This window comes from Ursus arctos, unplaced genomic scaffold (assembly GCF_023065955.2).
Source record: "Ursus arctos isolate Adak ecotype North America unplaced genomic scaffold, UrsArc2.0 scaffold_5, whole genome shotgun sequence".
NCBI lineage: Eukaryota > Metazoa > Chordata > Mammalia > Carnivora > Ursidae > Ursus > Ursus arctos.
This window is the reverse complement of record NW_026623067.1, coordinates 4,660,744-4,732,832: the sequence shown is the minus strand read 5'-3', so window position 1 is coordinate 4,732,832 and position 72,089 is coordinate 4,660,744. Positions and strand designations below refer to the sequence as shown.

General features: G+C 36.7%; 1 protein-coding gene across 1 annotated transcript; it reads right to left on the bottom strand.

Annotated features, from left to right (window-relative positions):
- Positions 1 to 36,396: 36,396 nt before the first annotated feature.
- On the bottom strand, positions 36,397 to 37,350 carry LOC113248061 (olfactory receptor 472-like). Its single transcript, XM_026489459.3, has one exon. It carries the CDS (start codon positions 37,348 to 37,350, stop codon positions 36,397 to 36,399), a length of 954 nt encoding a protein of 317 aa, XP_026345244.3.
- Positions 37,351 to 72,089: the final 34,739 nt, after the last annotated feature.

The following is a 72,089-nucleotide window of genomic DNA, read 5'->3' as shown; positions in this document are numbered from 1 at the left end:
TTATGTCTCTGGTTAAGTTAATTCCAAGGTAACGTATGGTTTTTGGTGCTATTGTAAATGGGATGGATTCCCTAATTTCTCTTTCTTCGTTCTCGTTATTCGTGTCCAGAAAAGCAACTGATTTCTGAGCATTGATTTTGTATCCCGCCACATTACTGAATTGCTCTATAACTTCTAATAGTTTGGGAGTGGCTTCTTTTGGGTTTTCCATATAGAGTATCATGTCATCTGCGAAGAGAGACATTTTGACTTCTTCTTTGCTGATTTGAATACCTTTGATCCCTTTTTGTTGTCTGATTGCTGTTGCAAGGACTTCTAGTACTATGTTGAATAATAGTGGCAAGAGTGGGCATCCTTGTCGAGTTCCTGATCTTAAGTGAAAGGCTTCCAGCTTTTCCCCATTGAGAATAATATTTGCAGTAGGCTTTTCATAGATGGCTTTTATGAGATTGAGAAATGTACCCTCTATTCCTACACTCTGAAGGGTTTTAATCAGGAAAGGATGCTGTATTTTGTCAAATGCTTTTTCGGCATCGATTGAGAGGATCATATGGTTCCTGAGTCTTTTCTTGTTGATATGATGTATCACGCTGATTGATTTGCAAATATTGAACCACGCTTGCATCCCAGGTATGAATCCCACTTGATCATGATGGATAATCCTTTCAATGTACTGTTGGATTCTATTAGCAAGTATCTTGTTGAGGATTTTGGCATCCATATTCATTAGGGAAATCGGTCTGTAATTCTCCTTTTTGAGGGGGTCTTTGCCTGGTTTGGGGATCAAGGTAATATTGGCCTCATAGATTGAGTTAGGTAGCTTTCCTTCTGTTTCTATTTTTTACTGACATTTTTAAGAATAGTTTTAGGTTCATGACAAAATTGGGGGGAAAGTACAGAATTTTCCCATATACTCATTACCCTGTACATTCATAGACGCCCCCATTATCAACATCCCCCACCAGAGTGGTACATTTTTTATTCATATACCTGCATTGACACACCATAATCACACTATATCTGTATTTTACATTGTGTCACTGTTACTGTTTTATCCTTCATCATAGTGTCATATAGAATAATTGCAGTGCCCTAAAAATCCACCTGTTCCACTTTGCCCCTCAACCACCACACAGCCCCTAGCAACCACTAATCATTTTGTCTCCATAGTTTTTCTTTTTTCAGAGACTAATAGTAGGAGTTACACAGTGTGTAGCCTTTACAAATTGTCTTATTTCCCTTACTAATATACAGGTAAGATTCTTCATGGATTCCCAATAAGAGCATTTCTTTTAAGCACTGAGTTATTTCTCATTGCTAGGATATATGACCATTTATTTATCCATTTACATGGTAAAGAACATCTTGGTTGCTTTCAGATTTTGGCAATGATGAATAAAGCTTCTATAATTATCCATGTGCAAGTCTTTGTGTAGACATAATTTTCAACTCCTTTTGGTAAATACCAAGAAACAAAATTGCTGGATCAGATGGTAAGACTGTTCAGGCTTGTTAGAAACCACATCACTGCCTACTAAAGTGGCCTTACCTTTTTGCTTTCCACCGAACATTGAATGAACTCCATATTTTCGTCAGCATTTGACATTGTCAGTGTTCTGGATTTTGACCCTTCTACTAGGTGTGTAGTGATATCTCATGGTTCTTTTAATTTTCATGTCCTTGGTGACATGCATGTGAAGCATCTTTTCATTTGCTTACTTATCTGTGTTTCTTCTTTGGTATTGCTTGTTAAGTTTTTGGCCCATTTATAACTGGATTTATTGTTAACTTATCCTTGAATTTTAAGTGTTTTTTTTAAACAGTCTTTTATTAGTTATGCCTTTTGGAAATATTTTCTGCCAGTCTATGCTTTGTCTTCTCATTATTTTGGCTTTGTCTTTCACAGAGCAGAAGTTTTTAATTTTAATGAAGTTCCACTTTCAATTATTTAGCATAAATATTATAGGAATATAAAAATATAGATTGTGCTTTGGTGTTGTTAGATAACTGCTTTTTTTTTTAATTTTAATGAAGTCCAGGCTTTTTTTCTTCTCCCTTGCATAGACTATGCTTTTGTTGTCATGACTAAGCACTCTGTCTTATTTTACATTATTAAAATTTTCTTTGGAGTTTCTTCTAAAAGTTTTGTAAAATTTTATAATTTCTTCTTGGACAATTTTTGTATACAAATGAAGTTTTAGTTATGTTTATTTTTTTCTTTCTTTTTCTTTCTATTTTATGTGTCTGTTCAAAAGTTCTTGTGCCAATTAAAAAAAAAAAAAACCTACTGGGGCGCCTGGGTGGCACAGCGGTTAAGCATCTGCCTTCAGCTCAGGGCGTGATCCCGGCGTTCTGGGTTCGAGCCCCACATCAGGCTCCTCTGCTATGAGCCTGCTTCTTCCTCTCCCACTCCCCTGCTTGTGTTCCCTCTCTCACTGGCTGTCTCTATCTCTGTTAAATAAATAAATAAAATCTTTAAAAAAAACTACCCTTTCCCCATTGGATTATTTTTATATGTATTTTTTAAATCAGTTTTCCCTCCCTTCCCCTGTGGTCTTCCCCTCTAATCCTTATGTTCCACATATGAATGAAACCATATGATTATTGTCTTTCTCTGCTTGACTTATTTCACTTAGCATAATCGCCTCCAGTCCCATTCTTTGTCAGTGCAAAGGATAGGTATTCAGCCTTTCTGATGGCTGAGTAATATTTCACTGTATATATAAACCATATCTTCTTTATCCATTCATCTGTTGAAGGGCAGCTCAGTTCCTTCCACAGTTTGGCAATTCTGGATGTGAAAAAAAATCAAATAGCCATACATTTTTATTTTTATTTCTGGGCTTTCTACATTTTACCATTGATCAATTTGTCTATTCCTTTATCAATCACACAGTCTTAATTTTCTTTATTAACAAAAGTTATTATCTGTTAGTTTCCTTTTACATTGTCTTTGAAGGGTTTTGGTATTCAAAAACAGCAACAGGGTATCAAATAATGTTCCTATTCACATATTTCTAATTTACTCTTCTGGCAATAATATAAGAAAACACTCTAATTTTAAGGTCTCCTGTGATTTCATTGGATACGCACAGCTAATGCAGGGTAATCTTATTATCTTAAGGTCTATTGTGCCATAAAAGATTGTAAAATCATTGGGAGTGATGTCTCACCATATTCACAGATTCTAGAGATCAGGACATAGAAATTGGGGGAGTATTACTAAAATTTTTCACACCTTAACTATACACATTAACTTCTCAGATTCTACCAAGAAATAATATTATACCATTTTAAATTGAATGGAGAAATTTCACCACTTCATAGGTTTTTTTATCTTACTTTCTTTATGATTTTTTCTCTGTGTTTTAAAATCTCTAGCCACTATAAAACTCATGTGACAAATTATACTTTTTTTGTATTTTATTATTAAACATTTTAAAGGACTTGAGCTAGAATAATATATTGTTTCTGTTACCATTCATTCTTCCTGATACTCAAGTTTCTTTCTGATACCATTTCTCATCAATACAAAATAATTTTAAAGCAATTGTTTTAAAACAAGTTGATTGACCTTAGTTTTGTTTTACCTGAGAATGTCTTTCTTTCTTCTTAAGATTTTATTCATTTGTCAGAGAGAGTAAGAGTGAGAGAGAGCACAAGCACAGGGAGAAGCGGGCAGATGAAGCAGGCTCCCCACTGAGCAAGAAGCTTGATGCAGGCAGGGCTTGATCCCAGGACCCTGGGATCATGACCTGAGATGTAGGCAGATACTTACCTGACTGAGCCACCCAGTGTCCCAAGAATGTCTTTATTTCATTTTCATTTCTAAAGATACATTCACTGCATAAAGGATTCTGGATTAACTATTATTTTCTTTTAGTGTTACAAGCATTTTGCTCCACTCCTTTGTGTTCCATGGTTACAGGTGAAAATCCATAATCAACTAAAGTAACAAATCTCATACAATGTGTCATTTTCCTCTGATTGGTTTCAAGGTTTTTCTTTGTCTTTAATTTTTAGTGGTTTGACCACAGTGTGATTAGACATATATATGTTTGGAATCATTTTACTTATGACTTTCCTTCTGTAATTTGTTTATTTATTTTTTCCTAAACTTGGAATATTGTCAGCTAGAACTTCTAATGATGTTTTTACCTGAAATATCTATCCTCATCTTCTGGGACCCCATGATAAGAATGACAGATTTTTCTAGGTGTTTGTCCCAATGTTCTCTGATATTCTATTCTTTTATTTTCAAGTAGTTAATATAAATGTTTTTCAGATTAAATGATTTCTAATAAGCTATCTTAAAATTTTCTGACACATTTTTCTATAATCTCCATTCTTTTTGACTGTCATTTCATTTTATTTCAATCTATAATTTCTATTTGTCTTTCTTAAAAAAATTGTTTTGTTATGTGTACCATAACTTTACATATGCTGAAATACACTAGAACATTTTTTTTGATAACTGCTTCAAGGTCTTTATGAAATTTTCAACAAGCATCATCTCAGCATTGACATTATATGATTCCTTTTTCCTTAGCAAGTTGAATATTTCTTATTTCTTTATATGCCAAGTATATTTGGGTTATATCTTTGACATTTTATTTAGTTTCTAATGAATCTCAAGTCTTTTTAAAATACTATAGAAGAAGATAGTGGCTTAGTAGGAGGACCCCAAGCTTGCCTCCTTACTTGAACACAGCTAGGTAACCATCAAATCATTCTGAATACCCAAGAAATTGACCTGAGGAGTGGCAGGACAAACTGCACAATTAGAAGGAGAGAAGATGTCACATCCAGGAAAGTGGGAAGAGCAGAGACTTGGGCTGAGGGAGAAATGGGTCATGGGTGCTGCAGATGGGAGTGAGCCCTGTCATGGAGAAAGGTAGAGAGAAAGTGGAGTGCAGAGGGAGAACACTTCCCCAGAGCCAGTGACTGGGAACATGAGGGGCTGATTTTTATGAATTTTTATAACCAGCAAAGCTCAAAAACTGGAGTTTGAGAAGTCAGCACGGTTGCCTGGGAAAGGACCCTGAGGGCACTATCCTATTCATGGAAAAAAGGGATGTGAGCAACCCCAGGGCAGATGACACAAACTTAGGATAATCTAACTCAAAAGGGGCAACTCTTGGAGCAACTCTGTGAGGAGTGATGATTACAGATTCACCTCTCAGGGAACAAAAGAGCCTGTGGGACTATTTCCCTTTTTCCACCCTTCAGCATGGGCATGGGAAGACCTGTTGAGAGCTGTTAAATCAGACACTGGTTGTTTAACTTGTTTTGCTCCAAATCTGACATGCCTGTGCTCTGATGTTACAGCCCTTCTGAGTCAAACTTACATTAGTCAAGTGAGGAGAGACCCTCTCACAGAAGACCAGGGAATGTCCCCACCACACAAGGTCTCTAATGTTTGGAGGATTAAAAGTTAACAGGCTTGATAGCTTGGCTGACATAGATCCTAAAGTGCACTGTGCTGTTCTAGGCAGGCAAGCAAACCAGAACCGGACAGGCTGAAAACAGTGACCTGAAAAATGCCTGGGACACATAAAGGGAAATCATTTTCTCTTCTGGGAGTGCTTCCTGAGAGCAACAAGCACTGAGTCACCTCTTTGGGGACAAAGGAGATGTTTAGCACCATTTCCCTCTTTTGTCCTTTAGCATAAACCAACTTCAGTAAATAACACAGTGCTAACACTGGCTGCCTAAACTGCTTACACCAAGTCCTGACCCCTGAGCTCTGTTGATACTTTTCTCTGACAAGTGAGACTAGGGACCAACACAGTGTTCCCCTTCCATGGAAGACTAACAGAAACCTCCACAGGCACTATGTCTACTGAACAGAGTATTCTGCAAGGCTTCAATTGTAGTGAAAGTAGCTTCAGGTCTCATTTAACAAGCAGACCAGAGCACACCTAGTTAAAACCTGCCACACTCTGGTCAAGGTCAAAACGCTGCTTACTGCAGGCAAGGAGAGCCTCTGGAGAGAACTGGCTTGAAGTACAGAGCAGCCAAAACACAACAGCAGAATACACACAATACACAACAGAGACAATACGTGAAGGGCCAGACTATGGACACTATATGACCTCTTCTTCATAAAGCTATTACTCCCTGGAACAGGAAATATAACAGGCTTTTCTAACACACATAAGAAGACACAGAGCTAGACAAAATGCCAAGACTGAGGAATTCATCCCAAAAGAAAGAACCAAAATAACACACAGTCAGTGATCTAATGAAAACAGATATAAGTAATATGCCTGATGGAGAATTTAAAGCAGAAATCATAAGAATACTCACTGAGCTTGAGAAAAACATGGAAGACATGAAGAAAACACTGCAGAGAAATAAATGAAAACAATCAAGTTGAAATGAAAAAATACAATAACTGAGATTCAAAACTGACTGAATACAATGCCCAAAAGGATGGAAAAAGTAGAGGAACAAATAAGTGATATAGAAGTTAAAATAATGGAAAATAATGAAGCTGAACAAAAGAGAAAGAAGAATATTGGATCATGAGAATAGACTTTGGAAACTCAGTGACTCCATAAAATGTAATAACATAGGTATTACAGGAGTCCCAGCAGAAGAGAGAAAAGGTGGCAGAAAATATTAAGGAAATAAAACTTGACTACTCTGGGGAAGGAAATAGACATTCAGGCCCAGGAGATATAGAGCACTCTCATCAAAATCAACGAATGTAGAGGCACCTGGGTGGCTCAGTTGGTTAAGCATCTGCCTTCAGCTTGGGTCATGAATCCAGGGTCCAGGGATCAATCCCTGCATTGGGCTCCCTGCTCAGTGGGGAGCCTGCTTCTCCCTAACCCTCTGCCTGCCACTCTGCTTATATGTGCTTGCTCTCTGTCAAATAAATAATAAAATCTTTTTAAAAAAAAATCAATGGTTGTAGACCAGCACCAAGACATATCGTAGTTAAATTTGCAAAATACAGAGATAAGGAAAAAATCCTAAATGCATTAAGGCAAAAGAAGTCCCTAACATACAAAGAAAGAACCATAAGGCTAGGTGCAGATATTTGAAGAGAAACTTGGAAAGCCAGAAGGGAGTGACAGGATATATTCAACATGCTGATTCAGAAAAATCTGCAGTCAAGAATACTTTATCCAGCAAAGCTATTATTCAGAATAGAATGATAGTTTCCAAGACTAACAAAAACTAAAGGAGATTGCATCCACTAAACCAACCATGTAAAAAATATTAAGGGCGACTCTTTGAATGGAAAGAAAAGACACCAGATGTGACAAAGATAAGAAAGAAATAGAAAAAAATCTCCAGAAGCCCTAAGAAAAAATGTAATAAAATGGCACTAAATACATATCTGTCAATAATTCCTCTGAATATAAATGGAATAAAGGCCCTAGTCAAAAAACATTGGGTGTCAGAATGGGGGAAAAAGATAAAGAGTTAAGATGGGGGAGGAGTAGGGGTCCCCTTTTTCAGCTGGTGCCCTGAGTCAAGAGGGATAGGTACCAGACCATCCTGAACATCCACGGAATCAGCCTGAGACACAGGAAGATACATCTAGATCTCTACAAATGAACATCTCCAGCGATGAGTATTGAGGTGCGAAGCAGGGAACTAGGAAGCTGCGCACAGATATCGGAAGATAAACGGAAGGGGGGGTGCCGCGTTCGGGCACCTGGAAGTGGTAGCCACCTGCACTGGGGAGCGGGCGGACTCGGACCAGCACCCACAAGGGAGCAGACTGAGACCATGAGCCAGGGAACATGCACAACCAGTCTGAAAACCAGAGCTCTGGAACGCCCACGAACCACACTGAAATGGATCTCTGGAGCATGCAGGGGCGGCTGGTGGTGTTAGAAACACAAGGGACAGAGATGTGCCAGACCAGGCAGGGACGGCTGGGACACTGGCTGTGGGGCGCACATCCCCAGATGCTGCAGGGTTGAGCAGCACCAACAGAAACAGAGTTAAAGTGGCCAGAACCCCAGTGGAGAGTGGTCTGTGATCCCTCTGTTCTGAGACACAGGCTGGGATTCAGCTACTGCTCCTCTGACTCTCAGAAGAGGTACACAAATCACCAGAGAACAAAAGCCAGGAAATAAGAGCTCAAAGTGTGCCCATCCCAATCGCCCCTTGCGGGAAACATGGAGACTCTACTCAAACAGGGATGCCTGAGTATCCTTGCAGCAGGCCCCTCTACAGAAGACAGACTGAAAAATCAAGAAACCCACATCCCTAAGGTCCCTATAAAACAAGTGCACACTGCCTGGGTCCTGGTCAATAATTTGGGCTCTGGACAACCCCATAACCTCTCCTCATCAGAAAGACAAGAAGGAGAAATCCCCCCAGCAAAGAAAAGACAATGAGTCTGTGGCCTATGCCACAGAACTAATGGATATGGATATAACCAAATTATCAGACATGGAGTTCAGAGTAGCAATGGTCAAGATGATGTGTAGACTTGAAAAAAAAAGGATTAGCAAAAATGTTAATGAGAATATAGAATCTCTAAGGGCAGAAATGAGAGCGAATCTGGCAGAAATTAAAAATTCTTTCAATTAAATGCAGTCAAAACTAGATGCTCTGACGGACATGGTAAATGAGGCAGAAGAACTTATCAGCGAATTGGAGGATGGGTTAGCAGAAGAGAAAGCTAAAATACAAACTTGCTCAAAAAAATCCAATCTCAAGAATGTAGGTTATGGGATATTACTGACTCAATGAAATATTCCAATATCAGAATCATCAGCATCCCCCAGGGGTTGGAGAAAACAGAGGTCTAGAAGAGACATTTGAACAAATTGTAGCTGAAAACTTCCCTAATCTAGCAAAGTAAACAAGCATTCGTGTCCAAGAGGCACAGAGGACCCCTCCCAAGCTCAACCATGACAACCTACACCACGTCACATCATATTGCAATTCACAAATATTAGATCCAAGGATACGGTATTGAAAGTGGCCAGGGCAAAGAAATTTCTCACGTACCAAGGCAAAGTTATCAGAATCACGTCAGACCTGTCTACACAGACCTGGAATGAGAGAAAGGGTTGGGGGGGGCATTTTTAAAGCTCTCTCGGAGAAAAACATGCAGCCAAGGATCCTTTATCCAGCAAGGCTGTCATTCAGAATTGATGGAGAGATAAAGAATTTCCAGAATTGCCAGTCACTGACCAATTTTTTAACAATGAAACGAGCCCTACAGGAGATATTAAGGGGGGTTCTATAAAAGTAAGAAGGCCAATAGTGAAACAGAACAGAAAGTCACAATCTATAGAAACAAAGACTTTACTGTCAACATGGCATCATTAAAATCGTATCTCTCAATAATCACTCTCAATGTAAATGTCCTAAATATTCCCATAAACACCGCAGGGGTGCAGACTGGATAAAAAGACATGACTCATCCATTTGCTGTCTACAAGAGACTCATTTTGAAACTAAAGATACATCCAGACTGAAAGTAAAGGGATGGAATAACATCTTTCATGCCAATGGACCTCAAAAGAAAGCTGGGTAGAAATTCTCATATCAGACAGATTGGATTTTAAACTAAAGATTATAATTAGAGATACAGAAGGTCACTATATTATTCTTATTATACATCCAACAACTGGATATGACAATTATAACTATATATGCCCCCAACAGCAGAGCGGCAAGATACACAAGCCAATTCTTAACCAGAATAAAGAGACATACAGATAAAAAATACTTTAATAGTAGGGGACCTCAACACTCCACTATCAGCAATAGACAGATCACCTAAGTAGAAAATCAACAAAGAAACAAGAGCTTTGAATGCCATACTCAACGAGTTGGACCTCATAGATATATATAGAACACTACACCCCAGAACCAAAAATACTCATTCTGTTTTAATGCCCATGGAACATTCTCAAGAATAGACCATGTTCTGGGACACAAAACAGGTCTCAACTGATACCAAAAGATTGAAATTATCCCCTGCGTATTCTCAGACCACAATGCTTTGAAACTGGAACTCAACCACAAGGAAAAATTTGGAAGGAACTCAAACACTTGGAGACTAAGAACCATCCTGCTCAAGAATGATTTGATAAACTGGGAAATAAAAAATCAATTCAAACAATTTTTGGAGATCAATGAGAATGAATACACAGAGCTCCACAACCTATTGGACAGTGCAAAGGCAGTCCTTAGGGGAAAATACATAGCCATCCAAGCCTCACTAAAAAGAATAGAAACATCTAAAATGCAGTTTTTATATTCTCACCTTAAGAAGTTGGAACAACAATAGAGAAACAGGCCTAATCCATGCACGAGAAAGCAGTTTATCAAGATTAGAGCAGAGATAAATGAATTACAAACCAGAAGCACAGTAGAGCAGATCAACAGAACTAGAAGCTGGTTCTTTGAAAGAATAAATAAAATTGACAAATCACTGGAAAGACTTATCCAAAAGAATAGAGAAAGGACCCAAATTAATAAAATTATGAATGAAAAGGGAGAGGTCACAACCAACACCACTGAAATTGGAAGGATCATTAAAAACTTTGTCAACAGCTTTATGCCAATAAATTAAGCAATCTAGAAGAGATGGAGGACTGCCTGGAAATCTATAAACTACCAAGACTGAAACAGGAAGAAATTGATTTTTTAAACAGGCCAATTAATTATAAAGAGATTGAAAGAGTGATTAAAAACCTTCCAAAAAACAAAACGCCAGGGCCTAATGGATTTCTCAAGGAATTCTACAAAACATTCAACAAAGAAATAATACCTATTCTCCTAAAGCTATTTCAAAAAATAGAAACAGAAAGAAAGCTAGCAAACTCATTCAATGAGGCCAATATTACCTTGATCCTCAAACAAGGCAAAGAACCCATCAAAACAGAGAATTACAGACCCATTTCCCCAATGAATATGGACGGCAAAATTCTCAACAAGATCCTTGCTAATAGAATCCAACAGTACATTAAAAGGATTATCCATCACGACCAAGTGGGATTCATCCCTGGGATGAAAGGGTGGTACAACATTCACAAATCAATCAGTGTGATAGATTTTATCAACAAGAAAAAAGCCAAAAATCATATAATCCTCTCGATAGATGTGGAGAAAGCATTTGACAAAATACAGGATCCTTTCCTGATTAAAACCTTTCAGAGTATAGGGATAGAGGGTACATTCCTCAATTTCATACAAACCCATCTATGAAAAGCCTACAGCAAATATCATTCTCAATGGGGACAAACTGGAAGCCTTTCCCTTAAGATCAGTAACACGACAAGGATGCCCACTCTTGCCATTATTACTCAACATAGTACTAGAAGTCGTTGCAACAGCAATCAGACAACAAAAATGGATAAAATGTATCCAAATCGGCAAAGAAGAAGTCAAACTGTCTCTCTTCACAGATGACACGATACGCTATATGGATAACCCAAAAAAATCCACTCCCAAACTGCTAGACGCTATAGAGCAATTCAGTAATGTGGGGGAATACAAAATCAATGCTCAGAAATCAGTTGCATTTCTATACACGATCAATGAGACTGAAGAAAGAGAAATCAGGGAATCCATCCCATTTACAATAGCACCAAAAACCATACATTACCTTGGAATTAACTTAACCAGAGACGTAAAGGATCTATATTCTAGAAACTACAAATCACTCTTGAAAGACATTGAAGAAGGCAAAAAAAGATGGAGAAATATTCCATGCTCATGGATCAGAAGAATTAACATAGTTAAAATGTCCATGCTACCCAGAGCAATCTACACTTTCAATGCCATCCCAATCAAAATACCAATGACATTTTTCAAAGAACTGCAACAAACAGCCCTTAAATTTGTGTGGAACCAGAAAAGACCCCGAATCGCCAAGGAACTGTTGAAAAGGAAAAACAAAGCTGGGGGCATCACAATGCCTGATTTCAAGCTGTACTACAAAGCTCTGATCACAAAGACAGCATGGTACTGGCACAAAAACAGGTGCATAGACCAATGGAACAGAATAGAGAACCCAGAAATGGACCCTCGGCTCTTTGGGCAACAAATCTTTGATAAAGCATGAAAAAACATCCAGTGGAAAAAAAGACAGTCTCTTCAATAAATGGTGCTGGGAAAATTGGACAGCTACATGCAAAAGAATGAAACTTGACCACTCTCTCACACCATACACAAAGATGAACTCTAAATGGATGAAAGACCTCAATGTGAGACAGGAATCCATCAAAATCCTAGAGGAGAACATAGGCAGCAACCTCTACGACATTGGCCAAAGCAACGTTTTTTATGACACATCTCCAAAGGCAAGAGAAACAAAAGATAAAATGAACGCATGGGACTTCATCAAGATCAATAGCTTCTGAACAACCAAGGAAACAGTTCAAATAACTAAGAGGCTGCCCCCGGAATGGGAGAATGTATTTGCAAATGATACTACAGATGGAAGACTGGTATCCAAGATCTACAAATAAATTGTCAAACTCAATACACGAGAAACAAATAAACAAATCATAAAATGGGCAGAAGATATGAACAGACACTTTTCCAATGATGACATACAAATGGCTAACAGACACATGAAAAAATGTTCAAAATCATTAGCCATCAGGGAAATTAAAATCAAAATCACTCTAAGATACCACCTTACGTCAGTTAGAATGGCAAAAATTGACAAGGCAAGGAACGACAATTGTTGGAGAGGATGTGGAGAAAGGGGATCCCTCCTACATTGTTGGTGGGAATTCAAGTTGGTACAGCCACTGTGAAAAACAGTGTGGAGGTCCCTTAAAAAGTTAAAAATTGAGCTAACCTATGATCCAGCCATTGAACTACTACTGGGTATCTACCCCAAAAATTCAGACGTAGTGAAGAGAAGGGCCATATGCACCCCAATGTTCATAGCAGCAATGTCCACAATAGCTAAATCGTGGAAGGAGCCGAGATGCCCTGCAACAGATGACTGGATTAAGAAGTTGTGGTCCATATATACAATGGAATATTACTCAGCTATCAGAAAGAGCGAGTTCAACATTTGCTACAACATGGACAGCACTGGAGGAGATAATGCTAAATGAAATAAGTCAAGCAGAGAAAGACAACTATCATATGATTTCTCTCATCTATGGAACATAAGAACTAGGAAGATTGGTAGGAGAAGAAAGGGAATTCAGGGGGAATGCAGCATGAGAGACTATGGACTGTGAGAAACAAACTGAGGGCCTCAGAGGGGAGGGCGGTGGGGGAATGGGATAGGCTGGTGATGGGTAGTAGGGAGGGCATGCATTGCACCGTGCACTGGGTGTTATATGCAACTAGTGAATCATCGAACTTTACATCAAAAAAATAAAAATTAAAAATTAAAAAAAGTACACTTATTGTGATGAGCAGAGTAATGTACAGAATATTTGAATCACTATATTTTACACCTAAAACTATTAATACACCATATGTTAATTATACTGGAATTAAATAATTAAAAAAAAAAACACAAAAGAATGGGGGAAAATCTATATGATGCCAAAAGAGACTCATTTTTGACCTAAAAAATTGAAAGTGAGGGAATGGATAAATGTTTAACATGGAAATGTACATTAAAAGAAAGCTGGAGTACCAATACTTATATCAGACAGTAGATTTTAAATTACAGACTGTAACAAGAGATGAAGAAGGGTACTATGTCATAATAAAAAAGTCTACCGAACAGGAAGACCTAACAATTCTAAATGTTCTTGCCTCCAACTTGGGAGCACCTAAATACATAAAAACAATTAATAACAAACATAAAGAAATACATTGATAATCATACAATTTTCATAGGGGCCTTTAATACCCTATTTACAGCGATGGACAGATTATCTATGTAGAAAATTAACAAATAAACAATGGTTTGAATGACACACTGGACCAGATGTATTTAACAGATGTATACAGAATATTTCATCCTAAAGCAGCAGAATATACATTCTATTCTAATGTACATAAGACATTCTCTGGAATAGATCACATACTGGATTACAAATGAAGGGTCAGCAAGTGCAAAAAGATTGAGATCATACTCTGCATATTTTCAGACCATAATTCTACAAAACTTGAAGTCAACCACAAGAAAAAAAAATGGACAGACAGCAAATATATGGAGTTTAAGCATGTCACTGAACAATGAATGGCTCAACCAGAAAATAAAATAAATTCAAAAAGCACATGGAAAATATGAAAATGAAAGCCCAATGGTCTTGGGGTGTCTGGGTGGCTCAGTTGGTTAAGTGTCTGCCTTTGGCTCAGGTCATGATCCCAGGGTCCTGGGATTGAGCCCCATGTCAGGTTCCCTGCTCTATGGGGAGTCTGCTTCTCCCTCTCCCTCTGCTCCTACTATCTCTCTCTTAAATAAATAAATAATATATTAAAAGAAAAGAAAAAAAGAATAAAGAAAACCCAAAGGTCCAAAACTTTTGGGATGCAACAAAAACTGTCATAAAAGGGAAGTATATAGCAAAACAGGCCTAACTCAAGAAGTGAGAAAAATCTCAAAAAAACTTAAACGTAGGAGGAGAAAAAAGATGGCAAAGGAGAAGGGGACCCTATTTCAACTGGTCCCCTGATTAAGCTGGATATGTACCAAACCATTCTGAACACCCACAAAATCAGCCTGAGATGTAAGAAAATATATCTGGATTTCTACAAACAGTATCTCCAGTGATTGGTCTAGAGGTATGAAGTGGGGAGCTGTGATTCTGCAGGCCTATATCAGAAGATAAACAGAAGGGAGAGGGAACCTCCATAAACTTGCGCCTGGAAGCTGAGATAACACTGGAGCACAAAAGCTTTCTGCAGTGGGGCACAGGCTCACAGAATGGTAGCCAAAGGGAAAGGGCTTTAGGGCAGCCCCCTAGGGAGAAACCTGAGCTAGGGGCATAGGTGTGCAAACTGGGGGCAGCCTATGATTTTAGAAGCACAAAGGGCAGAGACATGCCTGGCCCTGGGAGTGACATCTGGGAGTGCTGGTGTGGACACAGAACCCAGGAGACTGCAGGTTTTAGCAGCACTGACAGAAACAGAGACAATGTGGTCTGGAGAGCTCAGTGAAGAGCACATTTCAATCTCTCTGTTCTGTGACAGAGGCTTGGATGCAGTCACTTCTGCTCTGACTCCTGAAAGAGATGCAGAAAGCCATTTTAACATAGTTAAAATGTCCATGCTACCCAGAACAATCTACACTTTCAATGCTATCCCAATCAAAATACCAATGACATTTTTCAAAGAACTGGAACAAATAGTCCTTAAATTTGTATGGAACCAAAAAAGGCCCTGAATCACCAAGGAACTGTTGAAAAGGAAAAACAAAGCTGGGGGCATCACAATACTGGATTTCAAGCTGTACTACAAAGCTCTGATCACAAAGACAGCATGGCACTGGCACAAAAACAGGCGAATAGACCAATGGAACAGAACAGAGAACCTAGAAATAGACCCTCAGCTCTTTGGGCAACTAATCTTTGATAAAGCAGGAAAAAATATCCAGTGGAAAAAAGACAGTCTCTTCAATAAATGGTGCTGGGAAAACTGGACAGCTACATGCAAAAGAATGAAAATTGATCATTCTCTCACACCATACAGAAAGTAAACTCCAAATGGATGAAAGACCTTAAGGTGAGACAGAAATCCATCAAAATCCTAGACGAGAACATAGGTAGCAACCTCTACGACATCGGCCAAAGCAACCTTTTTCATGACACATCTTCAAGGCAAGAGAAACAAAAGATAAAATGAACTTATGGGACTTAATCAAAATAAAAAGTTTCTGCACAGCCAAGGAAACAGTGAAAAAAACTAAGAGGCAGCCCACGGAACAGGAGAATGTATTTGCAAATGAAACCACAGATAAAAGACTGGTATCCAAGATCTACAAATAAATTGTCAAACTCAATACACGAGAAACAAATAAACAAATCATAAAATGGGCAGAAGATATGAACAGACACTTTTCCAATGAAGACATACAAATGGCTAACAGACACATGAAAAAATGGTCAAAATCATTAGCCATCAGGGAATTTCAAATCAAAACCACTCTAAGATACCACCTTATGCCAGTTAGAATGGCAAAAATCAACAAGGCAGGAAACAGCAATTACTGGAGAGGATGTGGAGAAAGAGGATCCCTCCTACATTGTTGGTGGGAATTCAAGTTGGTACAGCTGCTGTGGAAAACAGCTTGGAGGTCCCTTAAAAAGTTAAAAATTGAGCTAACCTATGACCCAGCCATTGCACTACTGGGTATTTACCCCACGGATACTGACGTAGTGAAGAAAAGGGCCATATGCATCCCAAAGTTCATAGCAGCATTGTCCACAATAGCTAAATTGTGGAAGGAACTGAGATGCCCTTCAACAGATACCTGGATTAAGAAGCTGTGGTCCATATATACAATGGAATATTACTCAGCTATGAAAAAGAAAGATTTGTCAACATTTGCTGCAACATGGACGAAACTGGAGATAATGCTAAGTGAAATAAGTCAAGCAGAGAAAGACAATCATATGGTTTCTCTCATCTATGGAACATAAGAACTAGGAAGATCAGTTGCGGAAGAAAGTGATAAAGAAGAGGGTATAATCAGAAGGGGGAATGAAGCATAAGAGACGATGGACTCTGAGAAACAAACTGAGGACTTCAGAGGGGAGTGGGGTTGGGGTATGGGATAACTGGTGATGGGTAGTAAGGAGGGCACGTATTGCGTGGTGCACAGGGTGTTATAAGCAAGTAATGAATCATCGAACTTTACATAAGAAACCAGGGATGTACTGTATGGTGACTAACATAATATAATAAAAAAAATTAAAATAAATAAATAAGGGGTGCCTGGGTGGCACAGCGGTTAAGCGTCTGCCTTCGGCTCAGGGCGTGATCCCGGCGTTAGGGGATCGAGCCCCACATCAGGCTCCTCCGCTATGAACCTGCTTCTTCCTCTTCCTCTCCTACTTCCCCTGCTTGTGTTCCCTCTCTCATTGGCTGTCTCTACCTCTTTTTTTTTTTTTTAAGATTTTTTATTATATTATGTTAGTCACCATACAGTACATCCTCGGTTTCCGATGTAAGGCTCGATGATTCATTAGTTGCGTATAACACCCAGTGCATCATGCAATACGTGCCCTCCTTACTACCCATCACGGTCTATCCCATTCCCGCACCCCCCTCCCCTCTGAGGACTTCAGTTTGTTTCTCACAGTCCATAGTCTCTCATGTTTCATTCCCCCTTCTGATTACCCCCCTTTCTTTATCCCTTTCTTCCCCTACTGATCATCCTAGTTCTTATGTTCCATAGATGAGAGAAATCATATGATAGTTGTCTTTCTCTGCTTGACTTATTTCACTTAGCATTATCTCCTCCAGTGCTGTCCATGTTGCAGCAAATGTTGAGAATTCGTTCTTTCTGATAGCTGAGTAATATTCCATTGTATATATCGACCACAACTTCAAATCCAGGTATCTGTTGAAGGGCATCTCAGCTCCTTCCATGATTTAGCTATTGTGGACATTGCTGCTATGAACATTGGGGTGCATATGGCCCTTCTCTTCACCACGTCTGTATCTTTGGGGTAAACACCCAGTAGTGCAATGGCTGGATCATAGGTTAGCTCAATTTTTAACTTTTTAAGGGACCTCCACACTGTACCAAATTGCATTCCCACCAACAATGTAGGAGGGATCCCCTTTCTCCACATCCTCTCCAACAATTGTTGTCTCCTGCGTTGTCTATTTTTGCCATTCTAACTGGCGTAAGGTGGTATCTCAGTGTGGTTTTGATTTGAATTTCCTTGATGGCTAATGATTTTGAACATTTTTTCATGTGTCTGTTAGCCATTTGTATGTCTTCATTGGAAAAGTGTCTGTTCATATCTTCTGCCCATTTTTTAATTTGTTTATTTGTTTCTCGTGTATTGAGTTTGAGAAGTTCTTTGTAGATCTTGGATACCAGTCCTTTATCTGTAATGTCATTTGCAAATATATTCTCCCATTCCGTGGGCTGCCTCTTAGTTTTTCTGACTGTTTCCTTGGCTGTGCAGAAACTTTTTATCTTGATGAAGTCCCATAAATTCATTTTATCTTTTGTTTCTCTTGCCTTTGGGGATGTATCATGAAAAAGGTTGCTTTGGCCGATGTTGTAGAGGTTGCTGCCTATGTTCTCCTCTAGAATTTTGATGGATTCCTGTCTCACATGGAGGTCTTTCATCCATTTGGAGTTTATTTTTGTGTATGTTGTGAGATTGTGGTCAAGTTTCATTCTTTTGCATGTAGCTGTCCAATTTTCCCAACACCATTTATTGAAGAGACTGTCTTTTTCCCACCGGATGTTTTTTTTCTGCTTTATCAAATATTAGTTGCCCAAAGAGCCGAGGGTCCATTTCTGGGTTCTCTATTCTGTTCCATTGGTCTATGTGTCTGTTTTTGTGCCAGTACCATGCTGTCTTTGTGATCACAGCTTTGTAGTACAGATTGAAATCTGTCACTGTGATGCCCCCAGTTTTGTTTTTCCTTTTCAACAGTTCCTTGGAGATTCGGGGCCTTTTCTGTTTCCATACAAATTTAAGGACTATTTGTTCCAGTTCTTTGAAAAATGTCCTCGGTATTTTGATCGGGATAGCATTGAAAGTGTAGATTGCTCTGGGTAGCATAGACATTTTAACTATGTTAATTCTTCTGATCCATGAGCATGGAATATTTTTCCATCTTTTTATGTCTTCCTCAATGTCTTTCAAGAGTGATTTATAGTTTCTAGAATACAGGACCTTTACGTCTCTGGTTAAGTTAATTCCAAGGTAACGTATGGTTTTTGGTGCTATTGTAAATGGGATGGATTCCCTAATTTCTCTTTCTTCGTTCTCGTTATTCGTGTATAGAAATGCAACTGATTTCTGAGCATTGATTTTGTATCCTGTCACATTACTAAATTGCTGTATAACTTCTAATAGTTTGGGAGTGGCTTCTTTTGGGTTTTCCATATAGAGTATCATGTCATCTGCGAAGAGAGACATTTTGACTTCTTCTTTGCCGATTTGAATACCTTTGATCCCTTTTTGTCGTCTGATTGCTGTTGCAAGGACTTCTAGTACTATGTTGAATAATAGTGGCGAGAGTGGGCATCTTGTCGAGTTCCTGATCTTAAGGGAAAGACTTCCAGCTTTTCCCCATTGAGAATAATATTTGCAGTAGGCTTTTCATAGATGGCTTTTATGAGATTGAGAAATTTACCTTCTATTCCTACACTCTGAAGGGTTTTAATCAGGAAAGGATGCTGTATTTTGTCAAATGCTTTTTCGGCATCAATTGAGAGGATCATATGTTTCCTGAGTCTTTTCTTGTTGATATGATGTATCACGCTGATTGATTTGCGTATATTGAACCACGCTTGCATCCCAGGTATGAATCCCACTTGATCGTGATGGATAATCCTTTTAATGGACTGTTGGACTCTATTAGCAAGTATCTTGTTGAGGATTTTGGCATCCATATTCATTAGGGAAATCGGTCTGTAATTTTCTTTTCTGAGGTGGTCTTTGCCTCGTTTGGGGATAAAGGTAATATTGGTCTCATAGAATGAGTTTGGTAGCTTTCCTTCTGTTTCTATTTTTTGAAATAGCTTTATAGAATAGGTATTATTTCTTCTTTGAATGTTTGGTAGAATTCCCCAGGAAAACCGTCCGGGCCTGGAGATTTGTTATTTGGAAGGTTGTTTATCACTGACTCAATTTCTTCACAATTAATTGGCCTGTTTAAGAAATCAGTTTCTTCCTATTTCAATCTTGGTAGTTTATAGGTTTCCAGGAAGGATTCCATCTCTTCCAGATTGCTTAGTTTATTGGCATATAGCTGCTGATAAAAATTTCTAATAATCCTTCCAATTTCAATGGTGTTCATGGTGACCTCTCCTTTTTCATTCATAATTTTAATAATCTGGGTCCTTTCTCTTTTCTTTTGGATAATTCTTGCCAGTGGTCTGTCAATTTTATTGATTCTCTCCAAGAACCAGCTTCTAGTCCTGTTGATCTGCTCTACTGTACTTCTGGTTTCTGATTGATGGATTTCTGCTCTAATTTTGGTCAATTGCTTCCTCGTGCGTGGATTAGGCCTGTCCCTCTGTTGCTGTTCCAGCTTCTTGATGTGAGAATATAAAAACTGCATTTTAGATTTTTCTATTCTTTTGAGTGAGGCTTGGATGGCTATGTATTTCCCCCTTAGGACTGCCTTTGCAGTATCCCATAGGTTTTGGACTGTTGTATTTTCATTCTCATTGGTCTCCATAAATTGTTTAATTTGATTTTTGATTTCCTGGTTTATCGAGTCATTCCTGAGCAGGATGGTTCTTAGTCTCCAAGTGTTTGAGTGTCTTCCAAATTTTTCCTTGTGGTTGAGTTCCAATTTCAGAGCGTTGTGGTCTGAGAATATGCAGGGGATAATTTCAATCTTTTGGTATCGGTTGAGACCTGTTTTGTGTCCCAGAACATGGTGTATTCTTGAGAATGTTCCATGGGCATTAGAATAGAATGAGTATTCTTTGGTTCTGGGGTGTAGTGTTCTATATATATCTATGAGGTCCAACTCGTTGAATATGGCATTCAAAGCCTTTGATTCTTTGCTTAGTTTTTGCCAGGGTGTTCTGTCTATTTCTGATAGTGGAGTGTTGAGCTCCCCTACTATTAATGTATTTTTATCTGTATGTCTCTTTATTCTGGTTAAGAGTTGGCTTGTGTATCTTGCTGTTCCCCTGTTGGGGGCATATATATTTATAATTGTCATATCCACTTGTTGAATACTTCCTTTAAGAATAATATAGTGCCCTTCTGCGTCTCTAACTATAGTCTCTAGTTTAAAATTCAATTTATCTGATATGAGAATTGCTATCGCAGGTTTCTTTTAAGGTCCATTTCTGTGAAAGATGGTACTCCATCCCCTTACTCTCAGTCTGAATACATCTTTGGGTTTGAAATGAGTCTCTTTTAGACAGCAAATGGATGGGTCATTTCTTTTTATCCAATCTGCAACCCTGTGGCATTTATGGGAGCGTTCAAACCATTTACATTAGCGCTAAGAACTGAGAGATATGATTTTAATGATGCCATGTTGCCAGTAAAGTCTTTGTTTGTATTGGCTGTGACTTTCTGTTCTGTATCACTCTTGGGGCCTTTTTACCTTTATAGAACCCCCCTTAATATCTCCTGTAGGGCTGGTTTCATGGTTACGAAATTGGTTAATGACTGGCGATTCTGAAATGTCTTTATTTCTCCATCAATTCTGAATGACAGCCTTGCTGGATAAAGGATCCTTGGCTGCATGTTTTTCTCTGAAAGAGCTTTAAAAATGCTCCCCCAACCCTTTCTCTCATTCCAGGTCTGTGTAGACAGGTCTGACGTAATTCTGATGCCTTTGCCTTGGTATGTGAGAAATTTCTTTGCCCTGCGCTTTCAATACTGTATCCTTAGATCTAATATTTGCGAATTGCACAATGACGTGACGTGGCATAGGTGTGTCGTGGTTGAGCTTGGGAGGGGTCCTCTCTGCCTCTTGGACATGAATGTTTGTTTCCCTCGCTAGATTAGGGACATTTTCAGCTACAATTTGTTCAAATATCTCTTCTAGACCTCTGTTTTTCTCCACCCCCTCAGGGATGCCGATGATTCTGACATTGGAACGTTTCATTGAGTCAGTAATCTCCCGTAATCTACATTCGTGGCTTGTATTTTTTTAAGACCAGCTTCTATTTTTGTTTTTTCCTCTATTAACCCATCCTCCAATTCACTAACCCTTTCCTCTGCTTCGGTGATCCTGGCTGTCAGAGCCTCTAGTTTTGCCTGCATTTGGCTCATAGAATTTTTAATTTCTGTCAGATTCGCTCTCATTTCTGTCCTTTGGGATTCTATATTCTCAGTAATACTTTTTTCAATTCTACTCATCATTTTGACCATTGTTACTCTGAATTCCATTTCTGATAATTTGTTTACATCCATATCCATTATTTCTGTGGCAGAGGCCACAGACTCACTGTCTTTTCTTTGCTGGGGGAGCTTCTCCTTCTTGTCATTCTGATGAGGAGAGGTTGCGGGATTTCCAGAGCCCAAATTATTGACTGGGTCCCAGGTCGTGCCCCTTGTTTTATAGGGATCTTAGGGATGTGGGCTTCTTCTTTAAAGATTTTATTTATTTATTTATCTGAGAGAGAGAGAGAGAGAGAGACAGTCAGCAAGAATGGGAACAGAAGCAGGGGAGTGGGAGAGAAAGAAGCAGGCTCCCAGCGGAGGAGCCCGATGAGGGACTCCTTTCCAGAACACTGGGATCACGCCCTAAGCTGAAGACAGGCGCTCAATAACTGCACCACCCAGATGCCCCGGGTTGTGGGCTTCTTGATTTTTCAGCCTGCCTTCTGTGTTCTGGGGGAGGGGCCTGCTGCACCGATACTCAGGCAACCCTGTTTGGGTAGAGTCTCCTTGTCCCCTGGGAGGGGGGATGGGGATGGGCACGCTGTGAGCCGGTATTTCCAGGCTTTTGTTCTCTGGCGGCTTTCCCAGGCAGTCTGTTATGCCTCTTCTGAGAGACAGAGCAGCAGAGCTGAATTGTCACAGAACAGAGGGATTGTGGCCCATTCGCCACTGATGTTCTGGCCACTTTAACTCCATTACTGTTGGTGCTGCTCAACCCTGCAGCATCCCGGGATGTGCGCCCCACACCCGGCGTCCCTGCCCTCACTTCCAGGGCCGGCGCCTCTCTGTCCTTTGTGTTTCTAACGCTGCCAGCTGCCAGCCACCCCGAGCACGCTCCAGGAGCTCCTGGTCTCAGTCTGGATCCAGTGAGCGCACCGGGATTCTGGTGTTCAGTGAGATGCCTGGTGGCGCATGCTCCAGGCTCACCGGTCTCAGTCCACTTTCTCTCCAGAGTGCCTTCCTTGAGTACACCCGCTCCCCCATGCAGGTGGCTGCCGCTTCCTAGCGCCCGAACAAGGCAGCCCCCCCCCTTCCTTTTACCTTCTGATATCTGTGCGTGGTTTCAAGGCTCCCCGCTTTGTACCTCAATACTCAGTGCTGGAGATGTTCATTTGTAGAGATCCAGATGTATCTTCCTGCGTCTCAGGCTGATTCCGTGGTTGTTTAGGCTTGTCTGGTACCTATCCAGCTCGACTCAGGGGACCAGCTGAAAAAGGGGTCCCCTACTCCTCCGCCATCTTAACTCTGTCTCTATCTCTTTTGAATAAATAAATAAAATCTTTTAAAAATAATAAATAAATAAATAAATAAATAAATAAAAATAAGTAAATAAATAATGTCATATGGAATTGAGGAAAAAAAATAAAGTCACCAGGGAAAGACTACAGAGAACAAAAGCCCCAGAAAACAGGTTTTCACTGAGCCCCCCCAGGGGAAGGGGCAGGGCAACTCTGCCTAAAAGGGTTGCATGAGTAACAATGTGGTAGGCCCTTCCCCCAGAAGACAGTCTGGAAGAACAAGAGGAGTACAACCCTAAAGTCCCTATAAAACAGGTGCATTTTGTTTGGAACATGGTTAATACTTCAGAATCTGTATATTCCATCAATCACCTCTTAACAGAATCACAAAGAGGAGGAACCCCCAACGAAGAAAAGAATCAGAGACTGTGGCCTCTGCCATAGACATAACAGATACGGATATAACCAGATGACAGAAATAGGCTTCAGAGTAACAATTATGAAGTTGGTATCTAGGCTTGAGAAAAATATTAATGACACTATAGAATCTCTAAGGGCAGAAATGAGATCTAATCAGGCTGAACTTCAAAATGCTATGAATGACACGTAGCCTAAACTGGATACTCTGACTGACAGGACAAATGAGGCAGAAGTACAAATTAGTGAGTGAGAAGATAAGATGATAGAAAAGAAGGAAACCAAGGAGGCATGGGAAAAACAGATTAAGCCCAAGGGATCAAACTGAGAGAGATTAATGACTCAATGAAACATTCCAATATCAGAATTATTAGGATCCCTGAGGGGGTGGAGAAAGAGGTATAGAAGATATATTTGAGCAAATTGTAAATGAGAACTTCCCTAACCTGGGAAAGGAAACAAGTATTCATGTCCAAGAGGCAGAGAGGACCCCTCCCAAGATCAATGAGAACAGGCCAATGCCACAACATATAATAGTACAATTTGCAAATCTTAGATCCAAGGAAACAATCTTGAAACTGGCATGCGGGAAGAGAATCCTTATGTAGAGAGGGAAGAATATCAGAATAACATCAGACCTGTCCACAGAGACCAGGCAAGCCAGAAAAAGCTGGCAGGACATATGTGAACTAAGTGAGAAGAACGTGCAGCCAAGGATACTTTATCTAGCAAGTCTGTCATTCAGAATGGATGGAGAGACAATGAGCTTCCAAGACCAGCAGAAACTGAAAAAATATGTGGTCACCAAGCCAGCTCTCCAAGAAATATTAAGGGGGATTCTATAAAAGGAAAAAGACCCAAAGAATGATATAGAACAGAAAACTACAGAGACAATCTATAGAAACAGACTTCCCAGACCACATGATGACAATAAAATCATATGTCTCAATAATCACTCTTGACATGAATGGCCTAAATGCTCCCATGAAATGGCACAGGATTGCAGATTGGATAAAAAGACAAGACCCATCCATATGCTATCTACAAGAGACTCATTTTGAACGTAAAGATACATCCAGACTGAAAGTGAAGGGATGGAGAACCATTTTTCATGCCAATGGACCTCAAAAGAAAGCTGGGGTAGCAATTCTTAGACAGATTAGATTTTAAACTGAAGACTGTAGTGAGAGATACAGAAGGACACTCTATTATTCTTAAAGGATGTATCCAACAAGTGGATATGACGATTATAAATATCTATGCCCCCAACAGGGGAGCAGCAGATACACAAGCCAACTCTTAATCAGAATAAAGAGACATAAATAAACATATGTTAATATTAGGGGACCTCAAACTCTGCTCTCAGCAATAGACATATCATCTAAGCAGAAAATCAACAAAGAAAAAAGAACTTTGAATGACAAATTGGACCAGATGGACTATCTTGAACCTAAAGATACATCCCAACTGAAAGTGAGGGGACGGAGAGCATTTTTGATATCAACGGACCTCAAAAGAAAGCTGGAGTATTAATTCTCATGTCAGACAAATTAGATTTTAAACTAAAGAGAGATACAGAAGCACACTATATTATTCTTAAAGGGTCTATCCAAAAGAAGACCTAACAAGTGTAAATATCTATACCCACAACATGGGAGCAGCCAACTACATAAGCCCACTGTTAACCAAAATAAAGAAACATATTGATAATAATACTTTAGTAGTAGGGGGCCTCAACACTCCACTCTCAGCAATAGACAGACATCTAAGAAGAAAGTCAACAAAGAAACAAGAGCTTTGAATGACACACTGGACCAGATGGACCTCATAGATATATACAGAACATTCCACCCTAAAACAGCAGAACACTCATTCTTCTTGAACACACATGGAACTTTCTCCAGAATAGACCACATACTGGGTCACAATTGATACCAAAAGATTGAGATATTGAATAGTCCCTGCATATTCTCAGACCACAATGCTTTGAAACTGGAACTCCATCGCAAGAAAAAAATTGGAAGAAATTCAAACACTTAGATGCTAAAGACCATCATGCTTAAGAATGTTTGGGTCAACCAGAAAATCAAAGAAGAACATAAACAATTCATGGAAACCAATGAGAACAAAAACATATCAGTTTCCAAAACCTATGGGATAATGCAAGACGGTCCTAAGGGGGAAATGCATAGCCATCCAAGCCTCACTCAGAAAAATAGAAAAAATCCCGTATACGCAAATTAACTTTACACCTTAGAGAACAACAAATAAAGCCCAAGACAAGCAGGAGAAGAGAAATAATTAAGATTAGAGCAGAGATCAGTGAATTAGAAACCAAAAATACAGTAGAGCAGATCAACGAAACTAGAAGCTGGTTCTTTGAGAGAATAAATAAGATCAATAAACCATTGGCCAGACTTATCCAAAAGAAAAGAGAGAGGACCCAATTTAATAAAATTATGAATGAATGAGGAGAGATCATGAATAACACCAAGGAAATAGAAGCAATTATTATCAACAACTATATGCCAATAAATTAAGCAACCTGGAAAAACAGATTCCCTCTTGGAAACTTATAAACTACCAAGGCTGAAACAGGAAGAAATAGACAATTTGAGTAGATGAATAACCAGTAATGAAATTGAAGTATTAAACAAACAAAAACAAACAAACAATAAACACCTCCCAAAAGACAAGTGTCCAGGGCCAGATGGCTTCCCATGGGAATTCTACCAAAAATGTAGAGAAGAAACAATACCTATTCTCCTGAAGCTGTTTCAGGGGGGGAAAGAAAAGGAAAACTTCCAAACTCCATCTATGAGACCAGCATTACCTTGATCCCAAATTCAGATAAAGTCCCCATCAAAAAGGAGAGTTACAGACCAATATCCCTGATGAACATGAATGCCAAAATTCTCAACAAGATCCTAGCTAATAGGATCCAACAGTACATTAAAAGGATTATCTGTCACAACCAGGTGTGATGCAAGGTGGTTCAACATTCACAAATCAATCAGTGTGATGGAGCACTTTAATAAGAGAAGAGACAAGAAGCATATGATCCTCTCAATTGTTGCAGAAAAAAGCATTTGACAAAATACACCATCCTTTCCTGATTAAAACCCTTCAGAATGTAGGGATAGAGGGAATATTCCTTGATTTCATAAAAAAATCTATGAAAGCCCACAAGAAATATTATTTTCAATGGGGAAAACTGAGAGCCTTCCCCTTAACATCAGGAACATGGTAAGGATGCTGACTCTAGTCACTATTGTTCAACATAGTACTAGAAGTCCTAGCCTCAGAAATCAGAGAAGAAAAAGAAATAAAATGTATTCAAATTGGCAAAGAAGAACTCAAATTCTCCCTCTTCACAGGTGACATGATACTTTATGTGGGAAACCCAAAAGACTCCACTCCCAAATTACTAGAACTCATAGAGCAATTCAGTAAAATGGCTGGATACAAAATCAATGTACAGAAATCAGCTGTTTCCCTATACATGAAGAATGTAGAAAGAGAAATTAGGGAATTGATTCCAATTACAATAGTACCAAACACCATAAGATAACTTGGAATAAACCTAACCAAATAGGTAACGGATCTATAGTCTATAAACTACAACATTTATGAAAGAAATTCAAGAAAGCACAAAAAGATGGAAAAACATTCCATTCTCATGGATCAAAAAAATAAACATTGTTAAAATGCCCATGCTGTCCAGAGAAATCTATACTTTCAACACCATCCTGATGAAAATACAAATGACACTTTTCAAAGTGCTGAAACAAACAATCCTAAAATTTGTATGGAAACAGAAAAGACCCCAAATTGCCAAGGAAATGTTAAAAAAGAAAAACAAAGCTGGGGGCAAAAAGTTGCCTGATTTCCATCTATATTACAAAGCTGTGATCACCAATACAGCATGGTATTTGCACAAAAACAGACACATGGATCAATGGAACAGAATAGAGAGCCCACACATGGACCCTCAACTTTATGGTCAACTAATCTTTGACAAATCAGGAAAAAATATCCAATGGAAAAAGGACAGTCTTTTCAATAAATGGTGCTGGAAAAATGGGACAGCTATATAGGGAAGAATGAAACTTTACCACTCTCCCACACCATACACAAAGATAAACTCTAAACGGATGAAAGATCTCAATGTGAGAGAGGAATCTGTCAAAATCCTAGAGAAGGACATAGGCAGTAACCTCTTTGTCATCAGCCACAGCAACTTCTTTCAAGACATGTCTCCAAAGGCAAGGGAAACAAAAGCGAAAATGAATTTTTGGGACTTCATCGAGATAAAAACCTTCTTCATAGCAAAGGAAAGACTCAACAAGACAAAGAGGCAACCCATGGAATGGGAGAAGATATTTGCAAATGACATTACAGATAAAGATCTGTAAAGAATTTCTCAAACTCAACATCCAAAAAACAAATATTCAAGTCAAAAAATTGGCACAAGACATGAACAGACACTTCTCCAAAGAATACATATGAATGGATAACAGACACATCAAAAAATGTACAACATCACCAGCCTTCATGGAAATTCAAATCAAAACCACATTGAGATACTACCTTACACCAGTTAGAATGGCAAATATTGACAAGGCAGGAAACAACAAATGTTGGGGAGGATATGGAGAAAGGGGAACCCTCTTACACCATTGGTGGGAATGCAAGCTGGTACAGTCACTTTGGAAAACAGTATGGAGCATCCTCAAGAAGTTAAAAAGTAGAGCTATCCTATGACCGAGCAATTGCACTACTGTATACTTACTCAAAAAATACAGAGATAGTGAAAAGAAGGGACACAAGCACCCAAATATTCATAGCTGCAATGTCCACAATAGCCAAATTGTGGAAGAAGCCTAAATGTCCTTTAACAGATGAATGGATAAAGAAGATATGACCCATATATAAAATGGATTACTCAGCCATCAGAAAGGATGATTACCCATCATTTGCATCAACATGGATGGAACTGGAGGGGATTATGCTAAGTGAAATAAGTCAAGCAGAGAAAGACAATTATCATATGATTTCATTTATATGTGGAACATAAGGAGTAGCATGCAAGACATTAGGAGAAGGAAGGGAAAAATGAAGGGGAGGAAATCAGAGGGGGAGATGAACCATGAGAGACTATGGACATTGGGAAACAAACTGAGGGCTTCAGAGGGGAGGTGGTGGGGAGATTTCTTAGCCTAGTGATGGGTATTAAGGAGGGCACATATTGCATAGAGCACTGGGTGTTATACACAAACAAGGAATCATGGAACACTACGTCAAAACTAATAATGTACTGTATGGTGACTAACATAACATAATAAAAATAAATAAAATAGATAAACACAGTTCAAGTTAAAAAAAAAATAACCAAACCTTAAACCTAAAGGAGCTATAAAAAGAACAAGATTTCAAGCCTAAAGCCAGCAGAAGGAAGGAAATCATAAAGATTAGAGCAGAAATAAAGGATAAAGAAACTAACAAAATCAATAGAACAGATCAATGAAACCAGGAGCCTGTTCTGAAAAAAAAAAAAAAAAGTAATACAATTGATAGAACTCTATCCAAACTTATTGAGAGAGAAAGAGAGAAAGGACCCAAATAAATAAAGTCACAAATAAGAGAGGAGAAAAGAGTGGCAAAACGTACAAGGATACAATTACAAGAATATTCTGAAGCCAAAGTAATTTTGAAAAAGAAAAAGAAAAGAAAACGGGGGCATCACGATTATGGATTTCAAGCTATATTACAAAGCTGTGGTCAAGGCAGTATGTTACTGGCCCAAAAATGGAAACACAGATGAATGAAATAGAATAGAAAACCAAGAAAAGAACCCACAACTATGTGGCCAACTAATCTTCAACACAGTAGGATAGAATATCCAATAAGGAAAAACAAAAACAAAAACAAACAAAAACAAAAACCAACTAGTAAAAAGTTCAATAAATGGTACTGGGAAAATTGGACAGCAACATGCAGAAGAATGGAATGACTACTTTCTTACAACATAAACAAAAATAGATTCAAAATGAATGAAAGATCTAAATATGATACAAGAAACCATTAAAATCCTAGTGAACATAGGCAATAACCTCTGTATCATCAGCCATAGAAAAATGTTACACACATGCCTCCTGAGGCAAGGGAAACAAAAGCAAAAATAAACTATTGGGATTTCATCAAAATAAAAACTTCATCATAGCAAAGGAAACAATCAACAAAACTAAAAGGCAACCTACAAAATGGGAGAATATATTCACAAATGTCTTATCAAATAAAGGACTAGTATCCAAAATTTATAAAGAACTTATCTACTTCAACACCCCAACAAGAACAATGACAAAAATCTAGTCAAGAAATGGGCAGAAGACATGAACAGACGTTTCTCCAAAGAAGACATACAAATGGCCAACAGCCACATAAAAAAATGCTTCACATCACCTGTCATCAGGGAAATACAAATCAAAACTACAATGAGATACCACCTCACAGGAGTCAGAATGGCTAAAATTAACAACTCAGGAAATAACAAATGTTGGAGAGAATGTGGAGAAAGGGGAACCCTCTTACACTCTGGGAATGTAAACTGGTATTGCCACTCTGGAAAACAGTATGAAGATTCCTCAAAAAGTTGAAAAATAGAGCTACCTTATGACCCAACAACTACACTACTAGCTATTTATCCAAAGAATATAAACATAGTGATTCAAAGGGACATCTGCACCCAAATGTTTGTAAGCAGCAATGTCCACAATAGCCAAACTACAGAAAGAGCCCATGGTCAGATGAATTGATGAAGAAGATGTGGTATATATCCAATGGGATATTATGCAGCCATCAAAAACATGAAATCTTACTATTTGCAATGACATGGATGGAACTAGAAGGTATTGCACTAAGTGAAATAAGTCAGAGAAAGACAATTACCATGATATCAATCATATGTGGAATTTAAGAATCAAAACTAATGAGCATAGGGGAAGTGGGGGCCTGTTGTGCTGATTCTCAGGTGGACTTGCTCTGGTGTGTACGTGCCTCCCAGGAACAGGCACAGCAATCCCTCATAGAAGAGCAGTCCATCACTCTTGTGTCCCTGGTTTCTGTTGGAACACTGCATTCATCTTGCCTGTGTCTGAGCTTTTTTTTTTTTTTTTTTTTTTATCTCAGGCACACTACTGAAAGTCAAAACTAAGTTTTAGTGCAAACCTATGCTGTTCCTCCCAGGGAGGTTCTCACCACATGTTTGCCATTTTCCAGGCAGTCCCAGGAAAGTTTCTTAATTTTTTTTATATTGAAAATCATGCTTTCCATTAATGGGGGCATTTTAAGTTTTTTTCTTTACAGCTCTATGGATTTTATGTTTCTTGTCTTTTTACAATGGGTGAGAGTTATAGTAGAAAGATAAATGGAAGTGGTGGGGATTAACACCTTTGCCTTTTTACCTATCCTATGGAGAAAGCATTCAATGTCTCATTATTAAGTCTGAAGTTAAGTTTAGGTTTTATGTAGATGATCTTTTTTCATCTGTGTATGCTGATAGAGTTGAGTTGCTAATATTTTGTTGAGGATTTTAGGTTCCATATTCATAAAAGTTATTGTTAGTTTGCTTTTACACTGCTGTCTTTGTGGGGTTTTGGTATTCAAAGACAGCAAGTTGGTGTCAAATTATGTTTACAGTTCACATCTTTCTTTTTTTAAAAATATTTTATTTATTTATTTATTTATTTATTTATTTATTTATTTATTTAAAAGAGAGAGAGAGCCAGTGAGAGAGGTAACACAAGCAGGGGGAGTGAGAGAGGAAGAAGCAGGCTCCCAGCAGAGCAGGGAGCCCAATGTGGGGTTTGATCCCAGGACTCTGGGATCAAGCCCCAAGCGGAAGGCAGATGCTTAACAACTGAGCCACCCAGGCACCCCTCACATCTTTCTGACTTACTCTTCAGCCACTAGTATAAAAAAGGTCTCTGATTTTAATGTATCCATGGTTCCTTTGGACCCACACAGATAATGCAGGATAATATTCCTACCTTAAGGTCAGCTGTGCCATATAGGACCATACAATTAAGGAGTGATGTATCATCATATTCACATATCCCAAGGATTAATTAGGACAGAGAAACTTGGGGGGAACATTTTTTTTTATATTTTTCCTTCATCTATGTACATTACTGGAGTTCTCACAACACTGAGTCCATCTTTGGCTCTCCAATTCTTCATGCCCATGCAATGACCTCCCTTGGGGCTATGTGTTCTAGGTCCCATGGAGGTTAACATATGCACTGACTGGAATGTGGGAACGCTCGTTCTGATCTTCCCTAAAGTTGTGCATAGAAGATAGCTAGCTAGATGCCATTTTAGGTAACTAATAGTGGTGACTGATGCACAGAAGCCCCAACTTTGGTAACCAGCAGAGAGCCTCTGGTGTACAGATGATGCCACTTTAGATAAGGGGGGGGGGCGGGGTGGAATGTGCTTGCACCTTTATAACTGGTACTGGAACCATGCAATCCCATGTGGAATAACATAGGTGAAGCAGAATGAACCATGCACTGTGCTACAGCAAGATTCTCTTTGCTATTTTTCTTCAAAATTTCTCTAGTATAAGTTTAAGAATGTCCTGGCAAGTAAGTGAGCAACAATATGACAGTGGAATTCAGGTTCTGAAGAGTTTTATTGCAAAACTAGAAAGGTCACTTGCTGAGGTGTTGCATGCCAATATTATATTCCCACTTTGTTTTTCTCCCCAGGGTACAACGGATAACCAGTCTTCCTTTCCAATTAGCTGGAGTAATCCTTGTGTTCATGGATAAAACCCAGAAAATCCCCAGCAGTGGCATGTCTCATGGTAGAATTTAATGAAGATAGTAGAAATGATATCCATAAATGCCACCTAAGCAATAAATTTTAAACAGTTAAAGTTGGGATTCCAATACCAGATAAATAACTCTGACCATCTAAGATGATGTGAAAATATATGTAGAATAGTTTGATAAATCTCAGGATTACTAATAGAAATGTGGAAACAAATTCTTGATTTCTTCCTCTTTTGTTTGGCATATATAAATAAAAATATTACAAAAACTAACTTTTTTATCCTCATTTAACCTACCATTTTGTATGAAATGTGCAGATTGATGGTTATATTTTTCAAACTTTTTATAGAGAAATGTCATACAAGTAAACTGCATAAAACACAGTGAAGTAGGCATAATAAAATTTTTCAATCAAATACATTGTGTTTTTCCACTAGCTCTATGTCTATCATAATAATTTCGTATGTTATTCCACTGTATCTATGTGTCAAAGTGTATATATCCACTCTAATGATAAATACTTAGGATGGTTACCCAGTCTCTTCCAATAATGTTAGTAGTACATATTTTTGGAAACCTCTTTTGTAGCACATACTCATGCATTTTTGCTTTGTAAATACCAGGGGATGGAATTGTTATTTTACAATTAAGTATGTGCTCAAACGTAGTAGATACCAACATAATATTCTCACCAGTAGCGTATGAAAGTTGTTTGCTTTACATCCTTGTCAACATCTAGCATTGCCATTAATTTTAACTGTTTTGGTGGCCATGTAATGGTTTCTCATTGTAGTTTTTATCTGACGATTTCTGAGGTATAAAGAAGCTCAGTGCTGGAATTGAAGCTGTTGCTGCCTTGTCCACACCCCCCCCCCGTGTTCACCATTCTGCTACAAGATTATGACTTCTCACTACACTCAGTGAATAGCATTCTGATGATACGTCCAGTTCAAAGAAGACTCTTGTCCCATTTTTTTCACAAAATGCTCAATGCTCCCAGAAAAAGATTTCTTTAAAAAAAATCATTATGTTATGTTAGTCACCATACAGTGCATCATTAGTTTTTGATGTAGCGTTCCATGGTTCCTTGTTTGCATATAACACCCAGTGCACCATGCAATATGTGCCCTCCTTAATACCCAACACCAGGCTAGCCCATCCCCCCACCCCTCTCCCCTCTGAAGCCCTCAGTTTACTCCCCAGAGTCCATAGTCTCTCGTGGTTACTAATGACAGACATTATTAGTAATAAGTGCCTCATGATCTTGCTGAATAAGGGAAGAAATTCAGAGATTTCTTCCAAATCTTCTCCTGAAATTACCAGTGGAATTGAGTCTCAGGTCATGCCACTGGTGATTTTCTCTTTAGTGTATCCAGACCTCTTTTTTCCCACTCTCGCATTAATTCCCAACTGCACTACCTGTGATTCCTTAGACAAGACCCAAGTAAAGTACTTACACTTAAAACCTATTCTCGGGGTCTCGCTCTGGGAACACCCAAAAGAAGACAATTTATCTTTTTATATGTTTTTGACCATTTGTATTTCATCTTTTTGAAAACCATATTAAAACTTACATACATTTTTACTGGGTTTGCTGTAAATTTGTTATTGATTTGTAGAAATATTTTATGTCATTTTGATGTGAATCCTAGACTAGCTTTGTACTGCTAATAATATATACCCACACTTTGTTATCTCTTTCTTTTGCATTTTTCTCCAAAGGTGTATCGTGATCAACCTGAATTTTTAAATTTAATACAGTCCAATGTCCTCATATATTCCTTTATATTTGGTGCTATTTGTTTAGAAAGTATCCCTTTAGGGGTTCCTGGGTGGCTCAGTCGGTTAAGCATCTGTCTTCAGCTCCTGGGACCAAGGGTCCTGGGATCAAGTCCAGCATCCTGAGTCCTTGCTCAGTGGGGAGCCTGCTTCTCCCTCTCCCCCCTGCTGGTGTTCTCTCTCTTGCTATATATATATCTCAAATAAATAAATGAAAAGGTTTTTGAAAAAAGCATCCCTTCATTTTAATTTCATAAAAGTTATTTTTCCAAATTGGTCCTTAAGATTTTACATTTAGATTCCATATTATACTTGGAATTTATTTATTTGTATGGTATGAGGTATAACTAGCAGGGCTTTTGTTTTCATCTGATATGCATCTTCAATTGTCATTGGTGCCATTGAATTAAAACCTGCTCCTTTCACACAGCTATTTAATTTTTGTCACAAATTATGTCCAATTCTGATCTTTCATATTTCATTGACTGCTTTAATGTTTTTTATCCAAATGATACACTCCATTAATTAAGTACTGCAAATAAGTACACTCTATTATTAAGTACTGTAACTGTTTAAAATGTTTTGAAAATCTCTTTTTTTAATAATATTTTTTATTTTATTATGTTAGTCACCATACAGTACATCCCTGGTTTTTTATGTAAAGTTCGATGATTCATTAGTTGCGTATAACACCCAGTGCACCATGTAATTCGTGCCCTCCTTACTACCCATCACCAGCCTATCCCATTCCCCCACCCCCCTCCCCACTGAAGCCCTCAGTTTGTTTCCCAGAGTCCATAGTCTCTCATGCTTCATTCCCCCTTCTGATTAACCCCCCTTTCTTTATCCCTTTCTTCTCCTACTGATCTTCCTAGTTCTTATGTTCTATAGATGAGAGAAATCATATGACAATTGTCTTTCTCTGCTTGACTTATTTCACTTAGCATTATCTCCTCCAGTGCCATCCCTGTTGCAGCAAATGTTGAGAAATCGTTATTTTTGATAGCTGAGTAATATTCCATTGTATATATGGACCACATCTTCTTAATCCAGTCATCTGTTGAAGGGCATCTTGGTTCCTTCCACGATTTAGCTATTGTGGACAATGCTGCAATGAACATTGGGTGCATATGGCCCTTCTCTTCACTACGTCTGTATCTTTGGGGTAAATACCCAGTAGTGCAATGGCTGGAGCATAGGGTAGCTCAATTTTTAACTTTTTAAGGGACCTCCACACTGTTTTCCAGAGTGGCTGTACCAACTTGCATTCCCACCAACAATGTAGGAGGGATCCCCTTTCTCCACATCCAACCTTACCTCAAATGTGTTCATCTTTTAAATTATCCTTTTTTATATATATTTCAGTAAAAATTGTGTTATTTCTTGTTCCACAATGCTACTGTAAAAGCAATATTAAAGTAGGCAATTTTTTTAAAAATTTCTTAAATATAAGCTAAATTCTTAAAGCAATTTGTATTATTAAATAATTTGAACTAGTCCTCTTCCGACTATACTTCATTTTTCTTTAGCATTTACTCTTTTAGGGTTTAGTCAAGTATTTTGGCTTATTCCTAATTGAAGCATCCTAAATTACAAGTTAGTGAAGAAATTTAAGTACACGAAGTATTATCAAGAAATTCTACATCTAATTTGGATGAAAAATTGTCCATGTTAATAAAAGTTATTAAAATGTTAACAATTTTTAGCAGTGTATCGTACATAATAGAGTCCACACATTGCCATCTCCGATAGTGGTGAGGATAAAATGACATATGGATGGAAATAAGCTTGAAAATCATGTTGTAATAATATTATAGCTGATATTCTATCACCCAATACGATGTTAATATTTCTATTTAATTTAAGGTAATGATAGTAATTTGATGTTTATTTATTGATCTCATTATCCAAATTATTATAAATTTATCAATTCATTTTAATCATCCACTGACTAAATGGAATTTCCATAATCCCCATGTTCCACTCTAATACCTGGTTGGACCACACTTTTTCATAGGCCACATTTTTTTAAAGCAGGTTCCACAACCAGTGTGGAGCCCAACACAGGGCCTGAACTCAGGGTCCTGAGATCAAGACCTGAGCTGAGACCAAGAATCAGATGCTTAACTGACTGAGCCACCCAGGTACCTCAATAGACCACATTTTTATTTAGCCTTGGTTATTTCCTGAACAATGAAATTTGGCTACTCTCATCAGGGCAATTTGAACATCCTTGTTTCTCAGACTATAAACTAGAGGATTAAGAACAGGTGTGAGGACAGTGTAGAGAAGTGAGAAAATCTTGTTCAGACTGAATGTTGTTTCTGATGGTGGTGTCATGTACACCACAATTAGAGTACCATAAAACACGCTTACCACAGTCAAGTGGGATGAGCAGGTCGAGAAGGCTCTGTGTCTCCCTGTAGAGGAGGAAATCCTTAAAATGGAGGACAGAATGCAACCATATGATAACAATATGCAAAAGAATGGAGACAGGGATAGGAATGATGAAGCAAATGCTGCCTTCTCCACCATTTTAGTGTCTGTGCAGGACAGCTTCACCAGTGGGAAGAAGTCACAAAAGAAATGGTTGATGATGTGGGGACCACAGAAAGTTAAAGAGGCAAGCAAGGCTAGCATGACTCCCAGGAAGAGGAAACCACCAACCCATGAAGCAACTGCCAACTTGACACAAACTCTGCTGTCCATAAGTACTGAGTATCTTAGGGGCCAACAGATGGCCAAATAGCGATCATAGGACATGACAGCCAGGAGGAAACACTCCACAGTGAGCAGAGAACCAATGACATATAGTTGCACCACACAGGCAGTAAAGGAGATAGTGACACCACCAGCTAAAACCTCCCACAGCAACTGGGGAAAAATGCTGCTTATGGATCCAACATCCACACAGGATAAATGGCACAGGAAAAAATACATTGGAGTCTGAAGATGTGAACTTTTCTGGACAGTGATGATCAGCAGCAGGTTACTAATCAGTGTGACCAGATAAAGGGTGAGTAATAAAGAGAAAAGGGCAGCTCCACCTTCTCCAAGTTCCCCAAAACCAAGCAGGATGACATAAGTAACAGTGGACATATTTCTTCTTTGGTTTTCTTCCATCTATGAACTATAGATAAAAATGACTAATTTCCAGAGAAGTCCGTTGTCACATAGCCAGGGCTACAACATTGTCCAGTAAGCTCAATGATGTTGTTACTTCCCATCCCAGATTGTAGGATCATGCCCTCATTTCTGAATCTGCATGTCCAAATTGACTAGAAGCCAGGAGAGTTTGGGGGAGGTGCTGAAGAGAGGAATATGAATGGACAATCTGACTTTTGGTTTTTTGTTTTGTTTTGTTTTGTTTTTTAAGATTCTATTTATTTATTTGACAGAGAGAGAGGCACCCAGAGAGGGAACACAAGCAGAGGGAGTGGGAAAGGAAGAAACAGGCTCCCAGCAGAGCAGGGAGCCCGATGCTGGGCTTGATCCCAGGAGTCTGGGATCACGCCCTGAGCCGAAGGCAGACGCTTAACCAACTGAGCCACCCAGGCACCCCTTGCAATCTGACTTTTGTTAATCTTGGTTATCTGTGATTCTCAGTACTTCTTTGATACTTGTATTTTCAACTTGAATATGGTGATACACAAAAGTCTTTCTCTTTCACGGTTCTTCCTAAAATAGTACAAAAACAGTTTAGACTAAGGATTGTACTCATTCTATCAATTATATGTTTTGTTCCAGAGAAAATTATAAAAGCATAACATTTGTCATGGTATCCCTCATATTCACCTTTTTTCCCCCAATGTCTTTTTGTTCCTTTGGTTATGGCAGATGTCATCATGCTGAGGCACTTTGGGTAGGGTTTTACTTACACAACTATTAGTCAATCCTTGAAAAGATACATCTATGAAATGGTCCAAGATGTTTTCCTCAGCCCATAACTTCCTCTGGAAAGACATTTACATTTAAGTTCAAAGGTATATATGCACCCCAAAGTTTATAGCAACAATTTCAAAATAGCCAAATATGGAAACAGCCCAAGTGTCCATCAACTGATAAATGGATTTATGGGCTGATATAAATGGATACATGGATATATAGATATATCTATATGTATATATAGTGGAATAATAATATATGGAATATGATATATATTGTGGAATATTACTCAGCCATCAAAAATCATGAAATTTTCCCATTTTCAATGATGTGGGTGAAGCTAGAAAGTATTATGCTAAACATAATAAGTCAATTGAGAAAGACAAATATATAATTTCACTCATATATGGAATTTAAGAAACAAAACAAATGAGCAAAGAAAAGAGATAGATTTTTAAATATCATGCATTTTAAATTTTTTGTGAATAAATTTCTAATTTTAAAATTATGAGCACTTTGAAATCTGGCTGTGACTTGTGTCTCTGATAACTAACTAGTACCATTCACTCCTTCTTCATCCTTTTTCCTATGCTTATGTTAGCCACTTTTTTTATTACTCTTTTGTATGTAATTTGGCATATCCCATAAGCCTAATTTCCATATTTATGTAAAATTAATGCTGTATAATTGTCCACTCTTAATCTTTACTGAATTGTATATGATGTCAAAATTATATGAAGAGGCAGATACAAAAGCAGTAAATGAAGACCATATATTTTATAAGTAATTTGATATAAATATAAGAACTTTTACTAATCAAATTATATAGATAATGAAATTGCTATTTTCAATCACACAGGATCTTTGGAAAGTGATTACCATTTTCCAAAGTTGAAATATAGAAATATGTGAGGGCAATTAATACTGTTTAGAAAAACAGTTTTAAAAAACAAAGTGTGAGTTTACCAGATCCAAAAAAAAAATCTTAAAATATTAGCAATGATATTTTGATTGAAGGATAGTTAAAGCATAACACTCTTGACTAGAATAGGTATTAACATACTATAAAAAATTGATAAAAATGTAAGCACAAACCAGTGAAGAAAATACTTTTCAAGAAGTTATTTCCTGGGGCGCCTGGGTGGCACAGCAGTTAAGTGTCTGCCTTCGGCTCAGGGAATGATCCCGGCATTATGGGATCGAGCCCCACATCAGGCTCCTCCGCTGTGAGCCTGCTTCTTCCTCTCCCACTCCCCCTGCTTGTGTTTCCTCTCTCTCTGGCTCTCTCTATCTCTGTCAAATAAATAAATAAAATCTTAAAAAAAAAGAAGTTATTTCAAGCATACCTGAAAATAAATTCAGAATGACAAAAAAATTAAATTTATAAAAACAACAATTGCATGGTGCACTGGGTGTTATACACAAGTAATGAATCATGGAACTTTACATCAAAAACTAGGGATGTACTGTATGGTGAATAACATAATATAATAAAAATACTATATAAAAAACAACATCATGGAAATACATTAACAGTACAAATAAATGTTAAGAAAGCTTTAGTAGAATTAAGAATTATCAAAGAAAAGAGGTTTTTTTATTTTTATTTTTACCGGATTTATTGACTTACAATTACTCATTAACATGTGCAAGTTTAGAACGTTGAATGTTTTGATTTGATACATGTATATATTGCAAAATAATTACCACCATCATATTAACTAACACTTCCATCACTTCACATAATTACTATTTCTTATTTGTAGTAAGGACATTAAGATATACCTTCCTAGCAAATTTAAGTATACAATAAGTATTGTTAACTATAATCACACTGCTGTGCATTAGATCCCCAGAACTTATTCACTTATTCATGTTCTAACTGAACTGTATATATTTGGCAAACATATTCCCATTTTTCCAATGACCCCCCCCCAAGTCCTGGTAATCATCATTCTACCCTATGTCTACAATTTCTGCTTAACTTGTTACCACATATAAGTGATAAGTATTTTTCTATTTCTGATACATTTTACTTAGATGAATGGATAAAGAGATATGAGACTTTCTATAGAGATAGATATAGAGATCCAAAACACATGCACACATACATAGATATAAATATATGGATATGAATATACATATACAGATATACATAAGTGGATATATATCATATAATATATACTAGGTATTAAATATGTATTGAATATGTATATTTGGATTATTTATATTTCCATTCAGATACATATACTGTGATGAAAATCTGTTTTCATAGTTCAAGTTAAGCAAAATTTTGGTTGCGAATGACAATATTTCTTTCTTTCTCATTGTATATAATGGAATATTACTCAGCCATGAGAAACAAGGAACATTGAGAGAAGGGAACTATAAAAGCTATATAAGAAAAATGTGTAACTCTATCACATTTACTTAAATAGTATGCTAATCCAAGGTACATATCCACTCCCCCACAGGTGTTTACAGTCTGGGGAAGAAAAGGCACTATTTAAAATATAGAAAATACTTTTCAGAAATTATTACATTAAGTTGAATATCTGCATGAAATATGATGGTAAACAAGACACACATTTACAATAACTATCAATGCAGTCCAAATTTGTTTTTCTCTCTCATTTATTGTTTAAATTATGTTGTTTATTATGGGTCTATGTTAGTCTTACTTGTCTTCATAGCACATGTACGCTTCCTGAATGATTACATTTTCTCCTATGGCATCAAAAGTTATCAATACTGATGAATTTCAAATGCAGATGAATTTTCAAGGCTGATAATTAATTTATTCATTATAGCATATTCTAAATTTAAGTGCATATCTTACAGGTACCTACAATTCAACTTCATTACCTGAAGTTCACCAAATCTTCCTTATGCATCTGTATATATTGATAAAATAAGGGAACAGCTCTCAAATTTTGCACATTTTAAAACTATATCTTTTATGCAATTTCCAACTAACACTTCAGATGTAACTATCATTCTTATTTCTACTAGCACAAAGTAGCTTTGCCTATTTTCAAAGTTCACATAAATGAAATCTGTGTATTTTATGAATATGTTCATTTTCCTAACTTAATGGAACTTAAGTGAAGTTTTTGATATTCATTTATGTAACTCAATATATTATTTTTAAATTGTTGTATAGTATAAGTGTATGGAAATAGCCACCATTGTTTATCCACTCTCATGTCCATGGCCATTTGGGTTGTTTCCAGCTTTTGGTTATTATGAATCCTTCACATATTTTCAACATCAGCAGCACAATTTTCCAAACAAAAACTTCTGTCACTCATCACAGACATTTTCCTTTCCTTGTCTCCAGTTGTAATTATCTATTAAATCTCTAACTAATTTTTACTGTTTGGTGAAATTACTTCCATATTTCTATTTTTACCAAGAATATATTGCCTAAGAGCTATAATTTTATGAAATTATAAGAGTGGCATTTTCTTTTCAGTTACACTTTTCCTTGCTTTAAGATAGCAGCATTTTTTAAAGCATAACTATGCTACTCCTGACAAATGTTTATGGTTTCTAGTCTCCCACAGAACCAAAGTCAAATTATTGGAAGAATGTATCAAATTACTTTATTCAGACCATATTCCCATATCATCTTTTATCCTTCTGCTAAGACCTTCTATTATAATCAAAGTAAACAAGTGTCAGTTTCTCAAACATGATGTCCATCTACCATATCATTGTATTTATGTGCCTATTTCTCTCTTAAAAGTTCAATGCACTTTCTTTATTATTTTAAAATCTTCATTCTCATCTATTTTATTCCAGATATTTCTCTACAAGCCTTCCCTGCTTCTGGCTTATCTCTTCTAATAATTTCTTATGTTTCACACAGGTAATACTTATTATACTGTATTACTTGAAAGTCAGTCTTTCTAAATTGTGAGATTATTCTAACATAAAATATTTTTCTCAATTCATATAATTGTATACTCAACACCCAGCATCTTATTTAAAAAATATTTGGTGATAAATAACCATTTGTCAAGTTAAAAAATAAATTAATATGAATTAAATAAGCTTTATAAGAGAACTTGTATTAGAAGAAGTGTGACATCAGCAGTAATTAATAAAAGAGCATTTGAACAGTAAAGTTGGAAGACAATATAATGTTCATATATGGGATAGTTAAATGATAATAAAAATGAGAATATAAAAAAAGTGAAGATTTTCAAGTTAGAAATGTGCCTAACCATTATCAATTTGCTAAGAAACATATTGAATTGTATTATGCAGTAGTAAGTATTCCTGAAGCACCTCTACTAAAATATTTTATTTTATGTTTTGAAGATGTTATTTATTTCTTGAGAGAAAGAAAGAGAAAGAGAGAGACAGAGCACAAGCACAAGCAGGGGGGGACAGAAGGAGAAGTAGACTCCCCACTGAGCAGGGAGCCTGGTGCTGGGCTAGATCCTAGGACCCAGGATCATGACCTGAGCCAAAGGCAGACATATAACAGACTGAGCCATCCAGGCATTCCTCTACTAAAATATTTTAGAAGTAGAAACTATACGAACATTTTTCAAAATTAAGTCCAGTTGATTTCATTCTTTTCAAATTTTTCCAGAAACTCAGATGTTGGGTAAATTTCAGTTGTAGCAGAAGTTCTCAGATAATTCCATTTATAAACATTAAAATGAATAAAACTATGAATTATGAATAATTATGAATAATTAATTATAAAATTATTTAATGAAATTATGAATAGGTTATGAATATTGCATGGAGCACTGGGTGTTATACACAAATAATGAATCATGGAACACTACAACAAAAACTAAGGATATACTGTATGGTGACTAGCATAACATAATAAAAATTATTATAAAAAATAAAAAAATAAAAATAAAATTCATATAAAATTATGAATAATTAATTCAATTTGATGCCTTTAAAGACCATAAATATGACTTTTGGAAACTTTAAATTATTTTTAATTGAAAAATAAGAATATAAGCCTTACTGGGAAATAAGGAAAAAAAGTTGGAGACCCTAATATAGGAATTTAGAAAACAGAGTAAATACATAGTGAGTCAGAGACTGGAAGAAGAAAGTGCTGTATTTATCAAAGTATCCTGTCTCTTCTCAGAGTAGAGACACATATACCCTGGTGCGCGTGCGAGCGTGTGTGTGTGCACAAGCATGTACTTGTGATCTCTATTTTGAATACTTACCTTTATCTAATAACAAAGACAAAATTTCTCTGGTCATAGGTGACTGAAATCATGAGTTCCTGATGAGAAAGTCACTCAAATGATATCTATCTCTTTAACATTGTTTTTCTATCTATCCTTCTGGATACCTATGCAATTTCTATTTTGATTTTTGTATTTGGGGGAGTATGGATCTGTCATCTATGCATGACACAGAGAGCATGCAATGTATATTAAAGCTTTTTACAAATGTAAACTCCCACTCCATTTACGCCAAGGAGAGATTACCAGAATTCCCCATAGGCTGGTATGGATTTTGTCATACGTTACCGTCAAAAAGGCAATGCTGAATTTGGAACCTACTTCCTTATTTTTCATTCAGAATATTCACTGTTATCATATTAAAGCCAATAAGTATTTTTAAATTGCTTTTGTATTTTACGGTCATAAGCATTAGCTCCATAACTCCCAGGATACATGACTATTTATGAAGAAATTCTGATGCAAGAAACTCACCTAAATTAATTTGCCAAGAAAATTCATCTGAAAAGAAAAACGCAGATGTTTATTATGTAAATATTTTTGTACAGGAAAAAGCAGTAAAACTACCAATAAGATCATAGTTTTGAGGTTGAAATATTCGTTATAATAGACTATTTTGTTAAATTCCCATTTATTGTAATTTAGTCACTTATTTCCCCACCTCGCTTGTCCTTTTCTGTTTGTTTTTACTATTTCTAGCTCTCCATATTCTTTTATTTCCTTCTGTTCTTTCTTAAATCTCTGCCCATATCAGGTTATTTTGGTAAGTGATAAAATTATAAAGGATCGTAGACTATAAACAGCTGGAATGATTTTTGAGGGAGAACATATTTCTCAGGAGTAATCCTTTTAGAACTACTACATCATTTAGGTGTGAAAACCCAAAGGACAAATTTAAAAGCTACTAACTACATTAATGATAACAAATTTAATGAGAAAATGATAAAAAGTTTAGTTTACAAGGGATTGAGGACTGAACATATAGTTTAATGAATAATTATTGTTGAGAAATAAAAACAAAATTTACAATAATATTTTCTGAGAAAACTGACATACAATTGACATATAACATTGTATAGGTTGAAGGTATACGTCAAGATTTCATATTCATATATACTGTGAAAAAATTGTAGCCATGACAGTAGTTAAAACAACTATCACCTGTATTAAGTTGACTATCTTTCCCCCCACTGAGTATTCTTGACTCCTTTGTCAGATACTAGCTGTTTTAATGTGTAGGTTTATTTCTAGGCTCATGATCTGAATCCATATGGTTTACATGTCTGTTTTGAATTTTTGTAAATTGGTACCATACTGCTTTAAATACTATGGCTTTGTAATACAGTTTGTAATCAAGAAGAGTGATGCATCCTGTTTTGATCTTTTTTTTCCAATATGCTTCGGTTTCAGGATCTTTTGTGACTTATGTTTCTGTGTAAGGCTGTTGGAATTTTCATAAAGATTGCTATGAATCTATAGATGGCTTTGTGTGGTATAAACATTTAACCATTGTTAATTCTTCTGGTCCCTGAACACAAGATATCTTTATATTTATTTCTGTCTTTCCTTTTTTCTGTTTTTCTTTCTTTTCTTCTATTGTATTTTATTTTACATTTTAATTCTGGTATAGTTAACATATAGGATGCTATTAGTTTCAGGTGTGTGGTATCGTCATTCAACAATTCCATGCATCATCCAGTGCTCATCATGATAAGTACACTCCTTAATCCCCACCACCTCTTTCAACCATCCCCATGCTCACCTCCCTTTGGTAACCAACAGTTTGCTCTCTATAGTTATTAGTGTGTTTCTTGGTTTGTCTCTCTCTTTTTGCCTTTGTTCATTTATTTTGTTTTTTTACATTCCACAAATGAGTGAGACCCTATGGTATTTGTCTTTCTCTGACTGACTTATTTCCCTAGTGTTATACTATCTAGTTCCATCCACATCATTGCAAGATTTCATCACTTCTTATGACTTAATAATATTCCACTGTATATAAATATATTCATATATAACATCTTTATCCTTTCATCTATCTGTGGACACTTGGACTGCTTCCATAATATGGCTACTGTAAATAATTCTTCTATAAACATACGGGTGCATGTATCCCTTTGAATTACTGTTTTTGTATTTGGGGGGTAAATATTCAGTAGTGCATTTGATAGACTGTAGGCTAATTCTATTTTAACTTTTTGAGGAAGCTCCACACTGTTTTTCAGAGTACCTGCACTACCAACAGTGCAAGAGGTTCCTTATACTTCATATTTTCACCACACCTGCTGTTTCTTCTGTTTTTTTTTTTTTTTTTTTTGCTTTTGCTTTTGCCATTCTAATGGGTGTGAAGTGATATCTAATTGTAGTTTTGATTACCCTGGTGGTAAGTAATGATGAACATCTTTTCATAGTCCGTTGGCCAGCTGAATGTCTTCTTTGGATAAATAACCTGTTCATGTCTTCTGGCCATTTTTAATTGGATTATTTGGTTTGGGGAAGTTGAGTTGTAGAAGTCCTTTATATATTTTGGATAGTAAATCTTTATTGAACATGTAATTTGCAAATATCTTCTTCCATTCTGTAGATCACATTTTAGTTTTATTGATGATTTCCTTCACTGTGCAGAAGCTTTTTTATTTTGATGTGGTCCCTATTGTTTATTTTTACTTTGTTTCCCTTGCTTTAGGAGAAATATCTAGAAAAAACCTTGCTATGGTTGTTGTCAGAGACATTACTGCCTGGGCTCTCTTCTGGGATTTTTATGGTTTCAGTTCTCACATTTAGGTCTTTAATCCAATTTGAGTTTATTTTTTGTATGGTGTAAAAGGGGTCCAGTTTAATTCTTTTTCAAGTTGCTGTCCAGTTTTGCCATCACAGTTTGTTTAAGGGACTCTTTTTCCAATTGAATATTATTTCCACTTTTGTTGAAGATTAATTGATCATACAATTATGGGTTTATTTTGGGGTTTTCTCTTCTGTTACATTGTCCCATGTGTCTATTTTTATGACAGTACCACAGTTCTTTGATTACTATGGGTTTGTAGTTTATCTTGAAGTCAAGAACTGTGATAATTCCACTTTTGTTTTTCTATTTTAAGATTGCTTTGACTATTATTGAAGCTTATTTTCTTTTTTTTATAATAATATTTTTTATTATATTATGTTAGTCACCATACAGTACATCCTTGGTTTTTTATGTAAAGTTCCATGATTCATTAGTTGCATATAACACCCAGTGCACATGCAATATGTGCCCTCCTTTCTACCCATCACGAGCCTATCCCATTCCCCCACCCCTCCCCTCTGAAGCCCTCAGTTTGTTTCTCAGAGTCCATAGTCTCTCATGTTTCATTCCCCCTTATGATTATCCCCCCTGTCTTTATCCCTTTCTTCTCCTACTGATCTTCCTAGTTCTTATGCTCCATAGATGAGAGAAGCCATATGATAATTGCCTTTCTCTGCTTAACTTATTTCACTTAGCATTATCTCCTCCAGTGACGTCCCTGTTGCAGCAAATGTTGAGAAATCATTCTTTTTGATAGCTGAATAATACTCCATTGTATGTATGGACCACATCTTCTTAATCCAGTCATCTGTTGAAGGGCATCTTGGCTCCTTCCACGATTTAGCTATTGTGGACAATGCTGCTATGAACATTGGGGTGCATATGGCCCTTCTTTTCACTGTGTCTGAAGCTTATTTTCTAATGGCATTCTTCAATTTATTAATTTTGTCTACAAAGCTATATTTCTTGTTTAATTATCTTGATGTATTCTATTTCTGTTTTGAACTCCTTATTTGTTTATGTTTTGTTCACCTAATTTTATTTAGATTTTGTCTTTATTTTCTTGTAGTTTCTTGAACTACTTTAAGATGATTATTCTGAATTCCTTGTATACAACATATAGATCTTTATTTAGGATTAATTATTTTATATTTATAACTTTTCTTTTTTGGTGTCATGTTTACCTGATTCTTTTTGATTCTTGTAATCTTGCATTAGAATAAACACTTTTGAGGAAATGGTATATTTTTCCAGATTTTATAGGTTTTCATTAGTAGATAAAAAACCATCAGTCAGCTCAACTTGGGTATTTGGATAACTCAGCTCTTAGCTTCCATGGACAGGTGAGGCATGTTGATAAGGCCTCTAGCTGGACGAGGCCACTGCCAATGCACTGAGGTGTATGTGCAAGTAATGCCTCTGTCTGATCATCACACTCTAGCAAGACCGCTGGCTGGGCTGCATTGTCAGACAGAGATTTTACCATTGCTCTGCAGTCCTGTGGGATTCTAGTCACATCTGATCATGTAAAATGACACATTGTGTTTTCTGTGAGAATAGAACTGTTGTTAGAGTGTTTGTTGAGAGGGGAGCTAAGATGGTGGCATAATAGAAGGACCCTAGATTTATCTCATCCATTGAATACAGCTAGGTAACAATCAAATAATTCTGAATACCTAAGAAATGTACCTGAGAACTAACAGAACAAACCCCACAACTATAGGGAGAGAAGAGGCCATATCATCTAAGCAGAAAATCAACAAGGAAGCAATGGCTTTGAATGACACACTGGACCAAATGGACGTAACAGATATATTCGGAATGTTCCACCGTAAGGCAGCAGAATTCACAGTTTTTTTCCAGTGCACATGAAACATTCCCCACAATAGATCACACACTAGTGATCTCAACAAGTACAAAATCACTGAGACCATACCATGCATATTGTCGGACCACAATGCCATGAAACTTGATGTCAACCACAAGAAAAAATTTGGACAGACCACAAATAAATGGAGATTAAATAACGTGCTACTAAAGAATGAATGGGTCAACCAAAAAATTAAAGAAGAAAATTTTTAAAAAATACAGGGAAACAAATGAAAGGAAAACCCAATGGGCCCAAACCCTTGGAATGCAACAAAACCAGTCATAAAAGAGGTGTATAGCAATGCAGGCCTGCATGAAGAAGTAAGAAAAATCTCAGAAAGAAAAATAAACAACCCAACACTTAAAGGAGCTAGAAGAAGAAGAAGAAGAAGAAGAAGAAGAAGAAGAAGAAGAAGAACAACAACAACAACAACAACAACAACAACAACAACGACAACGACAAACAACAAATGAAGCCTACAGCCAGCAGAAGAAGGTAAATAATAAAGATTAGAGCAGAAATAAATGATACAGAGACAAAAAAAACCCATAACACATTAGTGAAACCAGGAGTTGGTTCTTTAAAAAAATAATAATAAAATTGATAAACTCCTAGTCAGACTTATTGAAAAGAAAAGATAAAGCCAGATAGCTTCACAGAGGAATTCAAACAAAGCTGTAAAGAAGGGTTAATACAGGGACGCCTAGGTGGCTCAGTCACTTAAGTGTTGGCCTGTGGCTTAGGTCATGATCCTAGGGTCTTGGGATCAAGTCCCACATCCGGCTCTCTGCTCACAGGGAGTCTGCTTCTCCTCCCCCTGCTTGTGCTCTCTCTCCCTCTCTTTCTGAGTAATAAATAAAATATTTAAAAAAGAAAAATTAATACATTTTCTTCTCAGACTACTACAAAAAATAGAAATAGAAGGAAAACTACCCAACTGATTATTTGAGGCCAGATTTACTTGTTCCAAAGCCAAAGAATCCACTAAAAAAAGAGAACTCCATGCCAATGTCCTTGATGAACTTGGATACAAAAATTCTCAATAAAATGTTACCCAATTAAACTCAACATTACATTAAAAGAGTAATCTAACATGATCAAGTGGGATTTATTCCTGAGTTTCATGGGTGTTTCAATATTTGCAAATCAATCCATGTGATACACCACATTAATAAAAGAAATGATAAGAACCATATAATGCTCTCAATAGTTGTATAAACAACATTTAACAAAGTACAACACCCATTCATGATAAAAACCCTCAACAAAGTAGGGATACAGGGAACATACTTCAATATTATAAGGGCATGTATGAAAAACTCACAGCTAATATCTAAATGGGGAAAACTGCAAGGTACTCCTCTACACTGAGGAATAAGGCAGTTATTTAGCATGGTACTGGAAATCCTAGCACAACAGAAAACAAAAAGATATGAAAGGCATCCAAACTGGGAAGGAAGAAGTCACAATTACACGATTTGCAGAGGACATAATACTCTATGTAGGAAACCCAAATAACTCCACCAAAAAATTGCTAGAACTAATGCATGAATACTGTAAAGTCACAGGATACAAAATTAATGTACAGAAATCTGTTGCATTTCTATACACCAAGTAAGGAAGCAGTAAAGAGAGAAATCAAGGAATAAATCCCATTTAAAATTGCACCAAAAACAATAACATATGCAAGTAATGAATCATGGAACATTACATCAAAAACTAGGGATGTACTGTATGGTGACTAACATAACATAATAAAAAATCATTATAAAAAAAACCATAACATACTGACTCATAAAACTAGCCAATGAGGAAAAGGATCTGTACTCTGAAAACTATAAAACACTGATGAAAGAAATTGAAGAGGACACAGGGGGCACCTGTGTGCCTCAGTCAGTTAAGTATTTACCTTTAGCTCAGGTAATGATCCCAGGGTCCCGGGATAGAGTCCTGTATTGGGCTCCCTGTTCAGTACGGAGTTTGCTTCTCTCTCTGTCCCTCCCCACTGCTCATGTGCTCTCTGTCAAATACATACATACATACATACATACATAAAAATAAAATCTTAAAAAACAGAGAAGAAATTGAAAAGGACAAAAAGAAATTGAAAAACACCCCATGCTTATGAATTACAAGAACAAATATTGTTAAATGTCTACACTACACAAAACAATCTACACATTTAGTGCAATCCCTATCAAAATACCAAGAGCATTTTTCACATAACAGAACAAGCCATCCTAATATGTGTATGGGACACAAAATAACCCTGAATACTCAAAGCAACCTTGAAAAGGAAGAGCAAAGCTGGAAGCATCACTATCTCAAACTTCAAGTTATATTAAAAAGCTGTAGTAATGAAGACAGCATGGTACTGGCAGAAAACCAGACACAAGTATCAATAGAATAGACTAGAAAACCCAGAAATGGACCTATCACTAGATAGTCAATCTTCGAAGAAGCAAGAAAGAATATCCAATGGACAAAGGCAATATTTTCAACAAACAGTGTTGTGAAAATTGGACAGCAACATGCAAAAGAATGAAACTGGTCCACTATCTTACAACATACTCAAAAACGAATTCAAAATGGATGAAAGATCTAATTGTGAGGCAAACAAAAAAGAAAAAGAAAAACAAAACATAACAAACAAAACCAGTAAAATAAACAAAACAAAAAACAACTTAAAATCCTAGAGGAGAACATAAGCACCAAACTCCTTGACATTGGCAATAGCAACTTCTTACTCCATGTGTTTTCTGTGGCAAGGAAACAAAAGCAAAAATAACCTATTGTGACTTCATCAAAATAAAAACCTTCTACACAGCTATGGAAACGGTCAACAAAACTAAAAGGCAACCTCCAGAATCAAAGAAAGTATTTGCAAATGATCTGTTAAAGGATCAGTATCCAAAATATGTAAAGAACTTATACAACTCAACATCCAAAAACCAAATAATTCAGTTAGAAAATGGGCAGAAGACATGAACAGACATTTCTCTGCAGGAGCCATACGGATGGCTAACAGACACATGAAAAGATGCTCAGGGAAATACAAGACAAAACCATAATGAGATACCACCTCACACCTGTCAGAATGACTAAAATTAACAACTCGGGAAAAAACAGGTGTTGGTGAAGATGCAGAGAAAGGGGAACCCTCCTACACTGTTGGTGGGAATGCAACCTGGTGCAGCCACTCTGGAAAACAGTGTGGACATTCCTCAAAAAGTTATAAATATAGCTACCCTATGAACCAGCAATTGCAACTACTAAGTATTTACCAAAGGACACAAAAATACCGATTTGAAGTGACACATACTTCCTGATGTTTATAGCAGCATTATCAAACATACCCAAACTAAGGAGAGCCCAAATATATGTCAATGAATGAATGGATAAAGAAGATGTGGTGTGTGTGTGTGTGTGTGTGTGTGTGTGTGTGTGTGCCATAAAAAATAATAAAATCTTGCCATTTGTAATGATGCAGATGGAGCTAGAGTGTATTATACTAAATGAAACAGTCAGGGAAAGACAAGTACCACATGATTTCATGATTTCACTCATGTAGAATTTAAGAAACAAAATGGATAAACATAGGAGAAGGGAAGGAACAATAAGATAAAAACACAGAGAGGCAAACCGTAAGACATTCTTAACTGTAGGAAACAAACTGAGGGTTTTGGGAGGGGAGGTGGGCAGGAGAATGGTTTAAATGTGTGATGGGTTAAGGAGGGCACTTGTAGTGATGAGCACTGAGTCTTGCATAAAAGTGATGAATCACTAAATTCTTCCACTGAAACCAATATTTCATTGCATGTTAACTAACTGGAATTTGAACAAAAATAGGTGATGCATATCAAAGAGGACCCTTGTTGTGATGAGCACAGGGTGTTGTATTGATATGATCAATCACTACATTGTACATCTGAAACTCATATTACATGGAATGTTAACTAACTAGAATTTTAAAAGTGCACAAAAAGAGAGAAAACACTATAGAAAATGTTGACTTTCATTGTTAATTTTTAGCACAAATCATCCTATATCAGTTTATGGCACAAGTTTTGACCAGCCACTTTTGTATTGTTACTTTGTTTTATTTCACTTTCAAAATGTTTGCAATGCTCTTTGTATTTCTCCCCATATGCGTCATTCAGTGAAAAGTCTATAAACTCATTACAGTCAATTAGTTTAGCTCTCAAAGTCTTTAGTGTGCTCTGTAGGACCATATGAATGCATGGACTACTTATGAAGTACTTACCTAATCCTTACAGGCTCTATAATTTTTCTGGTGACTTTATTTCCTTAGCATACCTTTTTTTGATGTCTGTCCAGAAAGATTGGGCTTAATTTTCCCATTCTGTCATGTACTTCTAGCTAATACATTATGTCTTTGCAGAAACATAAGAGGAAAGATTAAAAAAAAAAAAACTAATGGGGATTCTCTATAAGCCTTTGAGAACATACTGCCTCTGATACGCTCTATGTTAACTGAATGGAATTTAAATTAAAACTTAAATAAAATGAAAGAAAAAAAAAAAGAAAGAAAAACCCCTGCTGGGTAGACTCTACAACTAGGCAGAACTACAGTCTCAGCTCCACTTCTGTCTGATCAGATAAGGTTCAGTTTTACACAATCATATATTTAAGCAACATCTGATCCAATATGACAGTTTGGCATGATCCCCAGTGTCCTATCTTTCCTGCCACTAGAATATGTGCATAGAAATGCAGATAAAGGGGCACCTGGGTGGCACAGTCGTTAAGCGTCTCCCTTTGGCTCAGGGCGTGATTCCGGTGTTCTGGGATTGAGTCCCACATCAGGTTCCTTCGCTGGGAGCCTGCTTCTTCCTCTCCCACTCCCCCTGCTTCTGTTCCCTCTTTCGCTGGCTGTCTTTCTCTGTCAAATAAATAAATAAATAAATAAATAAATAAATAAATAAATAAAATCTTAAAAAAAAAAAAAAGAAATGCAGATATTAAGGGACACCTGGGTGGCTCAGTTGGTAAAGCATCTGCCCTTGTCTCAGGTTATGATCCCAGGGTCCTGGGATCGAGTCCCACACCCAGCTCCTTGCTCAGTGGGGAGCCTGCTGTTCCCTTTGCCTGCAGCTCCCTCTGCTTGTGCTCTCTCTCACACACACAAATAAATAAAATCTTTAAAAAACAAAAAAGAAAAGGAAAAAAAGAAATGCAGATGTTAAGAGATCAAAGAATTTTTTTTAAAAAATTTTATTATGTTATGTTAGTCACCATACAGTACATCCCTTAGTTTTTGATGTATTGTTCCATGATCTGAATATAACACCCAGTGCTCTGTGCAATATGTGCCCTCCTTAATACCCATCACTAGCCTAGCCCACCCCCCCAACCCTCTCCCCTCTGAATCCCTCAGTTTGTTTCCCAGAGTTCATAGTCTCTCATGGTTCATTCCCCCTTCTGTTTATCCCCCCTTAGTGAAATAAGTCAAATGGAGAAAGACAATTATCATACGGTTTCACTCATTTATGGAACATAAGAAATAGCAGGGAGATCGGTAGGAGATCAAGCATATTTTGAATGGGGTCATAATAAAAGCTGTTGATCTATAAGAAATATTGTGGGAGGAAATTCCCAAGTAGAGTGTGCATGTTTTGTAGAAGGAGAATGGATTTTGGAAAGGATTCACAGACACATTTTTAATGTAAGAGTTGCTAAATACACTAATGGGTAAGAGTGAAAAATGGTTCCCCAAAAGAGAAATTTGTTTGGAAGAATCTCCTCAAAAGAACCTCACTTAGATCCCCATTTAAATACCCCCTTTCTTTTTCACTTACCAACTGTGGATATAAATATAGAAAACCAGAAATTCACATTAATGTCTGAATTCGCATCACAATATGGTCCATTTTTCTTGAAGAAATTCTGTCCAAATAATGAGTCCCAAGAGGAACAAGCTATAGCAAAAAACAAATCAAAATCAAACAAAACATTCTTCCCCATTAAACCAGAAAACAAAACACACACGGATTGCTAATAAAAATCAACACAGATCTATATTCCTTTGTATAAACAAAAGCTACAAAATTTATCAAGGAAAACAAAGAAAAGAGGAATTATGGTATTGGATATACCATACAACTCTAGAAAGATTTCTTTGCTTTCCCTTGGGGAAAAAAAATGTAACAGAATACTTTAAGCAAACAAAGAAATACCAGAAGTAAAAGAAAACATCTACATAGAACTTTCCAGTAAATTTAAGAAGATATTTCTTATCACATGAAATAATTAGATTTCCCATTAAAAGAAAATAATCCCAAAATAAGGAAAGTAAAGTGAAAATAAGGTAACCTAAGTGCTTCTGGAGAAAAGAAAAACTACCACAAATTAATAGAAATTGGGCTAGATGATTTCAAGCTGTACTACAAAACTGTGATCACCAAGACAGCATGGTACTGGCACAAAAACAGACACATAGACCAATGGAACAGAATAGAGACTCCAGAAATGGATCCTCGACTTTATGGTCAACTTCTTTGACAAAACAGGAAAAAAACATCCAGTGGAAAAAAAGACAGTCTCTTTAATAAATGGTGCTGGGAAAATTGGACAGCTACATGCAAAAGAATGAAAGTTGACCACTCTCTCACACCATACACAAAGATAAACTCTAAATGGATGAAAGACCTCAATGTGAGACAGGAATCCATCAAAATCCTAGAGGAGAACATAGGCAGCAACCTCTTTGACATCGGCCACAGCAACTTTTTTCATGACACATCTCCAAAGGCAAGAGAAACAAAAGAAAAAATGAACTTGTGGGACTTCATCAAGATAAAAACTTCTGCACAGCCAAGGAAATAGTCCAAAAAACTAAGAGGCAGCCCACGGAATGGGAGAAGATATTTGCAAATGATACTGCAGGTAAAAGATGAGTATCCAAATCTACACAGATCTTCTCAAACTCAATACATGGGAAACAAATAAATAAAAAAATCAATTGAAGATACACATGTACTTTCTGTCTTTTTTTCACCATGATCAAGTGGGATTTATTCCTGTGTTGCAAGGTGATTCAATATTCACAAATCAATCAACATGATAACATCACACCAATAAGAGAAAGGATAAGAACCACATGATCATTTTAGTAGATGCAGAAAAAGCATTTGAGATAATACAAAATCCATTCATGATAAAAACCCTCAACAAAGTAGGGTTAGAGAGAACATACCTCAACATAATAAAGGTCTTTAAAAAATGAAAGAAACACTGAAGATTGTACTCAAGAAGGAAAACCTGAGAGCTTTTCCCCTAAGGTCAGGAACAAGACCAGGATATCTACTCTCACCACTTTTATTCAATGTAACATTGGAAGTCCTAGACACAGCAATCAGAAAACAGAAATGAATAAAAGGCATCTAAATTGTTAAGGAAGAGATAAAACTTTCACCATTTGCAGATAACATGATACTATATATAGAATACCCAAAAACTCCACCAAAAACTTGCTAGGACTGATACACAAATTCGGTAAAGTTGCAGGATACAAAATCAATGTGCAAAACTTTGTTGAATAGCTATAGACTAATAATGAAGCAGAATAAATTGAAATTAAGTAAAAAAAAATTTGAAATTGAAAAAAAAAGATCACAAGAAAATATCTAGGAATAAACTGAACCAAAGTGGTGAATACCAGTACTATCCAAAGCAATCTAAACATTTAATGCAATCCCTATCAAAATGCCAACAGCATTTTTCAAAGAACTAGAACAAACCATCTGAAAATTGATATGGAATCACAAAATATCCCGAATAGCCAACATAATCTTTAAAGAGATGAATGAAACTGGTGTATCACAATTTCAGACTTCAACTTATATTACAAAACTGTAGTGATCACAAAATATGAAACTGTCACAAAATAGACACATAGGTCAATAGAACAGAATGGAAAACCCAGTAATGGACCCACAACCATATGGTCAGTTAATCTTCAAAAGAGAAGGAAGAGGGATGCCTGGGTGGCTGAGCTGGTTGAGCATCTGCCTTCGGCTCAGGTCATGATCCCAGGGTCCTGGGATTGAATCCTTCATCAGGCTCCCTGCTCAGCCAAGAGCCTGCTTCTTCCTCCCTCTGCCCCTACCCCTGCTTGTGCACTAGCTCTCTCTCTCTCTCTCATAAATGAATAAAATCTTTAAAAAAGAAAAGAGTATCCAATTGTAAAAGGACGGTATCTTCAACAAATTGTGTTGGGAAAACTAGACAGCAACACACAAAAGAATGAAACTGGACCACTCTCTTATACCACACTCAGAAATAAATTCAAAATGGATGAAGGACCTAAATGTGAGACCTGAAACCATAAAAGTCCTTGATTAAAGCACAGGCAGTAATTTCTCTGCTATTGAACATAGCAAAAATTTTCTAGATATGTCTGATTAAGCATGGGAACTAAAAGCAAACAAACAAACAAAAACTTTTTGGAACTACATTAAAATAAAAAGCTTCTTCACAGTGAAGGGAAACACCAACGAAACTAAAGGCAGCATAGTGATATCTATCTATCATCTATCTATCTATCTATCTATCTATCTATCTATCTATCTATCTATCATCTATCTATCTATATCTATCTATCATCTATCTATCTATCTATCTATCATCTATCTATCTATCTATCTATCTATCTATCTATCTATCTATCTATCATCTATCTATCTATCTATCTATCTATCATCTATCTATCATCTATCTATCTATCTATCTATCTATCTATCTATCTATCTATCACCTATCTATCTAATTTGCACATAGCATATCCAATAAAGGGTTAGTATCGAAAATATATAAAGAACTTAACTCCATACTCAAAAAAACAAGTAAGCCAATTAAAAGATGGGCAGAAGACATGAACAGACATTTCTCCATAAAAGACATACAGGTGACCAACAGACACATGAAAAGATACTCGATCACTCATCCTTAGGGAAATGCAAATCAAAACTACAATATCTCCTCACACCTGTCAAAATGGTTAAAATCAATAACCTAAGAAACAACATATGTTAGTGAGAATGTGGATGAAAATGAACACTCGTGCACTGTTGGTGGAAATGCAAAGTGGCACATCCTCTTTGGAAAACAGTATGAAGTTTCCTCAAAGAGTTAAAAATAGGACTACTTCATGATCCAGTAACTGAACTATTGGGTGTTTATAAAAAAATAAAAAATAAAAAATAGATAAAAAGCTCTAATTCAAAGAGATACATGAACCCCTTTATTTTTTGCAGTTTCATGTACAATAATTAAATCATGAAAGGAGTCCAAGTGTCCATCAATGGAGGAACAGATAAAGAAGAAGTGGAACATAAGGAATAGCAGGGAGATTGGTAGGAGAAGGAAGGGAAAAATGAAAGGTGGGGAACAAAAGGGGGAATGAACCATGAGAGACTATGGACTCCGGGAAACAAACTGAGGGTTTTGGGGGGGGAGATGGGCTAGCCTGGTGAAGGGTATTAAGGTGGGCACATATTGCATGGAGCACTGGGTGTTTTACGCAAACAATGAATCATGGAACACTACATCAAAAGCTAATGATGTACTATATGGTGACTAATATATTAATAAAAAGAAGAGGAAGTGGTATATTTATAGGAATAATATTCAGGCTGAAAAAAATGAAATATTCCCATTCAATGCAATATGGATAGAGCTAGAGTAAAATGTTAAGCAAAATAAGTCAGTCAGAGAAAAATTCTGTATGATTTCACTGATATGTGGATTTTTTTTTCAGTTCATCAAAATCAGAATTTATTATAATTATACTTTTCTGGCTACTACTTAAGCAAATGCCTGTATACTTAAAGTATATTTGTTTTCTTCATTTTTTTTAATGTTTCAGATTTTTATTTAAATTCTAGTTAGTTAACCTATAGTGTAATAGTAGTTTCAGGAATAAAATTCAGTAATTCATCACTTACCTATAACACCCAGTGCTTATCAAAAGTGCCCTCCTTAATGCCCATCACCCATTTAACCCATCCCCCCACCCACCTTCCCTCCAGGAACCCTCAGTTTGTTCTCTATAGTTTAGTCTCTTTTATGGTTTGCCTTGCTCTGTTGTTTTTGTTTTGTTTTGTTTTGTTTTGTTTTGTTTTGTTTTGTTTTGTTTTGTTTTGACTTTCACCTATTTTCATCTGTTTTATTTCTTAGATTCCACATATGAGTAAAATCGTATGGTATTTGTCTGTCTCTGACTAACTTACTTCACTTAGCATAATATAGTCCAGCTCCAACCACTTTTTTGAAAATGGCAAGATATAATTTTTTTTTATGGCTGAGGAATGATCTATTGTATATGTATACCACATCTTTATTCATTCATCTGTCAATAAACATTTGGGCTTTTTCCATAGTTTGACCATTATTAATAATGCTGTTATAAACAGAGTGCATGCATCTCTTCAAATCAGTATTTTGTATCCCTTGGATAAATACCTAGTAGTGCAATTTCTGGGTCATAGGGTAGTTGTATTTTAACTTCTATAGAAACCTCCATACTGTTTTTCAGAGTGGTGTACCATCCTGCATTCCCGCCAACAGTGTAAGAAGTTTCCTCTTTCTCTTCATCCTTGATAACATCTGTTGCTTCCTATGTTGTTAATTTTAGACATACTGACAAGTGTGGGGTGGTATATATTCATGGTTTTATTTGCATTTCCCTGATGATGAGTGATGTTGAGCATCTTTACATGTGTCTGTTACCACCTGTATATCTTCTTTGGAAAAAATGTTTAATCATGCCATCTTCTCATTTCTTAACTGGATTATTTGGTTTTGGGGTACTTGATAAGTTCTTTATAAATTTTGAATACTAACCCTTTATCAAATATGTCATTTGCAAATATATTCTCCCATTTCAAAGGTTGCCTTTTAGTTCTGTTGATTATTTTCTTCATTGTGCAGAAGATTTTATATTGATGAACTCCCTATAGTTTAGTTTTGCTTTTGTTTCCTTTGCCTCCAGAGATGTGTCTAGTACTATATGTGGAATTTATTTATTTTTGTTTTTTTAATAATAATATTTTTATTATATTATGTTAGTCATCATACAGTACATCCCTAGTTTTTTATATAAAGTTCCATGATTCATTACTTGCGTATAACACCCAGTGCACCATGCAATACGTGCCCTCCTTAATACCCATCAATAGCCTATCCCATTCCCCCATGCCCCTCTCTGAAGCTCTCAGTTTGTTTCCCAGAGTCCATAGTCTCTCGTGGTTCATTCCCTCTTCCGTTTACCCCCCCCCTTCATTCATCCCTTCCTTCTCCTACCGATCTCCCTGCTATTTCGTATGTTCCATAAATGACTGAAACCATATGATAGTTGTCTTTCTCTGCATGACTTATTGAACTTAGCATAATATCCTCCAGTCCCGTCCATGTTGCAGCAAATGTTGAGAAATCGTTCATTTTGATGGCTGAGTAATATTCCATTGTATATATGAACCACATCTTCTTAATCCAGTCAGCTGTTGAAGGGCATCTCAGCCCTTTTCACGATTTGACTATTGTGGACAATGCTTCCATGAACATTGGGGTGCATATGTCCCTTCTCTTCACTACGTCTATATCTTTGGGGTAAATAAGCAGTACTGCAATTGCTGGATCATAGGGTACCTCAATATTTAACTTTTTAAGGGACCTCCACACTGTTTTCCAAAGTGGCTCTACCAACTTGCATTCCCACCAACAATGTGGGAGGGATCCCCTTTCTCCACATCCTCTCCAACATTTGTTGTTTCTTGCCTTGTCCATTTTTGCCAGTCTAGCTGGTTTAAGGTGGTATCTCAATGTGGTTTTTATTTGAATTTCCCTGATGGCTAATGATTTAGAACATTTTTTCATGTGTCTGTTAGCCATTTGTATGTCTTCATTGGAAAAGTGTCTGTTCATATCTTCTGCCCATTTTTTGGTTTGTTTATTTGTTTCTTGTGTATTGAGTTTGAGAAATCTTTGTAGATCTTGGATACCAGTCTTATGTGTAGTGTCATTTGCAAATATCTTCTACCATTCCATGGGCTGCCTCTTAGTTTTTTGGACTGTTTCCTTGGCTGTGCAGAAGTTTTTATCTTGAAGTCCCACGAGTTCATTTTTTCCTTATTTCTCTTGCCTTTGGAAGTGTGTCATGAAAAAAGCTGCTGTGGCCAATGTCAAAGAGGTTGCTGCCTATGTTCTCCTCTAGGATTTTGGTGGATTCCTGTCTCACATCGAGGTCTTTCATCCAATTGGAGTTTATCTTTGTGCATGGTGTGAGAGAGTGATCAAGTTTCATTCTTTTGCATGTAGCTGTCCAATTATCCCAGCACCAGTTATTGAGGAGACTTTTTCCCACTGGATGGTTTTTCCTGCTTTGTCAAAGATTAGTTGCCCAAAGAGCTGAGGGTCCATTTCTGGGTTCTCTATTCTGTTCCATTGGTCTATGTGTCTGTTTTTGTGCTACTACCATGCTGTTTTTGTGATCACAGCTTTGTAGTATGGCTTGAAATCTGGGACATGATGCCAGGTTTGTTTTGCCTTTTCAACAATTCCCTGGTGATTCAGGGCCTTTTCTGGTTCCACACAAATTTAAGGGCTGTTTGTTCCAGTTCTTTGAAAAGTGTCATTGGTATTTTGATTGGGATGGCATTGACCGTGTAGATTGCTCTGGAAAACATAGACATTTTAACTATGTTTATTCTTCCCATCCATGAGCATGGAACGTTTTTCCATCTTCTTTGTGTCTTCTTCAATGTCTTTCATCAGTGTTCTGTAATTTCTAGAGTGTAGATCCTTTATCTCTCTGGTTAAGTCCAAGATATCGTATGATTTTTGGTGCTATTGTAAATGGAATGGATTCCCTAATTTCTCTTTCTTCAGTCTCATTGTTCATGTATAGAAATGCAACTGATTTCTGAGCATTGATTTTGTACCCCACCACATTACTGAATTACTCTATAACTTCTAGTAGTTTGGAGGTGGATTCTTTTGGGTTTTCCATATAGAGTATCATGTCATCTGCAAAGAGAGGCCATTTGACTTCTTCTTTGCTGATTTGGATACCTTTTATCCCTTTTTGTTGTCTGATTGATGTTGCTAGGACTTCTAGTACTATGTTGAATAATAATGGCAAGAGTGGGCATCCTTGTCATGTTCCTGATCTTAAGGGAAAGGCTTCCAGTTTGTCCCCATTGAGAATGATATTTGCTGTAGGCTTTTCATAGTTGGTTTTTATGAAATTGAGGAATGTACCCTCTATCCCTATACTCTGAAAGGTTTTAATCAGGAAAGGATGCTGTATTTTGTCAAATGCTTTTTCTGCATCTATTTAGAGGATCATATGGTTCTTGTAGTTTAATAAACAAAACAAAGTGGAAAAAAAAGTGAGAAGACAAAAAGCAGATTCATAACTATAGAGAACAAATAGATGGTTATCAGAGGGGAAGTGGGTGGGAAAATTGGTGAAATAGGTGATGAGTATTAAGGGTACACTTATCTTTTTTTTTTTAGGTGCTTCATTTTTAATTTATATTCCAGTTAGCACACAGTGTTATATTAGATTCTTGTGGAAAATATAGTGATTCAACACTTCCATACAACACCTGGTGTTCATAACATGTGGACTAATTAATGGGGATTAAAGGGTACATTTATCTTGATGAGCACTGATTAATATATAAAACTATTGAATCACTATATTGTTCACATGAAACTAATAAACTATACTGTATGCTAAATATACTGGAATTAAAATTTAAAAAGTGTTATATTAAAAAGTAAAAATAAATTAAAATGCTTTATCTATAGTTAATGGAATATTACTCAGCCAAAAAAAAAAGAATGAGATCCTGCCAGTTGCAGCAACATGAATGAATCTTGATTGAATTATGTTAAAGTATACCAGAGAAAGTCAAATAGCATATGATTTCACTTGTATGTAGAATCTAAAAACAAATAAACAAACCAACAAAAAATGCAGAAACAGACCTATTAGTACAGAGAAAAAACTGATGGTTTCCAGAAAGAAGGTGGTGGGGAAATTTTTTAATTGGGTGAAAGTAAGTGGGTGGTATAGTCTTTGATTTATGAAATGAAGAAGTCCTAGAGATGAAAGGTACAACGTAGGGAATATAATCAATGGTATTGTAGTAGCACTCTTGGTGACAGGGGCCATCACTTGTGGCCATTAGCATAATGTAGAGAGTTATTAAATCGCTATGTCATACACCTGAAACTAATGTAATATTGTGTTATTTGAATACTTGAATAATATATCTTGTATATAAGTATATAGAACACATACTAAAAATATATAAGCTTATGGTTGCATGTGGAGTACTCTATGCCCACTCATATTCCACGGTTGAAGCAAAGATGTGGCAAATCCTGAAAATGGGGCAGGAAAAAGTATGAATTCAGAGATATATTCTGATCCATATCCAAACAGTATTCTTGTGTTTTCTTCTTTCTTCAGGTCCTATAATAATAATCTCAGACATAATATCTGAGATACTGTTGGAAAAAAGTGTTAGTTATATAAAAGCAAGTTTTATGTGCATTCAAATTAATAAACCTTGAAAATATTAAAATACAGATGACATATATGATATTGCAAAAATAATATGTAAATGTAATTAAAAATAGAACAATAAATATATGATAATATGAACAATTTAAAATGCATTTCAATTTTACTTTTTTTATTTTTTAAAGATTTTATTAGTTTTATTTGAGAGAGTCTGTGAACAGGGGGAGGAGCAGAGGAAATGGAAGGGAGATAATCTCAAGTCAATTCCACTCTGAGGGTGGAGTGCAAAGAGGCATTCGATCTCATGACCCTGATATCATGACCTGAAAGTAGGACGCTTTACCAACTGAGCCACTCAGGTGCCCCTAAAATGTGATTCATTTTTAGTGCTTATTTTATTTAGGTCAAATTTTGGAAGTAGCATGTGTAGCATTGCCCAGACATAGTTACTAAACCCTACTTAAATATAAGGAGGATTGGCACTAAATTCAAGAAGTGTGTCAAGAAGAAACAAACAGGGACATAAAAAAAAACCAAAACTTTCTCTATAAAAATGTGAAGAAGTGCTTAATAAGACAATGAGAATATTTCTGAGAAAAATATAAAACAATCTGTGTAAATAAAAAAGTTTTTTTATTGAAAGACTCACTCTATTAATTTGTTAGAGCTGACAAAACAAAATACACAGAATATGTTATTTAAAAAAAATATTTCTCACATAACTGTAGGCTATAACCCAAAAATCAAGGCATCCGTAGGCTTACTTTATGGTGATGGCTCTTTCATTTCTTGTAGATAGCTGCTTTCTTGTGTCTTTACATGGCCTGAGAGATCAAGAGAGAGTTCAATGATATCTCTTACTCCTCTTACAAGGACACTGGATCTCTCAGATTAGGGATCCAAACTAAAATCTAATTTAGCCTTCATTATCTCCTTAAAGTCTTATCTCCAAATACATCACATTAATGGTTATAGCTAATAGTCATATTAGAGTTTAGGGCTTCAATATATCAAATTTGTGGGAACACAGTTCAGTCCATAATGCCCACAATTGTTTGATGTCTTTCCCTCCAAATTAATTGATAGCCTCATTGCCACCCAAGTAAACATTCTTAGAGTGCAAATTGGCAATTTCTCTAAATACATATGTAGATCAAAATGCTAAGAACAATGAGGGCATTCTTAAATAAATATAAAGTGATACATGGATGGAGCTAGAATGTATTATGCTAAGTGAAATAAGTCAGTGATGGAAAGACAAATGCCATATGATTTTATACATACTGGAATCTAAGAAACAAAACTGATGAACATAGGGGAAATGAAAGAAAAATAAAATGAGATAAAAATGGAGAGGGAGACAAACCATAAGTGATTCTTTATTTTAATAGTTTTTTCTCCTGATTATTAATTATACTAGGTAAAGTACTATCAATAATTGTTTTTTATTTCAGCTTCTAAACATGGATTTTTATCTCAATACATCTTTTCAAAATCTAGGTTAAGAAATCTTCAGTTTCTGAGAGTGTTCTCAAAATGAAGCCAATAAAGGCACCCAGGCATCTTATTTCTGTTTCCATCCCCTGTAACCCGGGAGCCACTCTGACTTTCAGAGGATTTTAATAGCTATTTTTCTTCTCTAATGTTCTATGAAGAATCCCCCAATTTCCCAGCCCACAGTGACCCTTTTCGGCCTGGGTCGAAGTGAGTGAGGGCAGTATTAAGGGCTCTTATTTCTCATCCAAGCCAGCACTGGGCACTGTTTTTGTGTAATAAATTAAAAGTTAGGAGGCATTGCTTCAGAGAAAATACTATGTGTGAGCAAGGCTGTGTTCCTGTAGCAGGGAATGCTATGGCCCGATCCCTTGACTCTCTCCCCAGTGTTTCCAGAGCTGCTGCCAAGAAGCGAGGGAACATATTCTGGTGATAATCACAGCAACACCTCTGCCTAATACTCCATGTAGTTCAGAAGACAACATTATAATTATCTCAGAAAATAAACGGTTCCCTCCCCTGATGCCTGTGACTGGGGAGATAACCCACAGTCAGTGGGACACATATTCCTGACAGGAATAAGTATACACTGAGACAGGGAATTCTGGAGCTTCTAGGGAAACATATAGATTTTCTGTTCGGGAACAGTTGATAACCGATTCTTAACTATAGAGAAAAAACTGAGGGTTGCTGGAAGGGAGTGGATGGGGAGATGGGGTAACTAGGTGATGGGCAGTAAGGAGGGCATGTAACGTGATGACCACTTGGCTTTATATGTGACTGATGAATCACTAAATTATACCCTGGAAACCAATAATACAGTATATGTTAACTAATTTGAATTGAAATAAAATCTAACTATATATAGTGCAAAGAACTGCTATACTGATTTTTTACTCTAATCTAGAGCTTTATTATTTAAGTTTGTAGGGTATTAGCACAGGGAGAACACTCAAACATGAGAACTAATATGTGATGATTAAAATCACACTAGTAAGAAAGATTTACATGGCAGGTGCCACCCTGCATGGAAATGAGGGAAAGGTTGTTTTCTTGATAGGCTATATTGAAAAGAAGGATGTGTATATGAAAAAAAAAAAAGATGTGTTCCCATCCATGTTTTCTCAAAAATCAATTCCTTGTATAGACCTAAAAGTGAGAAACTGATGAATGAAGAATTAAAAGAAAATGTAGCAAAACTTCTTTAAGATCTCATACAGAAAATATTACTTCAATAGACACAATGTTAAATTTAATTACCTTCATAACAATAACATATTTCCAAAAAAATGTGTCAATGGTGGGAGGACAAGTGTCAGAGTAGAGTAAGATATTTGCAACAAATAACTGAAAAGTGACTTGTATAAAGACTAAATTCCATAAAAATAAGAATACAGTAGGATAAGTAGTTTAAAAATTAAAGACTTGATTCTGACCTGACTAGTTTTTAGGTTTTCTAGTTCTGCAGTAAGGTACCCCTTGGATTCTTCTATGATTTTCTCAAGCCCAACTAGTATACTTATGATCGTAGTTTTAAATTCTGGATCAGGTATATTACTCATATCTGTTTTTATTAGATCCCCAGCAATGACCTTTTCTTGTTCTTTCTTTTGCAAGGAATCCCTCCATCTCGGCAATTTGTCTAGGTCTCTGTTTTTGTGTTAGGAAAGCCTGTTATGTTTCCTGCTCCTGAGAGTAATGGATTTATTAAGAAGAGGTCATATACTATCCAGGGCCTGGTTCTTCAGGAAGTGTATCTGGTGTATGCTGCGTGCACTCTGCTGCTGTGTTTTGGCTGCTCTATCCCTCAGGTCAGTCATCTACAGAGTTTCTCCTTGGCCAGAGTGTGGCAAGTTTTAACTAGATGTGCTCTGGTTGGCTTGTTAAAATATATCTGATGCTGTTTCCACTAGAACTGAAGCTTTGCAGAACTCTATCTTCAGTAGACTTGGTTTGTGTATGGGGGAGCGGTTGTGCTGGTCTTCTGGGGGAGGGGTCCACTGCTCTGGTTCTAAGGCACACTTGCCTAAGAAAGACAGCACCTGCAGACCACACTGACAAAGATTGTGTTGTAAATAGTGTAGGCCACCATTCTTGGTACTGTGCTGCTTACTGTAGTTACTTTATGCTGAGGGGCAGAGGCAAGAAATGGCCCCAACCTACTCCCCTGTCCCTAGAGAGTGGAGTTCGTGCCCACCACTGTCTGGGAAGCATTCCCAGGAGAGTAAACAATCTCCCCTCATGTGTCCCGGATGTCCCTCACATCCCTACCTTCTCCCTGACTGTGTCCAGGCTGTCTGCCAACCTGGTAGTGCAGTGCACCTGTGTTCTATCCCAGACAGGCTAGCTGAGTTTTTAAACTCCAAACTTTGGGGACCTGGTATGGTGAGGACCCATGCTCATTCTTTGGAGGAGGTTCTTGCCATGCTGTGACTGATGCAGGTTTGTCCCATAAAGACAGTGACACCAAAGTGCAGGGGCATGGGAGTTTGGAGTTAAGTGCAGCAAAGAGCCAGTGTCCAGGTTAGCTGACCTCAGCAGCTGTTTCTGTTCCTCTGCTCAGGGACAGGGGAGGGTTATGGCACCTGCTAGCTCTTTTGTCCTCAGAGAAGCAATGGCCATCTCTCTGGCACTCCAAGAAGGGGGAACCATCTCTCCCAGTGCATCCAGGCTATCCTTAGATCATACCATCTGCTCCTGGGCTCTATGCCCTCCTTTTTCCACAGGAGCTCTGCAGTGTCCTCAGGATCCACACAAGCCACACCACAGACCTCTAAAATCCCAGTCTTTGAGCCCATTGGTTGTAAAAATTCACAAAAATCAGACTTTCTCATTTTCCCTGTCAGTGCTTTTGGGGAATTGATTCCTTGTGTGATCCTCTGTGGATTCTTTTCTCTCTCTCTTTCTCATCTCTATATATGACTAGGGCTTCCTAACCTCCACAGCACCCACGATACTTTTCTCCCCCCAAAACTCATCTCTGCACCTCTTATTTTCTATGGTGTGACCTCTGTTCTGCCTCTAGCTGTGCAGTTCATTCTGTCAGTTTTCAGATCAATTTCTTCAGTATGCAGAATGATTTAATATTTATCTACCTGTGTTTAAGGGATGAGGCAAGCCTAGGGTACTCCTGCTATGCTGCCATCTTCTTATCCATTTTTAAAAGATTGTATTTATTTATTTGACAGAGAGAAAGACAGCCAGTGAGAGAGGGAACACAAGCAGGGGGAGTGGGAGAGGAAGAAGCAGCTTCCCAGTGGAGCAGGGAGCCCGATGCAGGGCTTGATCCCAGGACTCTGGGATCACTCCCTGAGCCAAGGGCAGACGCTTAACAACTAAGCCACCCAGGCGTCCCTTCTTATCCATTTTGCATTTATTTTTGTGTATGGTATATGAAAGTGGTCTGGATTCATTGCTTTGCAAGCTGCTGTCTAGTTTACCCAACATGGAACATTCTTCTGAATAGATCCCATACTAGGTCTCAAATCAGACTTCAGCAAATACAAAAAGATTGAGATCATACCACACATATTTTTAGACCACAACAAATGAAACTTGAAGTCAACCACAAGAAAAATATTTAGGAAAGATCAAAGATACATGGAGGTTGAAGAACATCCTACTAAAAACTTAAAGGGTAAACCAAGAAATTAAAAAAGAAATTAAAAAAATACATGGACACAAATGAAAATGAAAACACAATGGTCTAAAACCTATAGGATGTCAATGCACCAAAAGCAGTCCTTGAGGGAAGTATATAGCAATATGGGCCTACCTTGAGAAGCAAGAAAAATCTCAAATAAGTAAACTAACAGTACACCTTAAGGATTTAGAAAAACACAACAAATGAAAACTAAAGCCAGCAGAAGAAAGGAAATAATAAAGATTTGAGCAGAAACAAATGATACCAAAGCCAAAAAAAAAAAATACAACAGAATTAAACCAGATATTTCCTTGAAAGAATTAATAACATTGATAAACCCCAAGCCAGAAACTTATCAAAAACAGGGAGAGATAACCCAAATAAATAAAATTATGAATGAAAGAGGAGCGAACACAACCAAATACCACAGAAATACAAAGAATTATAAGAGCATATTATGAAAAATTATATGCTAACAAACTGGGCAATCTGGAAGAAATGGATAACTTTCTAGAAACATATAAACTGCCAAAACTAAAGTGGGAAGAAATAGAAAACCTGGACAGACCCATAAGCAGCAAAGAAATTGAATCTGTAATGAAAACTCTCCCAACAAACAGAAGACTGTGGCCAGATGACCTCACAGAGTAATTCTTCCAAACATTTAAAGAAGAGTTAATAACTGTTCTTCTCAAACTGTTCCAAAAAATAAAAATGGAGAAAAAACTTCCAAACTCATTCTACGAGGACAGAATTCCTATGATTTCAAAACCAGAAAAAGAACACACTAAAAAGAATTACAGGCCTATATCATTGATGAACATGGATGCAAAAATTATCAACAAAATACTAGCAAATCGAATCCAACAGTAAATTAAAAGAATCATTCACCATGATCAAGTGGGATTATTCCTGGGCTGCATAGATAGTTCAATATTCCCAAATCAAACAACATGATACACCATATTAATGAAAAAAGGATAAGAACCATACGATCCTCTCAAAAGATGCAGAAAAAGCATTTGACAAAATACAGCATCCATTCTTGATAACAAAAACCCTCAACAAAATAGGGTTTTAAGGAACATACCACAACATCAAAAAGACCATATACAAATGACCCACAGCTAATATCATCCTTAATGAGGAAAAACAGAGCCTTTCTTCTATGTTCAGGTACATGGCAGGAATGTCCAATTTCACCACTGTTATTTAAAATAGTACTGGATGTGTGGTGACTAGCATAACATAATAAAAATAAATAAATAATGAATGAATGAATGAATGAATGAATAATAAAATAGTACTGAAAATCCTAGCTTCTGTAATTAGACAACAAAAGGAAATAAAATGCATACAGATTGTCAAGGAAGAAGTAAACTTTCACTATTTTCAGATGACATGATACTCTATGCAGAGCACCTGAATGACTCCACTGAAAAAATTCTAGAACTGATGCACCTATTCAGTAAAGCCGAAGGATACAAAATTAATGTACAAGTCCCTGTTACATTTCTATACACCAATAATGAAGCAGCAGAAAGAGAAATCAAGGAATCATCCCATTTAAAGTGCACCAAAACCCCATAAAATACCTAGGAAAAACCTAACCAAAAAGGTAAGAGATCTGTGCTCTGAAAATTTTACAATACTTATGAAATAAATTGAAAATGACACAAAGAAATGGAAAAACATTCCATGCTCATGGATTGGAAGAACAAATAGTGTTAAAATGTCTATACTACCCAAAGGAATTTATAAATTTAATGAACTCCATATCAAAATACCAACAGTATTTTTCACATAGCTAGAATAAACAATCCTAAAATTTGTATCAAACAAACAAACAAACAAACAAAAAAACCACCCCAAATAACCAAAACAATCTTGAAAAAGTAAAGGAGAACTGACGACATCACAAATCTGGTCTTCGAGTTATATTAAAAATGTACAGGGATCAAGATAGTGTGGGACTGGCACAAAAACAGACACATCGATCAATGGAACAGAATAGAAAGCTCAGAAATGGACCCACAATTCTATGGTCAACTAATCTTCAACAAAGCAGGAAAGAATATTCAATGGAGAAAGACACTCTCTTCAACAAATGGTGTTGGGAAATTGGACTGTAAGAAGCAGAAGAATGAAACTGTACCACTTTCCTACACCACGTATGAAAGTAAATTCAAAATTAATGAAAGACCTATATGTGAGACAGGAAACCATCAAAATCCTAGAGAACACAGGCAGTATCCTCCTGACATCAGCTGTAGCAACTTCTTACTGGACACATCTCCTGAGGTGAAAGGAAACAAATGAAAAAATGAACTCTTGGGACGTTATCAAGATAAAAACCTTCTGCACAGTGAGGGAAACAATCACCCAAACTAAAGGCAACCTTTGGAGTGGGAGAAGATATTTGCAACTGATATGTCTGATAAAATGTTAATACACCAAACCTATAAAGAACTTACCAAATTTAACACTAACCCCCCCCAATAATCCAGTTAAGAAATGGGCAGAAGACATGATTGGACATTTTTCCAAGGAAAACATATGTAAAGCTAGTAGACCTATGAAAAGATGCTCAACATCACTCATCATCAGGGAAATAGAAAACAAAACCACAATGAGATATCACCTCACACCTGTCAGAATGGCTAAAATTAACAACACAGGAAACAACCAATGTTGGAGGGGATGTGGAGAAAAGAGAACACTCTTACACTGTTGGTGGGAATGCAATCTCCTGTAGGCACTCTAGAAAACAGTATGAATGTTCCTCAAAAGTTTAAAGTAGAACTACCCTATAATCCAGCAATTGCACTAGTAGGCATTACCTAAAGGATACAAAATGCTGATTCAAAGGGATACATGCATCCCAATGTTAATGGCTGCATTGTGAACAATAGCCAAATTATGGAAAGATCCCAAATGCCCATGGACTAATGAATGGATATATGAAATATATATATATATATATATATATATATATATATATATATATATATATATATATATATAGTCATATTACTCACTGCATCAAAAAGAAGGAAATATTGCCTTTTGCAATGACATGGATCGGGTTAGAGTGTGTTATGCCAAGCAAAATAAGTCAGTCAGAGAAAGGCAAATATGGTATGATTTCACTCATCTGTGGAATTTAAGAAACAAAACAGATGAGCATAGGAGGAAAAAGAGAGAGGCATACCATAAAATAGACTCTTAACTATAGAGAACAAACTGAAGTTTGCTGGAAGGGAGGTGGGCAGGGTATGAGTTAAATGGGCGATGGTTGTCTAAGAGGCACTTGTGATGAGTACTAGGTGTTGGATGTAAGTGATGAATCACCAAATTCTACTCCTGAAACTAATATTGCACCATATGTTCACTAACTGGAATTTACATAAAAACTTGAAACTATAAAAAATGCTAAAAAATAATTGAGTCAAAGAAAATAAATTCACTTAACATTTCCTATAAAAAATAAATACTTTAAGTTTCAGCTTTAACGTGTAAAGATCTTGTAAATTTTCATTTCCATCCTTACAATAAGAAAAAGCAATACAATATGAATGTCAACAACTTATTGCATCCATCAAAGAAACAAATTTCAGGGGAAACAGGCCTCTGAGGTGACAGGTGATTCCAGAGAAGCAGAGCTGAAATCAGTTTCCTGGCACAAGAACTGATGGAGACATACTTGTAGGAACATCTAGAAGATAGTGCTAATTAATATCTGGAGGTTAACTGAAAATGAGGGCCACCTGAATGCCACGGTCTTAGTTGTGGGGACCCACACTTTTTTTTTTACATTTGCCATCAGGAATCCCACAAGTGTTCGCTGTGAAGAGCATTGAAAAATTAAAAATATACAGTAAGTGTAATTGATATACTAAGAAATGAAATAAAGTATACCAGGTAATCAATGAAAACTAGAGAAAATAGAAAGAGAAGACAATAATAAAGTAATAGGAAATGCTATAACAGGAAAACAATCCAAATTTGTGCGCATACATTAATGTGTCAAAATATCTGTGGAAAAACTGGAAAAAATAAAGAATAAGTAAAGCCTTTAACAAATTTCAGTGACTGATATAGATCAAGCATGCAGAAGATAGGTATAGCTTCGACGTGACAAATACTATTGGTCAAGTTCATGTGATTGACATGATTGATACATCAAAGACATAATGCACATTCTTGTCAACATAGAACATTCACCAAATAAATTATACTATTAACATTGAAACACACCTTAGCAATTTTACAATAATAGAAATATTACAAGGATCACCTCAAATCACAATGGAATTATTAACAAACGCTAGTGAAAGAACTGGAAAATTTGTTAACAAAGGACAGAGTTCTAAACAAAACATATAAGCAATGGAGAAAAT

Excerpts from the sequence above, each read along its gene's own strand:
- LOC113248061 (XM_026489459.3), bottom strand. The coding sequence starts at position 37,350 with ATGGAAGAAAACCAAAGAAGAAATATGTCCACTGTTACTTATGTCATC.